The 60,016-nt window shown below is 40.1% G+C and overlaps 2 protein-coding genes across 2 annotated transcripts; one reads left to right on the top strand and one right to left on the bottom strand.

Annotated features, from left to right (window-relative positions):
- Window positions 1–244: 244 nt before the first annotated feature.
- fah (fumarylacetoacetate hydrolase (fumarylacetoacetase)) lies at window positions 245–15,068 on the bottom strand. The gene is made up of 14 exons (XM_070833052.1): window positions 14,972–15,068; window positions 14,525–14,635; window positions 13,733–13,854; window positions 12,812–12,861; window positions 12,030–12,120; window positions 10,457–10,554; window positions 9,309–9,361; window positions 9,049–9,148; window positions 3,620–3,750; window positions 3,062–3,137; window positions 2,475–2,521; window positions 1,814–1,915; window positions 1,333–1,450; window positions 245–616 (listed from the first exon to the last, which is right to left on the bottom strand). The coding sequence occupies exons 1-14, from the start codon at window positions 15,050–15,052 to the stop codon at window positions 540–542; spliced, it is 1,257 nt and encodes a 418-aa protein (XP_070689153.1). The 5' UTR covers window positions 15,053–15,068; the 3' UTR covers window positions 245–539.
- Window positions 15,069–22,488: 7,420 nt separating this feature from the next.
- mthfs (5,10-methenyltetrahydrofolate synthetase (5-formyltetrahydrofolate cyclo-ligase)) lies at window positions 22,489–27,853 on the top strand. Its single transcript, XM_070830682.1, has 3 exons — window positions 22,489–22,601; window positions 24,328–24,595; window positions 26,938–27,853. Exons 1-3 carry the CDS (start codon window positions 22,491–22,493, stop codon window positions 27,162–27,164), a joined length of 606 nt encoding a protein of 201 aa, XP_070686783.1. The 5' UTR covers window positions 22,489–22,490; the 3' UTR covers window positions 27,165–27,853.
- Window positions 27,854–60,016: the final 32,163 nt, after the last annotated feature.

Below are 60,016 nucleotides of genomic sequence, written 5' to 3'. Positions count from 1 at the left end.
AAGTGTTGCTCAACATTTTTTTTATTTGTTAGCTCAAACACTTCAGTTTATCTGTTGATTTACCAACTGGTTAATGAAAATAACATAAGCAAAGACTTAGGTTTGAAATAGATAAGCAATATGGCTCATTAAATGAGAAGAAATTTCAAAGTAAAATCAGAATGCAGCTGTGATTTTCAGGCCACAGACATGTGATGAGCACAGAGAGCCAACAGGGAAACAAAAGACACAAACACAATGAGAATAAAAATGATGATTTCATTATAAAGCAGGAGCCAACATACATAAAACATGAATAATACTGATCCTGGTACAGCAGTAACAGTGTGAGGTGCTGTGGGAGAGTCCCTCTGCTGGATGAATATTACAGGGGATTAAATAACAAGGCCACAGAACTGTAAAAGTGTGAGAGACAGAGCTCTGACACTACAGTCACCTATTAACTACAGCTGGGAGGGTGGATATTGAGATACTGTGGGTGTGTAAGTATGTGCCTTCTCCACAAAAGGATGCCCCACATAAATAACAGTAAGTATGACTCAGTGCTGAAGGGCAGGGAGGATGGTACCCACGCAGGGTCCAAAGCCCACCCTGTATCCATCTCCTTGACAGTAACCTAGACGGGTGAAGAGATGGGACATTAGTATAATTATGAGTTCATGATTATATACATGATTATCAGTATGATCACATATGTAAGCGTTATGTAAGTCAAGCTGTTTTTGCCCATCATTAATGTTCCTTTACTCTCCAGGTCTTTGAATGGGTAGATCAGTGACCCAGTGCAATGTGGGTTCTCAGGACACTCAAACAATTCTAATGCTGCACTAGGTTACAATTAACCTGTCCTGACCATATTTTATGAATTAGTTTATATGAACCAAGATCAAAAAGTAATGCTGTGACATTTATTTAACATCTCAGATCTTGGACAGTAGGGGTAGTATCTCAAAAATAAGTTTAGAAATGAGTTCTTTGTGGTCAATTTAGTCTGTTTTATACCCCCCCTAATTTTACTTAAAGGAGAAAAGGGTTTTTATGAGTTAAAACTGAGTTTTATTGAACAGCACCACTAAAGACATGACGCTAACTTGGTGACAAACAAACCGCATTCCCCATAACTTCTTTCACAATAAAAGCGTCCCGCCAGCGCAAAGCTTCTAGTGCGTATCACATTTCTGTTGTTTGTGACAATCCCTGTCAAAGCTGTGACTGAGCAGCGCAGTGAAACCAGAGAGGTTGACTCACTGGTTATATTATGCTTTGAGACTTAATGAGGAGTTGAGCCCATGGGCAGATTATGTCAGACGTGTGCTGAAGGCTCAGTCTAACCTGTGATGGTGACTTTATCTCCGTCCTTCAGGAAGGTTCTGGTTTCTCCTCCTCCCAAATCAATGCTCTTAGATCCCCTCCATGACAGCTCCAACATGGAGCCAAAACTCTCTGGATCCTGTTGGGGTACAGTGCACACACTATAAGATCCATGCACTGTTGAACTTAAAAACAGAGAAAAGTGCTTTACAGGAGGAAGAAAAAGGAAAGAGAGATTAAAATTAATTTAGGTTAATTAAATTACTTTAATTAGTTATCACCAAAACCCACAATTCTTAAATTTTACACATATTTTCAAGAGTGTCTTAATATATATTAGCAAATATTCAGCATTCAAGCATGAAATCTCAGGCCTGAATTAACCTTAATGTCTCAGGGCAGTCTTGTAGCATGGCCAATAGATTCAGAGGTGCAAAACAGGGGAAAAAGGAGACAGATAGAAAAGTCCAAGTACTGAGTTTGCTGCTCATCAGGCACTCACAGGTCCACTGATGGTACCAGAGGCCAGCAGGTCTCCTGGTCTAACATTACAGCCGTTGACTGTGTGATGGGTGAGCTGCTGCTTCATGGTCCAGTACATGTACTAAAGACAGATAGAAATGGAATACTGTGAGTGAAGAGTGACACACTGCAGGACTTCATACTGGTTCACCAGGCTGTGGGACAGAGCTGTCGGCATATCCCTTATATAATAAACAATTTAAAAAAAGGTTCAAATAATCTGATTTCATTTCCTTTTTTTTATGTGATTGGCATTAATATGGAGTATTTCCGACTGTGTAGAACCCCACCTTGTGCTTTTGGGAAATTCTTAATAATTTTATCGACTAAACAATTAATACAGTAATTATAAAAGTAACAGGATATTTACTAATGAGCATGATAATTAGTTGCAGCCCTACTGTTAATGTTGAGTACCATAAGCGGATGTGCACTAAAGATATACACAGGTCCCCCCTGGATATACAATATGTTGTGTGTAGCATACTGTCCTCTATGTGTTATATTCACAATGGACTTAGCTTATTAGACTTTCGACCATGCAGGCTTAACAAAGGTTCAGTTCCAAGTGAAAACTCGACTCTAACACAAACTTGGAGACCATTATCACAAAGCCCAGGATGTCAGATGTCACTACCTACCTTAAAGTTTGACTTGCATATGGTTGCTGCCTCCCCCATGCCCTGTCCTTAAAGAGCAGACAGCAAAAAGTGACTTGTGTTAAAACCGACATTCACTTGGCAACATATCACAGTACAGCAGTGGGTTATAGTGAAAGCTGAATTAAAGCTTGTGCACCGTGACATGTACAATATCATCCAACCATGGTGGAAAGTAATAAGCTACATTTAATCAAGCACTGTACTCTAAAGGTACTTGCACTATACCAGAGTATTTCCATTTCATGCTAACTCTACTGCACTGCTTTCCAGAAAGGAATATTGTATTTTTTTCCCACTAGATTCATCTGGTAGATTTTACAAACCTATTATGAGCTCTCAGTATAGACAATGTCCCACCATGACCAATTACTGAATGAAAATACTGCTGATATGTTCATACATAAGCAGTATCATCCAGTAATATACTGGTGCTTCTGGCACTTTAAATACATTTTGTAACTGAAATTTAAGTATAATGTTGAATACAACGTGTGTGCATTTGTGAATAACTACACACAGTGACATCATTATGCTTGACTGGATGATGGTCGCTTTGTGCACAGTACCTGTTAGCGACACAAACAGGTTCATGTTGAACGTGTAAGGGTCCTGGTGCTGCAGATAGGGGAGGGGCTCTGGATCCTGTAGGAAGAGGAGACATAGAAACAGAATGAAAAAAAAAAGGGCTGTGGGACTAAAATGAAGAGAGACAGGACTGCTTTTGTGTCCTTACATCCATCATCTCTCATCCACTAATGAAAGGACAGATTATGTTGTTCTCTATATCAGGATTTATGTGATTTATAAAGATATACAGATTATATATGTGAGACTTAGGTAAACCACAGAAAAACTTTCTCAGATATAAATGTATAAGTGAGCACCTGTTTTTAAAAGAGAATACATAAAAACACTAATGATTTAGGTTAGTGACATGTGGCATATTATGGCCACTACAAAGGTCTTAAATGCAAAACTTTGTCAACCCGTTCTGAAAACACAGATGAAGTGAGGAGTGCAGGCAGTTTGGATCTGGCAGCTCAATACAGAGTTTAACTTGGGGAATTGGAGGCCACCACTGAACATGTGTCTTTCCCGGTGTAAGTTGGGACCCTTGCACTAACCTGGATGGGGTTGGGCTCTGCAAATGGGAGCAGCGCTTCCATGGGGACGACCCAGGGTGAGATGGTTGTCCCGAAGTTCTTCCCCAGGAAAGGACCCAGAGGAACATACTCCCACGCCTGGATGTCCCTGGCTGAGAAAGACCATATTACAACATTACTGCATAAGTATGAAGGTTATAGTTTAGCTACTGTTAGACATTTATAGATAACATGTTAACTTTTTGACTTTAATTAATCTCACAGCTATTAGAAATTATTACATGAACCTAAGAGAACAGGGAAATGTATTTAATTAAAATCTGCTTCTCGTGAAATCATGATATTTATACTGGAAATAGAGGATTTTTCTAATCCTCTATTTTCTTGTAACCATCCAAGAAATTCAACAAACATTCAACAGGTTTTCAAGAGGAATTCATAAAATTCAAGACAAACCCAGAAGCCACATCTGTTCAGTCTCCACCTTTGTTTGAGGAAAGTTTTACAACCACCAAAAGTCATTCAAGTGCACATATGCAACCTATCCCGTCTCCAACAAGCACTGGTCTCACAGTTCAGAGAAGCCAGGCTTCTAACTGAACAGAAGAGAAGCAGCAAAAAGTTGAATTTTCTTGTTTATGTGTTTTCATCTTCTACCATTTGAGCTCCTACTTCATTCAAAAAATGGTATCTATTTCTTTTGTTCTTCTGTTTCATTTGTTTTTATACTATATTTCATACTATATTATACTCCTAACTTTTGTGGTCACGTTCCTGTTCATATTATTATATTCCATTTGAATCAATATTACATAATGCTGGACAATGTCAATCACCAATCACCATGTTACACTGTGGTTGGTCCAGTTTCATAACTAATCACTGAATGGAAAAAAAGTACTATATTCATATTTGAAATGGGAGATACTTGAATACTCATGAATAGGATGTAAAGCGATTCACTGAGAAAACATTTGGTGCAGACTCAGACAAGCCTCATGGTCCATAGCTGGTCCAAGGCTGGCCGTCCTGCAGTGTGCACCGCAGGAGGCCTCGGAGCCTCTGAGCCTCTCCAAGTGTGCAAATAAGGGCATATTAAACCTCCTGAGTCCGTGAGCTTTTGGCTCTGAGACGTTTAGGATGCCAGGATCACCACAAACCTGCTTACAAGTCCAGTTTTAATTAGAATTGGTTTCTCTAATGAAGATTGGGAGTTGAAAGGCGACTGCATGTGCAGTCATGGTAAAGGACCTAGCTGAAGACGTCACAAGGAGCTGGATTGTGACAATTTCAGGTGAAAGTGTAGCCTTTGAGGATGAAATAGTGTTCTACAGTCAGTGTTGCAACTCCAGAAAAGGAAAAAAAAAACCTCAGATCATTTCTCACAACAGTCCATCAGTCACTTCTGCTCAGTGAGCTATGCAGGTACCATCTGTGCTACAGCACACTGGCTGGCTTTGTAAACCTTCTCCTAGGAGCACACATTTAAAAGTAACACTCACTTTAATTTAATGATATGAATATGGGCTTTGTTTACTCATAATAATAATCAACAACTTACTTAAAAGTACCCATGTTGGTCTAATTTGATTCCAAAAGGCTTTTTGCTCTTTAATATGAACTAATCTGGACTCTTTGCTACATGAAGCCCAACCTTTGTTAACTCTTACACAGTGATGGGAGAATTTAGGTAAAAGTAATACCACAGGAAGAGGAAAGGAAAAGTACTGCATCACAAATCTTGCTTACATACATGTGAATAAGAATGTTCAGCTCTATTTAAAGATGCATCAATGAATAAGTAACATTTTACTGTTTGAGGTTGGGACTGGTCCAGAAGCAGCAAATGTTAACTGTATACACTATCGGGCAGTTTTTGCTTTCTTACGTTGCAAAATATAATTCTGGCTGCAAATGGTTCATAAAAATAAGTCTGGGAAATATCTGTAAGTGCAGCAAAAGTAGGGGACAGACTGATTCAAATGAGCTTGTCTAAAGACATGATAAACAAGAAAGTTGCATTCCTGCACCAGAAGTGCAAAAAAACTGAAACTTCATCTTGGCTGTGACCTCGTAGACCTCGGAAGCAACAGGCTCAGCAGTTAAAGGTGGAGTCATCGATTTTGGAGGCAGATTGTTGGTGTTTAGCTAGTTTAGACCGCATATTTAGATTTAATGCCCACTTTGTTAGGTCTGAGCTACTTTCCTATTCCTATTTTCTTCTCAGCGCTCACACAGAAGAGACAGCTAGCAGCCTGTGAGCAAATATTCAGTGAATGTGACCATCGGCAGACTTGAACTCGCTGTTTGGATCAATTCAGAGTGGATTCTCCTTGTCTGAATAATGTATTTGTATTTGGATACAGCCTGAATGCATACTGTATACAGTTAGTATGTAGTATGGGATTTGGACACACCTCACAGCAATATAATGTAACTTTGACATGCACAGTGATCCCATATCCCCCTACACCCCCCCAGTGCTCCCATAGGCCTCCACAACTGTGAGGCTAACGACGCAACAGTGAGAAAACCCACTGAAAGAGCTTCACTGCTGGTCTGCCCCCAGTATCTTCTTCTGTCCTCACACACGGACATGGCTCATTGGCCGAGCCTCCCCCTCACCCACTGTGAGCCTATGAGAAATGTCTTCAATTAAACCACTCTGCACCAATGAGAACAGAGGGTGAGAGGAAGAAATGGGGGGCAATTAACTTAACAGTGGCGTGCAGCTATGTGGTGGGAATTTTGGATGGCAAACATTCATAGAGCGCCTGTGGTGAACTCTGCGGGCTGATCTCCTGAGGGCTTCAGACGGAACAAAATGAAAGCAATGTCAGTTCACTTTCATGCTGCACATTCAGCAGAAATGTCACAGACTGAAATATCTCTCACGCTGCACTGTGATAAAAAGTGGGGTTTACTGTACAGAAGTGCACCAGTGTGAGAGGAGAATGTGTTGCAACAGAGATGCTTATCAAATATGACTGGATGGATATTATTTGCAGCCTTTATATGAATTTGAAGAGCTTTGGAACTTTAGGTTCCCAAAACTGTTGAACCAAATGTTATTTTCTGATGTCTGCTGAATATCTTTGCATCTGATAGATCTGTAATCTGTATGTGGTCAGTTCACGGACCATGATACCTAAAGATACCATGTCTTTAAATACAGGTTGTGAGCCCTTTGAAAGAGCAGTCTCTCTACAGCCCTACTCTCTGGTGTGACTAACAGCTTATGATGGCTAATATTAGCTAATGTTGGAGATCTTTGGATAGATATTGCTTCAGTTCGCTGACTTCATGACTCTTTTCTCATAACATATTTTAGCTTTTGCATTCAATTACCACTTAATTACGTATTCTCACCTTAGCTGTGAAGTTTTCCCCATTGGATATTGATTTTTGCTGCATTCTCATTACGATATTATGATCTACTTCTGCCTACGCAGTAGCCGTATGAGTAGAGTTGAGAGCAGAGCAGAGAGCAGAATCCAATTTTCTGATGTTTTTCTTAGCCAATATTATGAAAAAAGGCGTTATGCCAGTATAAGAAGGCAGTGAGGCTGTGTTCTGTTTGAGATAAGAGGAAGGCTGGTTCTGGCAATACTGAAGATAGACAATAGAGAAAGTAAATAGATATAAACAAACACATTTCCATCAGCTATACATAGTAGTACAAAATGACTTCATTGTGAATAATTCATATTGCTTCAGCTGATGTATTTTTGATCCCGAGCAGTAATAAATTGTTCACTCATTCTAAAACATGTCTGTTGTGTTCTCATGTGTTTCTGCTGAAGACAAAAGAAATTAGTTTTGAAATGCATACTTCATTTTTGGTCTAATTTGTACTGATGTTTGGTCTTTAAGACTGTATTGGTTAATTTTAGGTTACGTGTTTTGTGGCTGGTTTTTTCACCTGTTTGAATGTTGGAAATAAATGGACACACACGTTGTCCCTGGGATTGGTGTGTTTTGCAGATCCACTAATAAATCAAATAAAAAATATCAAATACAATTTACTCTAAGCAGATTTTACAAGAACTGTTAAATGCTCTTTTAAACTTTTAAATTCCTCTAGAATTCCTCATGGATCACTAGCAATTAGTCCAACCAGAGAGTGTTTGAGGATGTACTGTATATATTCCTGTACTGTATGCACATTACTGTATGTGAATTACGTTTTAACTATTTAACTTTACATCAAATAATATTTATTCACTTAGTGCATGAAGTTATTGAATCAGTTATGAATTATGTAACAACAGAGAGCATTTGTGCAACAGCACTTGCACTCCCACCAAATCCCTCATTAATTAACAAATATCAATACAATGCTTGAAATCTCAATGAATGTGACCTTATGTATGTGACGTAGTAGGCCTCTAGTAAGGTGTCTACCTTGTGAATAGGCCTTTCAAGGTGAATGGATCTAGGAGGTGATTTCCCCTTATCAAGTGTGGTGCCACTGACTAACAGCTTCAGCTTTCCAACCATGCCATCTGCACCAGGGTTAGCTTCAACGACCCTAGCTAGCTTCCATTACGGAACACTAGCAATTAGCCCAACCACAGAATGTTTGAGGATGACTATTGTAATGACATGTTTTATCTACTGTATCATCTCCTCACATATAACTGACTGTTCTAAAAACTATGGAACTATGTTCTCCATAATGGGTGTGGTTCTGTGGTTATGTCTAATTGAATGGGGATCTATGAGATCTAGGAGAACCTCTGACATATGCAGAGGTATTCAGATATCTCCACCCATATAGAATGCATTTAATGTTTTGCTTATTGAGGTTTGATATTGCAGACTCACAGATACACACCGTGTATGCCTGCTCATCTGGATTTGAAGAAACAACACAAATGAAGATTATTCCTAAACAAACACATTTTGTTTAATGCTGGTTTCAGTTTCCTTCTGCCGGCAGAGATGGAGGAAACTGTTTGGCAGGCTACAGTACGACTGAGGCAGGAGGAAAGAGTGGATATTAAAGAGAGCACCATGCGTGTCCTCTCCAGAGGTTTCCAGCTAAATCAATAATACATATTCCCACTCATGTCTTGATCAGGACTGACTCTGCCATTTAATCTAAATCCACTTGCGTCTGACTAAAGCTAAAGTGATTGCATCAACATGCATAATGCAGAGCTAAATTAAAGAACAAGTGTGCTTCTAAGTGAAACGTCACTGCTAATTAGTGCAGCTGATTTGGCAGTGTACCATCAGCTTCGTCTGTGAACCAGCTCAAACATCCGACTAGTCACACAAATTCCACTGACACCCACATCAGCCCTGCATGCTCAATACCTGCAGTCCTCCACATTTTGGTTGCACAATCCCGGCTTCGCCAGGATGTGTCGGGGAACCACAAAACCATCTACAAGCACATTCAACAAGGATGATGTTGGTGTGATGTGTCGTGCAGAGGCTCTTACCGCTCCAGTCATTCATGAGTACCATGCCAAAGATGTGTTCATGGGCTTTATTGATGGGAATGGGCTCCCCAAGCTGATTCCCTCCTCCAACAAAGAAGGCCTAAGCAGAGTAAAGACAAGATATAACAGCAGTGACGTGCTGATGTTGTCGTGCAATCCTGAATATCACACAGACCACAAAAGGCAAGAGAGAAAGGCATCTCAGGCCTTTCTCTCAGGCATCTATTCAAACGTAGTTTAAAAGTAAATACTACAATCACCATCTCCAGCTCGATGTCCAGCTGCTTCGACGGGCCAAAGACAGGAGGTTTCGCTGCAAGAAAAATTAAAGCAAGCATGGTTATCATCACTTGTAAAGAGGTTTGAATGAGCAGAAGTGTTCTCTGTTCACACAGTGACTTCATGAGATTCACTTCACATTTTTATTTATTAAGGGGGCAACAGAAGAAGCAGTAAACACAGCAATGACATACAGTTATATATATGATCTATATATGTTTGCTGTTTGCATTTTAATGTTGGAATATACAACATATACACATAAAACTAAAGTAATAAAGGTCTTGAAATTCAATTCTGTAAAAGATGTGAAAGAGGTCGCTGGCAGTGATGAACCAACAGAGGATTATAACCTGAATCTGCAGCTCCCCTTTGCTTTTTGACATTCAAATTCAAACTCATCACGTTTGAGAACCTTGCATCTCAAGAAACTATCTAGAAAAGTAAAAGTATCTAGAAGTCAAGAAATGCAGCCTTGTTATAAGCATTTCCTACCATTGTGATTTAGAAAGGGTCAGGTTGGAGTCTGCTCTCAACCGTCACCCCAAATCTGCCACCTTATCTGAAATATTGAATATCAACTGACATGAGGTTTCATGTTCATATTGGATGGACAATTTTTTTCTACCATAAACTGTATTGTCCCTGCTTAAAGCTAAAGGTAGTATTAACGCTACTTTGATGTAACTGTGCCAAACACTGACAAGGACAGTTTTGATTAAGGGTTTTTGATTTCTTTGACATGGGGGGCAAAGCCTTTTGTTGCTCAAGAGAGAGCTCCATGAAATCTAACAAACTGCCTGCAGTGATGGCACCTATGGCAGCGTGAGCCGGGGCTGAAGACCACAAGTAAGGGGCTTGAAAGAAGTGAGTTCACCCGACCCTTTCGCCCACTCTTTCTCTCTGCCTGAGGCTATAGAGTTTTGAGGCTGGCTAGCCACTACTAGCATAAGACACAAACCACCAACTGTGGGAAAGAAGAATGCATGGAATTAAAAAAACAATATCTCTGGTTCTGTTGCAGTGAATTTTACCCGATTTGAAACTGTCCATCATAAGAAAGGTTTTAAACTGAGTAAAGAGAAATAAGTGATCCAATGCTCATTACTGGTGAATGTAAGGATCTTACTCTGGTCAGGTCTCATCTGGCCTGAGGGGCGGCGAATGGGGGTCCCGGAGACAACCACTGATGATGCTCTACCGTGGTATCCCACTGGAAGCCTCAGCCTGCATCACACAATACACAAGTTGGCACAACAGCAACCACAGTGGGGAAATAAAGCTTAGTTTTTACATGGGTCTAGGTCATTGGCAGTCTACAAATTGTGCATATTGAACAGGAATGGGATTTCACTGGACGAGTGGGGTGATATTTTCATTGCAGCAGTATTTTTGGTATAATAGATGAAAAGATTAGAGTGTGCAGGCATGTGTAAGGGATGTAGGGTCATTTGTAAAAGCGTTCAGCTCAGTTACAGAAAGAGGACCAGGTAAGATGTCAGAATACAGCCCAGGTCCTTCTCCTTATCACAGCAAGGAGTGCATAGGGTCAAAAATAGACACCTGCTGAAGCAAGTAAATAAATATATTGGTGTCTTTCTGTTTTTTTTAATCATCCTCTGCCTGATTATCAATGTATCGAGGTACTGAACCCTGTGGAGCTCCTCAGTGGCTGCCAGTAGAGAACTGATTGGACTGGTCTGCTCACAGTGTGAAAGCAGCTGCTGTCAATGTGACACAGAGCTCGTTTGATTCTCCACAAATTAAAGACACAGTCCGACCTTTATGGCCTACTGTCTGCTGTCCTACAGACACCTAAAGTAATGGGTTTTTTGGCCATTTGTGGAGTAAACTCATGTTTTCAGTACAAGTAATACATGTATATTATCACCTCATGAGTTCATATGGTGAACCTGTTAAGAAACACATCTACCTGTTAAGGAGCAACATTTTCATCCATATTTCGTTCATAAAGTCCAATATTCACAATCTTTTGTCTCTGCTTTTTTGTCTCTACTTTGAGAGAAATATCTATCTGCAAGTTTTTAGACCTTTTTTTGTGCAAAACAGCTGCCTACTGCGACCGAAGACAATGCTATGAGCTGACAGATGAAGACCTCTGCTGTAGGTGGAAAGTAGAGCCAAAAAGCTTAAGTGAAGACACTGTAAGCCAATATGCAGTTGTCTACCCCGCTCTATAAAGCACAGACTAAAAAATATGCGATCCATCATCAGAGAACTATTGCTAAGAACTATCCTGGTCCCTGAATTTTGACTTGGGGGGGAGACTCTGACAGCCAGGAAGATCAACCTGCCAATCACCTGTTTAACCAGAGTGCAGTGTGTCAGTCTCAGAGGGAGACAGAGAAGCCCCGGCCACCTTAGCATTCCTCCCACGAGGGCTCAAGAATAAATGAATCCTGCCTGAGCTGTGTGACTGAGGCGCGCTGCGGGGATGTTCCCGGAGCTCTGCTGCAGTGCTTAAATGCACGCTGATGCTCTGAGGCCCAAATCAATTAGAGAAACCTTGTAGTGTCCCCCCACATATCACTGTTTGCAGAGAGCCTTGCACAATTAGTTTCAAGCTGTCTCCCAATATCTGCCCTAACACTGGGAATGCATCACGGCCTCTCAATAAGCCTTTTATTCATTCCATCAACAGCTGTTAGTGTCTGTTGCTGCTGCTTTGATTGATAGTGTACCAGTTTGGCATCAGAGCGTTCTCCTTCCCCCGGAACATGGTGCCAACGTTGGTGGCGTGATCTCTGGAGGAGTAGAAGTCGGTGTAATCGCCTGTGGGAAACAGAGAGGAGACTTGATAAGAGGAACAGGCGGATATATTCACCCTTCTTTTAGCAGTGAAGTCTATCGGCACAAACCTCACTGAATAGGCCATGTGATGAGTAATAGAAATGTGACATGCTGTTAAATAGTGCCCCCTGGTGCTTATGTGTCTTAAATCCATTTAACTATGTAGATGATGTTCCCCATATTTATAGCTATTAAGCAGATAAGCAAATTAGTATAAAAAGCCACAAAGCCAGATCCATGAAGAAGTGATTTTTCCAGCTTGATTTGGAGGCAAAACCCATGCAGGAAAAGTCTGCATGGTAACAACTCATGGCCATCTAATTATGTAAATATATTTTCATCTCTATTCTGTTTAGAAAGATTTTAGAAAGTTAAATAGTAGCTTATGTAAAAATATATACATGTGGGGGACTAAATTGGAATTTTGAAAAATGATTGTCCCCTGTCCCAGTAGAAATTATATCCTTGGCGGTTGTTTGCATTAGCATAGAATGACATGTAATACAGCCGCAAGTCAAACAAATGCATTATTCAGGAAGGGTGATGGGACATCCATTTTGGAGATGGTGCCAAGGTCATCTCTGGGTGGATGAAACCCTGTGGTCTGCTGAGGGAATGGCCCCTAAACACACAGCTCTGATAAGAGGAGTTTTAAGCCTCGGGAGAGGCTCACCGATGTCTGCAGGCAGGTGCATGGTGGCGGCACTCTGATGGACAAATGCTCTGCAGAAACACGGACAGAGAGACAAAAAGCTCAGATGAAATAAGCTGTCACAAGAAAGGGCCGACCCAGAGCTGGCCAGCAAATAGATGCCTCACTTCCACAACTCCTTTTCCAGATGACTTCATTTTTCATATCATGACCAAGAGCTCATATTTTGAGCAGATACTGAGCACATTTACACCAGAATATGTGCAAACAAAAGTACACTTTACCCAAATCATTAGAAACATGTCATTGTCGTCAGTATTGAAGAGATTTCTGAGATTATTCTGGGTTTTTTGATATATAATATAATGTTTTTAATGTGTGAGCATTTTCAGGATGATCTGTCTCTGATTACTGTTGTTGCTGCTGCTGCACTGTTTCTGAGGTTCAGGCTCATTTATGCTGTTTTAAACTGAGGAACAACTATTGTAAGACCTTTCTGTTTGCTTGTTTTGTTGTAAGCCTGCTATTCAATATCAGTTTTGTTTTCTTTGCCTTCAGTGTTATATATCTGAAATTTGTACTGTCGCAATTATATACAGCTATTTGCAATGAGAAAAAAGATCACCATTTAGAGAAGTCGGTCACTATCAATGTAGATTGATGATCTATAGTTTATGTAGAATGTGGATGTGAATTAAATGCTGCAGAATATGTTCAAATAATGTCAACTTTCCCCACAGCAAAGAGGCTTCAAACAGTGTGGAAAGTTACTTCCTGAAGACTGGGCGCTGCATTGGCAAATTAAATCGATCCTGAGAGCGCTTCAGAGCCCAGGGGTGTGCTTATGGGACAGGTACATTGGAAAAAGTAAAAATGATTCCATCGGGGATGGATAACACTGATAAATGTAGACCTCTGCATAGAGAGCCAGCACAGACTGACCTGCTCCGAAGACTGACGTCATCTCTCAGAGGGCTCTCATTGGCTGACAGCAACACTTGCAAAGTCCTCCTGGCCTCCCTCCAGGCCTCATAACCAAGAGCCATGAAGGCATTCAGTTTGGGCTAGTGGGGAGACACAGATCAAGATTAAAACATGATACATAAAGCAGTCATTCTTACAATCACATGACGTATTTCTAGAATGCAAAATGACTGACAAAAATTAATTTTGTTACTGTTGATTTGAGACATGGTGAAAAATGTGCATATTAACTGTAGTAAAAAAAATAAATAAAAAAATAGAACCAGACAGAAAAGCAGTCCATTTTCACCATGAACATATCAATGACTGGATGAGGTGTTTTATATATTATTTTATACACTGCATTAAAGCGTATGAAATAATTAAAAACCAGGTTGATCAGATTCAACTCTGAAAAGATGCTCACAAAATCATGCAGTGATGACAATATTCCTATTTAATAATATATAAAAATACAGCATAGAATCATCACTGAGTTCTTTTATTCTTGGTTCTGTGCTCATGTTCACTCAGCCCCCTCACCCTCTGAACCCAAGCTACAAGATGGCAGGAACATTAAAACCACAAAAATGGGCTTTACAGGAATTACTTTTGAAAAGACCAATCATCATACAATAGGATCTCTACTGTACTGTACTGTAGTATGATAACACTAGTTTGCCACTATGATTCATATCAAACTAAAAAGGTAAGCAGACTAGCTGCGGACTAGCTGCGTCTTCCCTGATTACTATTAGTGATTAAACTTACCTGGTCAAAGACATCCTGGTGTTTGGAAATCACAGGCCCTTGAAACAAAGACTTCACCACACTAAGGTCCAGTATCTGGTCTCCAATGGCGACACCAATGCGATGTTTGGGCTGGGGGGATAAGACACACTCTGACTGCAGATGATCCACAGTGCACTTCAACCGTCCTGCATCTATTAAGAGGCTCTACATGTGTTCTGTCCAGGTTTTAGAGAGTTGTTGAACAATAGCAGTGATGGTATTTTTGCATTTGCACTCATACAATTCTGTATTCTCCTTTTAATAACTCTCATTTTGATGCATTCTGTTAATGCAGTTTGGTTGGGTTTTGGACTGGCTCCAGCATTACAGGGCTTCCCGATGAGAATGAAAAGGCCTCAGCGCCCTCATAGCTCCCATACACATTTAAACACACTTAGCTGAACAAACTTAACAAACTGCACTTACATTTTCAGGTGTGGAGAATATTCCATAAGGGAGGTTATGGAGGGAAAAATCAGATGTTGCATCTACTTTTATGAAAGACATCTTCTCTCTGGTAATGCTGTTCCTCTCTGACTGAGCAGCAGCAGCAGCAAACACTTCCAGATGTTTGACTTTGGACAGGCCCGCCTCCCACCACTCAGCCAATCACACGCTGCCTATAGTAACCTCCCTAATCCAGACCTCTGGAAGTTAATGCAAACCAGCCTGGTAAATGACTAAGCAAAATTGTAGTCTGGGTACAGATTAGTCTGGTCTGTTTAAAAGTTGAGGGGGAAAAGGGTAGATTCTAAAGTACTGAACAGTTGAATGAGGGAAATGCATAAATCAAGACATTGCAAAATAAAGGGAAGATGGAGCCAAGCAATAAGTTGAGGGAAAAAGGCGTTTAAAACAGGGCAGTATAAGTATAATATGGTATAAACGCAAGAGCGTATGCATTGTAAAATGATTTAATGGGAATAAGAAAGGCTTAATGTTTAATGTTTAGTTAAAGACATAAAATAATGATGAAAGAAATATCAGTAGGGCAGCAAAGAGATGTGAAGAGATGTGAAATGTGGGCAAAACATTAAAAAACAAATGGGAGTGAATGCACTTAATGCATTTAAACATTTAACATGTGTCATTGCATGCTCATAAGAAATAATGACACAGTATGTTCTCAGTTTTTGGAGGTGTAATGTCAGTGTGCTCCCTGGTAGTGACTTTCCAAAGACAAGAAAACTCTGCACCTTTTTTCGATACAGCAATATTAAAGTGAAAATGTATGATTGAAAACACCTCTATAAGGTCAATAACAAGGCACACACACTTAAAGGGGTGCAAAATATATCCATGCCATGAAGGTCATACAGATGTCAAGAAAGTATTGACAGGTTCGAATCCAGGTTGGAACCTGGGGTCTTTGGATGGATGATATAAATCTCCTCACATTTTATATTTCTAATACACTGTTGCCCATAAAGTTGGAAAATGTTTTTTACCTCTTCTCATGAAATGACTGTGACAATGTGATTTATTCTTGATAAATAAAGTGGATATCTTCTCAACTTTATTGATCAAACTCTTCCAAACATATCACAGTGAAACTTAAACCACAATTAACATTTGCAAACTGTGTATTCAGGCTTTAACAAAATTGGGGGGATTGAACAATTATTCCAACTTTTTGGGCAACAGTGTAGAAGACATCAGCTGTATCATACAAATATGAATTGAATGAGACTGCTGATAATACAGACAAGGAGAAGTGTAAAGGAGAACCTGATCTTTTCCTTTGCATTAATATACATTGGGTCTAAGTATTAACTGTGACACTTCTGCTTGAAATTCTGAATTGTGCATTTGCATAAATATTTCATTTAGTTTGTGTTGCAGCTGATACACAGTCATCACTTGTTTGTTATAGGCTGTGGGTGTTTAATGGTCCTAATGTTGCCCTATTCCCCACAGCAACTGGCCTGCTATGATAATACATACACCTGCTGTTCATTAGCACACACTGCAATTAACCAGCTAACATCATATCCTGCTCTGTGCTGTCTATAAAAATTAATTACACACCATGGCCTTCACAGTTAATTCTAACATTCTAGAATAATGTTTTTATGCTAGTGGTATAAGATTTTTAATTTCCACACTTCAAACAGAACACATTTCCACTCCTGCGGTCAGAGCCTGCAACAGTGTTGATATTAAGGATGAGGGAAACAACAGGAGTTTTTTTACGCTACCCTGAAGTATTTATTGCAGAAGTAATGCATTTAGCAATTAGCTCCATTAAAATGAAGAAACCTAAAGACAAACTTACACAGGGTCTTGCAGTTATCTGCAGTAGGTTTCCTTAGGAACTAAAAAAGGAAGGGTCATTACTTCACTGTGTAGCATGTGAACGTGCATTGGTGCCACAATTGAAAGTTAAACCCTGTAAAATATGCCAATAATCATATTTGGATAAATACACACATATGGAAAAATCAGTCTATTGTATTGTGTTGTGTTCTATTCTCTGAAGTGTGCTCTTTCATTTGATTGAGGCATTTCTTCATCAGAGGTCATACCACGTAGATATGTTAGGTTTAAGTGTGTTTCTACATGCAAAGCATGCACCAAGCAAAGCATGAGAGCGTTGGTGTGATGATGTCATGATTCTTCCTTCTTTTGCTGCTTACATGGTTATCATCCACTACCCTGTGGCCTGTCAAACCCTTTTGAGATTTGTTAAATCATTGGGTTTGTTCTGCGCTGGGAGCAAACCAACCTGGTGGAAGGTACAAAACAGCAGGTAGCAGCAGCCAGTGCTCACATTACACACTGGTCTGCACTCTTGAGCAAAGCATCTCTAGCTATGAGCTGGTTGCCTGGCAACCTCACTGTGCTCGGCTGCTCACCAAAAGAATATTACCCCATGCAACTCCCTCTAAGACTATAAATGATCTAAAACGACAAGCCACAACATGCTGATTAATGGTCTTTGAAGGCCAGCTGTTTCCCCTCTGCTTCCTGTCTTTATGCTAAGCGAACCGTGTCATGATGCAAGCTGCATACTTAACACACAGACACCAGATTCCTTTCTTATGCTCTGATAGATAACAGAAAAGGTTATTTCCCAAAATGTTGAACTATTGCTTTGTGTGAATGTTTTGCCTCTTGTGAGTCTGTCCTGTTTCCAGGTCTCCGTGGTGGAGAGGAGGTCCTGTGGCGTTTAGAGACAGTGTTCCGCACTATTCTGTACACACACCTTCTATTTCCTGTCTATCAGTCCTATTGCTTTTCCTGAAGTTTCTTCCATTTTTTCCCAGGAGTTTTCTGGGGAGTTAGCACTTAACCGAATCAAGGGTGTAAGGATGCCTCGTCCATCCTTACACCCTTGATTCGGATAAGTGAAAACTGCTTTGCATTAGAAATAAGACATGGAGAGACATTAAAACTTCATAGAAAATATAATAAAACACAAGGCGAAAACAAGCAAACAAGTACTTGAGGTTGAAAATTGCATTGAAAAGACAATAAAAAACAACAAAAGCGAGTATAAATGGGCAAGCCACTGAAAGCTCTAATGTTTTAAGCCCTGATTTAGATAAACTGACAGTATTAGCAGACCTCAGCTGTTCAGGACACTTGCTGTACCTGTACCAAACTATATGAGGTATCTGGATGCCTCGTGGTGTACAAGTAAACCAGAAATGCATTTGAGCCCAAGACCACTTTTAAACAAGGAATAGGAGTAACACAGTAATGCCCCCTGAGGAAAAGGTGTGATTTGTGATACTAGGCTGTAGAAATTGACTTGATTTGGCAGCCATGACCAAAAGGAGCAGCAATATAGCCTAATAAAAATGTCCTATGCACGAATAATGTCACAGAAAATGATTCCAAAAAGAATGTGTTGATATGCTTCAAAAATAATTCATAGAAATAATATGAGGTCCTATTTTGACCTCCTCCACCAATACCAGGCTTTCAGTGTCTGCTTCAGGGAGAAACGCAGCCGTCACATAATCCAGACTGAACTTGACACTGGGTTTGCTTCTTCAGCTAGCTCATCACTCACGCCTCTTCACATCTATCATTTCACCAGGATCCCCCAGCTTCTTCTTCTGGCCTTTCTGGGAGCACTTTGTCACAGCCGAGCTATTCCATAGCAGTGTCCCCTGAGTTAAGGAGACTGACCTTCCTGCACGCACAGGACCCTATAAATGGACGGGTTGATAACACACACAGTGACAGCTCATACAGCCACTTATGGCACAAACAATTAAAGGTTGCACATTATGCACAAGTTCATACTTGTGTTTGGGGGTCAGATTTACATATTTACACATTCAGAACAGATTTACATAGTTTAAAAAACATTCTTTTTCTCCTACCAAACATGGCTGCTGCAGCTGTTTTTAGCCTCTTTCTGCAAGAACAGAACAATCTTTGCCTTTGCCTGCAACATTTTTGTGTTATCTGGAGCTGGTGTTAATGAGGAAAAAACCATGACGGGCAGCTAGGTGGATTCAGGAGGTTTTCAGTCCGCCTAGTGAAGATCACATGATCAACACATCCCCTTATGACATCATAAAAGGAGCCAAATCTAAACAGCATGCTTTCACATATATTTACTGAAAGATGCAGCAGTGCAAGTGCATTTTGCATAATATGGGACCTTTAACACCTTGAAATACATATGTATTCCACATGTTTTTACAGAACATATCTGGTTCGTACATGCCATTTACACCCGTCAGATGCTGTCTTGAAGCAGCTGCATGTGTGCTGCACAGGCTGTGGTCAAGACTTCCTCCAAGTTTTCACATTTGTAACCTTCAAACACGCTAGTTCATGCAAATGTCGTGTGTGTCATTAAGGCAAAGACAGACCCTGACACTAGATTTTCAACAAAAGCTTTTTAGCAGTAAGCAGTGACCTTTTTTAGTAGTGTGTTACTGGTGAAAGCCATAAGGACTGTTGTTACACATTATCATTTTTCTTAGAATAACTCTTTCAAGATGAACAAGCTTGTCTCTACGCCCACTTTTTAATTTGTAGCATCTTAATGTGCGAAGTTCAGTTCAGCTGAGCTCACTGTACTTTATCATTAATTAACCCTGGATGGCAGCAGATAAAACAAACACAAAGCACAAGACTAAAATAGCAAAAACCAAGAGGGGCAAAGGTGCGTTTGCACAGTGGCATTAAAACACACACAACCTAATAATGAGTTTTGATTAGTTATAAGATACTTGGCAGGGAACACTGTTTTATCTATTATAATTTCGACCCACATCAAAGGATTTCAGCTCCATAGCAAAACTGTAAATGTAGAATATTTGATGATCTGCAAGTATTCTGGGGAAAATCCCAAATTAACATTTGTTCAATTTAGAAAATCTAAAAAAATCTATAAAAAACCCCACTGGCTGAGCCTCTGATCTTCCTCCCTGGTATCAATCAGTGCTGATGTGTGAGGTTTGTTAGAAGACACACACAGGCAGGCAGACGGTGAAACAGAACAAATCATGCTTTGTAAATAGTTGGCTGTTGGACTGGTCTTTGCTCCAGAGGTAGTATTTTCTGTTGAGGCTGTTGCTTCACTAAAAAACAGAATCAATTAAGTAGTAAGAATAAATGGATTTTTAATGTTCACAGAATAAGATGAAACAGACTCATGAGTGCACCGTCGACAGACAGCGGTACCCTGAGCTGCGTGCTCAGTAGTGGATATTTCATCAGAACATATTTTTTACAGAAGTTTGATCCCACAGTCGTTGAACCAACTGTGTGCACTCAACCCTCATACAAGCTCTAGATCCTTCCCCAGTGCTGTTTTCAGCTGAGGAAGACCCCGATGGGAAGCAGCAAATTTCACTTTCAATTCACCCATTTCTTTTCCACTGAGCCTCTTTACAACTCTGTGCGGCTGTGCTTCATGCCCACTTTCCAGTCGTGCCGTACATCCTGTCATGATAATGTTCTTTCTGTTCTAGGTATGGCTTCTTATCAGGTGAACACATCAATTCATATCCACAAATCTGCATAGTCTGCTTTTATATTGCCTACATTTTAACATATCGAAAAAGTGACTTTTAAGATTTTCTGCTTTGTTTTGATAAGATAGGATGGTAGAGAGATGGGAACATGCAGCAGAAGTACTGAAGCATGCCGATAAACTGACTTCGTACAAAGTTAATCAGATTTTTTATGTTTGGCCTCAGAACTGCAAACAGCATCATCTTCACTTTGGATTTAAAAAGACTAATTTTGATTGATGATTAAAATCTGTTTAACTTGGTTACTGTATTGTAGATAAATTACTGAATCAAAAATAAATACAAAATATAATACTCGCGTCACCCTTTTGAAAATCATTTCGCTGTACATAACCCCTCACATATTAACAAGCTGTTAATATGTGAGGGGTTTGTCAATAGCTTGTCCTGTATTTTAAAGTTTGTCTTGATTTTAAACTTTGTTTAAAAAATTTTAAACTTTGTTTAAAATCAAGTTTGTCTTGATTTTAAAGTTTTATATTTCATTGTCTTTTATGTTGGTGTGTGGTTTCAACATTGAAATACTGCGATACACATTCTGCAAATACTGAAATTATTGCTAAAATACTGTATAAAATATTGTTTAGGATTTTTCAAAAACACTTTAAAGAATGAGGACCTCCCTACAAAATATTCACACAAACGTGCTCGTCTGACTCCCAACAACAGGTGAACATATGCTGATGGGAAAGAGGACCATCGTGTACACAAATGTGTCTTTATTACATGAGTCAAAAATACAGGAGATCCTGAAGGAGTACTGATGCACAGCCTGGATGTAAAATGTTAACAGGTATGCAATATTTTTTTTAATGTTTTTTTTCTGTGTCTCTGAAGGGGGTCAGTGTAGCACACTGAGCACATGCCATTGTTTCTATGGCAGCCTGTAGTTTTCCAATAAATAACAACATATCCCATGAATCTTAGCCATTACCAAACTGTCTAAGTCATAGGAGCTGTGGTTATTGAATGCACTTGTACAAACCAGAGTAGTGGTGAACTCTTATTTAACGTAGAATATGGACTCAGACTTCAGAAAGACATGGCTATTAAGAAGTATGATAAGTTGTCATACAGAGTGCTGTGGACATACAGGAAGTGCTTTGCTTTTTTTCACCTAAATCTTTATTGAAAAACATTCAGACAGACAGTGCTTTGCTCAAGCCTCCACCAAGTGCGCCTGGCTCTGAAGCCCATTTGACATAGTGGCCAAACCGTGTAATTACAACAATGGTGTCCGTCATGTGATGCATTGGGCCCAAATAGACTGGCTGCTGGTAAGTTTTTTGAGAGTCAAAACCCCCGCGAAATGACTCGTTTTCAGAATTTGATAACACTTCTGAAGTTTACAAGAGCCGCACGACTGAATAATTTTATTCCCATATATTATAGGAGGGCTAACAGGAAGTTAGCCGGCTCGGCAGACCCTAGACGCTAGTGCGCATGCTCCACGGGCCCATCAATGCGGAAGATCCGGGTACTTTTATACCCAGGAAGTCGAGCGTTTTTGACTTCATGCGCCACTTTGCAACTTTCATTTGAATGAACGGAGCATCTCGTTTTACGCTGTATCCACTTCTCTTAATACATCCATGTCTTTGCTTCCATTACTTCTGGCAGGCAGCAGACATCACAGACATGCGTAGTAGCGGTGGTCTCTGCTGAACTGTACTGTCACTGGACTGTTTACTGTCCCTTCTGAGATTACAGTGATTGCCGGCGCTGCCTCACCAATCTCTACTCATGTCATGTGTTGATATAATTGTTAATGTTTAACTCCTGGAAAGTTGCATGAAACAAAAAAAACCACACTTTAGATTTCGAAATCGCTTCTCCCCCTGTGTGAACAACCGAAGCCAACACGTACAGAGCACGCTTCAGAGTTGGACATTAAATCCTACTTTTTTTTGTACTTCGCTTGTCCTGAAGTAATTAAAGACAGAATGGCCGCCCTGCGTGCTGCAAAGCAGGCTCTGAGGAGGGAAATAAAGCGACGGGTTGCAGCGCTGAGTGACGAGGAGAAACAACGACAGTCTCTGATAGTTTCCCAGCAGGTAAGGGGGAGTAAACACCGACTGACTATTGGGTCTGCCAGCTAAGACCAAGTGTTACAACAACGAGAGAACGACAGCGCAAACTCCAATACGGTTAAAGAGTATGGTATGGCTAGTGTCAGCCAGGCTGAAAGTTGGAATTTGATTCAAATTACGTACTATAAATCCTGCCGAATTGATAAATCGGCCCAACTACCTCTTACTGAAGTTTTAATTCACGTCTCAGCAGCTACGTAACTGCGGGTGATTAAATTCACTATTAAAGAATCACGTTTTTCAATTAAGTCTGGTCATGCCGACTAGATCAGCAGCTTTTGGTTTTTCAGGGCATGATGGGAAACGCTTGGCTCTCCCTGATCCAATGACCGACTGGTTCAGATGTTAGATCAACAAGATTATACTTCATATCATTTGTTTGTTTCACTGCAGAGATTGTGCACCATGAGAGTTTATTCTATAAACACATGTTGTGTGGCTGATGGTAACTTTTGTCAGTCAGAGAGGTTAAATAGATTCAGTCCATGCAGTTAACGATATAAAACCACATGTCATAAAGTGATGACAGTCTAAATATCAGACAGGTTTGCAATGAGCAATGAACTGTCCTGTATTTCAGCTTTTCACTCTGTGTATTTTGACTATTCAATAGTTTGTTTCTATATTTTAGAAGGCCCATTATTCATCTCTTTGCTAATATGATGGTGTGCTTTACTCAAGAATTCTAGCCCATCTAAAACGTCATGCAGAATAATGGAGTTTTATGGAGATTAAGCCATAATAACGTCATGTTGATCACAGTTGGCTTATATAGCATTTTGATATGCTATTCTGCCAGACACAAGAAAGTAAGTAAAACCACAAACATTGGAGATTGGTCTGATTACATTTTAGTAAGTCAGGATTTGCTCTAATGGGATGTGAGCGTTTGATGTGACAGCTGTTCTCGAACGAGCCTTTTATGTCTTGTCCGTGCAGGGAAAGCACAGGTGTAACTAGTTAACATTAATGACGGTTTCATTTCCAACAAGTGTGTCAGTTGGCCGTGCCAGTGACGGGCAGGGCAGACAGGAAGAGTCCCGGCACTGAAAAACCTAAATGCAGTTAATTACATTATGGGCTTCACCTGTGTGCCAGACAGGTCTGTGCAATGCATTACCATGCAGCCACGGTCACTGTCTAGCTCACTAATTAATACACCCCTTTAAGAACTCACCTATTATAGTAATATGTTTTCAGAATTCTAATATGTGTTGAAATTATCTCCAAATGTTGCACTGTAGTGGTGTTAAATTACAGTGCGCCACTAAAAGTTAGAGATGGTTCAGGTGGAAGGTTGGATTTGAGTTGGTGGGTTCGTTGGATGCACAGGAAGTTCAGCCTGAGAAGACACGTGAAGGGGCAGCAAAATGTAATTCACATTAAAGGATGGGGGAGACGGTGACGACAGAAGTCAGAAGGGTCATGTGACCAGACAGGTTAAACATACTTTACCATAGTTAGGATCACATTTTTCCCTTTTGATCAACTAACTGATTAATTGACTGGTTATTTCAGCACTAGGACATCGCATTCAGTGAGGAGAACCTGTGATGTTAAGTACACCAAAGAATGAAGCTTTCTTATTCATCGATTATGAAAGATTAGAATCTTAATTGTATTTATTTATTCATAATGACCCCACCTCAGTGATTTTAACTCTCTGCTCCTCTGCATTTTCTGCATTCAGCTCTTCAGACACCCCAAGTATGCGTCCTGTAAGCGCATCGCCGTGTTTCTCAGCATGGATGATGAAGTGCGCACGGTGGAAATCATCAAAGACGTCTTTAAAAGCGGTAAAAGCTGCTTCATTCCCAGATATGAGAGCAGGAGCAGCAGCCATATGGACATGTTAAAGCTCAACAGTCTTCAGGACATGGAGACGCTGCCTCTGACATCCTGGAACATCCGACAGCCCGCTGAAGACGACGACAGCAGAGAGGAAGCACTGGCTGCAGGCAAGCATGTAGACACACACACACACGTGCATGCACACTCAAAATATCATCTACAGTGTAGAATTGAATCTGTATAATACTCACAGTACCCACAGGTCATGGAATTTCTGGAAAGTCATGAATTTAGAAAAGTTTATTTCAAACAGAGAATTTAATAAACTGGGGTAAATCATGGAAATCATGCATTTCAGAGAGTGTGCATTCTCAGGTTTGGACATAACTATAAATTATTCCTACGTAATTTTGAATGAAATTATTGAAATAAACTAAATTAAATGTATCTACTTGTAAGCATGTCCCAAGCAGACTTGCTGGATCGGGATCAGGGCTGATTCAGGTGATTTGTCATGGCTGTATTTGCTATAGCCACACTTCTGATCCCCCCCAGTTGCTCCACACGTGCTGGCTGTCCGGTACCAAATTGCTCTGTGGAACAGTGGAAGTGTACGGTTGTCCGAGTGAGCAAACTACAAGTGGACTGTGCAGCAGTTTCAATAACACTAACACATTTCGGTAAATAAGAAAATGACGTCAGTTTGCTTCTATTTTGGCAACATTTTGAGAGTGGACCCCTCGAAACTGCTCGAAAAGCTCTGTTTCCTAACATTCCGCTAATACCTCGCTAATTGTATTGCAGTTCTCAGTAGAAATAGACTAATATTCGGTTCTGTGACAAGAATTTGAGAAAGCGATCGGGGCATCCCTAATGCAAACTACAAACTGTGCAAAACTCCCTAAGATATTTGGCAATGGATGTTTTTGTCTGTACGTGTGAGTAATGTTCAGGTGTCTTTGTCTCCAATCATCCAAAATTAGCATTACGATGCAAAAGGCAGCCCTCAAACAGTGATAAGTCTTTCAGATGAACAAAGAACAGGCTGTCACAAGCTGATGCAGGATCACTTTGACATCTGCTTGGGGATGTCAAGACCCCAGTTTGATGCAGCGATTAAAAGTGCTGAAAATCCATGTGAAGAACCCCGTAAAGTACCAGCAGCTGAGAAACATGTTCAAGAAGACACAATCAGGAGTCATTGTAATTAACTCATAAATACAGAGCTGACTTAATTTGATCCTGATGACTGGTGTCCCATTTGTGATGGAAGACTGTTTCACAGTAGGTTGGTAGTCTTATTTATTTATTTGTTTTGCCAGTCAAAAAATGCTAAATGCATCATACACCCTCACAATGTCTCTCTCACATACACTTTAAGTACAGTTAGAATTAAATGTATTTCTGATCTTTGATTGGATGACCTGTATATCTTTTTGTTTAACCAGAACAAAATGACATGCATTGACCACCAGATAGAGCTGTTGTTCCTCTAAAGAGGTTTTCCCTCTGTCATCGAGGGAATAACTGTGTGCATGGTTACTCATCCACACAGGATGTTCATCTCAACTCTGCATTTAACAGAACACTATTCCTCTATGAGATTCCCTTGGAGGATCAAGTTTGATCATGGTGAACACAAACCAAATGACTGATGCCATTTCTCAATAGCAGCCTAAAATATCAATATTTAAAGACCACCAAAGCTCTAACCTCATATGTTTAGATTTCCTTTGGGTAAATCCAAATGTCTCAGAGCCCAAGGTGATGTCACATAATGTCTCCAGCAAATTCAGAAGTTTGAGAAACTGATTTTTAACTTCAAAAATAGATGGAAAAAAATGTATGCATATATGCATGTATGAATGTTAATGGTGAGGTAAATATAGTCAAACACACACTTTAATGTCTTAACAAAAGAAACCGTAGCTTAGTTGGAGCCTGTAGTGGTTTTACAGTTCATTGGTGGTCATGTTCAAATTCAGGTTCGCTGAACGCAAACCAAAACACTGATTGTTACAGTAATCAGATATTATGTTCATTTTTTTCAGTTTTTGTCCTAATGGTCAGTTTCTAATTATATATAAGCCCACATAAAATGTGACTAACCATGTGGTAGATTATGAGACACTTCACTGGATGTGAAAACTTTGACCTGGTGGTGATAAAAAGTGAGGGGTTCAACAAATTCATCCTCTGAAAACCTCTAAAGCTCCAAAGGTCAACACCAAATTGAATGGGGATCCATGAAATAGCTGTTGGCATATTTCAGCATGGATCAAAGTGGTGAGCCAGCACTTAGACTGACATTTCAAGAGCTGATGAGTTTAATGTCTCCAATGTTTCCTTTTTATATTTGATTTTAACAAAGTCGTTAAGTATTACCTGTGATATCTACAGACATCAAGTACACAGCATTTACAATAACATCTTGGATCAGGTTTGGCTGCTAGCTACCCATGTGTACACACAATCTCCACTGTTTACACTATCGGCTGTCACTGTCCAGGAGGTCTGGACCTGATCCTGATGCCAGGCCTCGGATTTGACCGGTTGGGGAACCGTCTGGGACGAGGGAAGGGCTTCTATGACACCTACTTGGAGCGGTGCACCAGACACGCCAAAGGGAAGCCCTACACAATCGCCTTGGCCTTCAAAGAGCAGCTGTGTCAGGAAATCCCTGTAGACGAAAATGACGTGCTCATAGACGAGATCCTGTATGAGGGTCACGAGTAGCTGATCCATCACCGGTGGTGGTCTATGAACTCAAAACCAGCTATGTTTACTTGCCAAAGTCAGCCATTGGTTTAACCAGACCCATTAAAGCACACTATTATACTAGATATAGTTCCACTGTGGACACTTTGGCTTGTTATAGCAGATATCAGGTGGCAACATGACTAATGCATTAGAATGGCCTGCTGGAATATTTCCACCATTAATGTCATTCATTTCATTAGTAGATTTCCTGCTATGACTTGTCAGATATCATTTGCTATGGCATTTTACATGAAAAGCTACAAATTCATACCAAAGGCTGCATTGATATTTGTGTTTAAATATGATTTGCCGCTAAATACTTAAAATTAGCAGTAATCATTCAAGTGCAAATACAGTTGTATTGGTACATGTAGAATGTTTTAATGCACCTAACAGCTGTCGACCAACTGCTATGGCGTGACTTAGGTTCCATAATTTGGTCACGTGGTGACAACTGAGCCGTCTCCATGACAACTGAGCCAACTCGTTCTGCTGATTAAGACACTAAGATGCAGCTGAAAGTTTGGAGAAAAAGAGTTTTAGATCATTTTGTCAGTTTAGTGTTTGCTTATAGTTTTTGTTTCCACTCGGGTGTCCGTCATTCCCTGTTCAGAATGATGAATGAGCTGGATTTGGCATAAAAAGCTGTTTTCACATTCATCTCATTCGTGTGTACAGATGATTTTGTGACATCACAGCTGGTTTGGAAACCGTTCTAATATGCAACTTACACAAATGTGATGTGAAAACCTGAAACTTCCAATACACATCAGCTTTTCACTTAAGTGTGATTCAGTAGTTAATTATCTTAGATAATTATTTTAAGATTTTTTTCAAACATTTATGTGGAAAAAACAAATCCCAGATTATTATTCCAAGGAGAGCATTTTTATGTATTTCCTTGGAACACATACTGATCCCGCTTTAATCTAATTAAAGCAGTAAATATAATCGCTCATTCCAGCTTTTTAAGCAGGACTTAACTAAACTCACTGCCTTAGCTCCCAACATGAACTACCTCAGAAAGTAGTTCATGTTGTCATGGCAATCTGAAACAAACTGTTGCTTGGTATGAAATATTTTATCCTTAAGAAAATAAATAAATGAATCATGCAGATGTGTTTTTTTTTTATGTTCACCACCGGCACCCTCAGAGGCAGTATATGAATATAGCTCATTGTTTTTAGTTTTTACCAGGCTGTGTCTGTAGACATCAAGCACACGACACACACAGTGACATCATGGACAAGGTTTGGCTGCTAGTTTAGTTCACTGACTTCAGTGTCTTTAAAAGCAGCACACGGATTTGAACAGTTCACTTCCAGGTTTGATGTACCCTCTCATAACAAGTAGCTGTGTTTCCTCTGTCCAAGTAACATTTAGTACCGTTAAAAGTCAACTCCATCTTTATTAGAATGTGATTTTATCATTGATAGGAAATAAAGAGGAAATTGCAGAAGAGATGCTGATCTCTCCAAGTCATAAATAATGAGCTCCTTACTCCAATTAAACCCCTTCACAGAATTACTGGACTCCTGTTAGATTCTTTAATCCAAGACAATTTTCTCCTTCGGAAAACAATAAAAGCAACCTTAACCCCCTTGACCCTGACACACAGCCTCATGAAGCATTTCCATATATTGATCTGGCTGTGTCTCCCCCAGCTGTTCTCCAGCACCTGAGGCGAATGCGTGTGTCCTGTATAGGTGGATGGAATTCCTGCTGTCAGTTGCTGCTACCAACACCAGCAGGAAGATGGCGACAGCTTGTCCAGAAGGTGTAGTGTCAGTGGCCTGGCCAAAGAATCACTGAGTCAAACATTGTCTGAGTGTAATGCTGCACTACTTCCCTAAAATATATTCCAGCCCTCTTAATGGCTCTCCTTCTGTGCAGTACCATAATCCCAAGGAGCTTGAGTGCCTCGTAGAGTGACTGACCGGCGATGCCTCCATGTCCTCAATTATCCTACAAGCATCTCCTACTTGGCTCTCTCCCTCTCGAAGGCCTCCTCTATCCGGTTAGGATATGCCTCAGGGATCTTTGCCAAGACCCAGCACCTGTTATTACCAACGTGGAGGCAAAATGGCTCGGCTCCATCCATGACTCCAGAATATTTTAGACCTTCTCAGTTTCACAGCTACTGGCATATGGTACCCTGCTCAGCCCTACAATAAAAAAACCTCATAGCTTCTCTGGAGTGTTTCTATAAGACAGGCGTTATGCCTACCAGCCTTACAGTTCTTCTACTTTACCCAGTCTGTCCCTTTCTTCAGCCATATTCCCATTTACCCAGTCCCCTGCATTTCCATTCTCCATCCGTCCCACAAAAACCGTCAGATTTCCCCACCTGTCCCTGACACCTGACTCTTACATCCACCTGCTTGCTTGTTTCCACTTTCCCTCACCAGTCTTGCAGTATATTTAGCAGCATATTTCCCCTTGTTCCCTCCCAGATTGTTTGCATACACCAAGCTCTCTGCCTGACCCCTGTCTGGATACAGTTTGCCTGTTCTGAACTTTTATCTCAAGCTGTCTGCCTGCGTGTCGTGCATTCAGGTCCAAACTTTCTGTTTTTCTCTGAGCCATTATACAGCCCGACTTCCTCCATGCAAATCATAGATATAATCTTGCTTAGGCACAGACTAGGGCTCGTGAGGAGGCCGGAGTTCCAGGCTCCAGTGTTTGAACCGCTTAAGAAACAATATTGCCATTGTCAGTGCTGAATAATGTTGCACCTCATTTGTTCAATGCATTTGTACATGACTTGTGAATGAACACGGCAGCAGCAAGTCTGCTCAGGCTGATCGGATGGGCCGAATAATGCTATGTTGCTGTGCAACAAATGGGAAATAAGAACAGAGAAGGAAAAGGAAGGCTGCTTGGCTTTTGAAGAAAGAAAATAAACATTTGCAAGAGTATTCAGACCTGATTCAGCCTCTAAACACGCTATATTTTCATTCCAGTTGAAGGGTTGCTGCCAGACAGTAAAAAAACTACTGCATATGATACATCTGTGGCTCTGAGCTCCTCTGGGAGCCTTCTCTCTCCTCATCTCTTCTAAAAGACGTTCAAGGGTGAAGGAAGGGAGGAAGCTTAGTGAGCAGAATGGAAACCTTCCTGTATGTGTGTATTTGTACTTATTCATGCTCATATTTGAATGCATGTGCATGTGCAGGTCACACGTGTGCATGCTGTGACCTTCATAACATTATATGAGATGTAAGACTACAGATTTCTCCTTCCAAGTGTGGAGACATAGTTTCTACAATAATTTCTCTCCAAACTTGATCAGATAGAGACATATAGCTGCTGTGTCACCTATTTTACACCAGGCATATGTATCTTATTAGCCACTGACTTTCAAGAAACATGTTCAAAATAATTAGAAGTGCAGAGATGAGTTCTGCATGTCTTTTGCTTCATTAGGCTGGAAATGTGCAGGGAAGCGCGGCGGATCTCAGCCAACTACACGTCTAATATTTTTATCTTGTTGGCTGTCTTATTTAGAGGATGTGGCTCCCTTGGCAGTCCAACCCTGTCCTGTTTTTATTGCTGTGATTCTTTAGTCTAAAATAGCATTGTTCAAGATGCCAGGGCACAATGTGTAAGGCGCCCTGGCATATTTCCTCAGTAAATCAGATGAGAGAAGGCTTTGCTGGTGCATCTGTTCAGACTATGAAGCTCCAATAGGTCTGCATTTCTGACATTAACCCTAAAGCTCTGTTTGGTATCCTGGAAACTCCTGCTTCTCTTCAACATTACAACACTTACATATTTCAAAGGCAGCTACAGAGGTTTTTCATTACTTCTGTTTAGGGTCTCAGAGACGTCATCTGACTACACTTGATGTGAAATCCTTGTACCTCGCAGTCAGCAAGCACTAACAGGCAATATTTGTAAAGTTTATGTAAGTTTATTAACTTACGAAAGTTTATCGCGAACCAATTAATTTGGATAGTGTCTTTGCAGAATAAAATAATTGCACTAATTCAAGCAGTTAAGTTTTTTCAGAGACACAGAAGGTAACTGCAGACAGCATGGCTCAGAGCACCAGAACAGGTAAGGGACGGAGAAACTGGATGAAAATGAAGTGACTTAAGAGTTAATATTCACTTTATGTCTGTTGGAACTGTTTTTGTCTTATTAGTTTGAGGAATATTTCCAAAATGACACGTTGCTTGACTGTGCAGTACAGAGCTGTGAATCCAAAGGTTTGATCCCCAGGTTTTTGGTTTAGAAATAAGTCCAAAATCTTGCTGTAGGAATATAGTTCAAATACATTTTATTTATTTCAATTTTCTCACACGTATAAACTTGTCACCATAACACACACAATGAAATCAGTTTAAGTCTTCTATAAAATAGAATAAAAAGGTAAAGAAAAATGAATAAAGCTAGTATGTGCTGCTATAAACTTAAATTATATAGGAATACTAAAAAAATCAACACTTTGCCAGGCTCACACACATTTAGTCAATATAAGCGTTGTTATTTCTGTTATTTTAATTTCCTCAAAACGGGCTTACTAAACCAGTTATATGGCACGTGCTACAATCATAGAATGAACTAATAAAATGAACAAAACTCAAATATAAGGTATTTTATTCTCTTCCATCAACTGGAAATAAAAATAGACGCCATACCACAAACAAAGCAGATTATAATCCTAGTAAAACGCTCATGGTGGATCCTCCAGCAGTGAACTTCCACCTTCACTCAGATGTGTGGGGTCTGCTGTTCTGCCCCCCCTGTGACCCTTAAGGATGAGCGGTGTAGATAATGGATGGTTGGATGGATTTTCTCAGAGCTCTGAGTAGATTTATATGTATCATCCTGTAGCACTGAGTACCTGGAGTTACTCCCACCTGACAGACTAGAATAGAATAGAATAGATCTTTATTGTCCACCAGGACATAAAAAGCAACTGCTTCAGAGAGTTTACAAGTCTTCATTTTTTTAATACTTCATGTGCATCTACCGCCTTGCTCGAGCAAGATTAAGTTGTTATTTATTCATTTAATTAAATTTTAGATGTAGAATCAACTCAGGAAGGGTAGTTGTGTTGAGGGTGGCCTTGCTGGTGCGTAACAGTAACCATGCCCCTTTCTCAAGAACATATCTCTAATTTTACAGCATTTAGCTGCATTATCCTCCTTTGTGTTAAAAAAAAATGTTAAAAAAAAAAAAAAAGGATTTACTGGGTAAACTTGTGAGTGACTGTAGCTTCAATTTGCATTTATAACACTGGCCTGAGACTCAAGACCGATCAGCTGGCCGGGCCATCTGGAATTTTCCCAGTGCTCCTGAGGGCCAGCCTGTTTGGGTCCAACCTTTGACACATTAGAATTAGTCCTACTGTATGCCCAGAGAATATCAGACAGTCCTTTTCTCCAAGCTATTGCCATAGTGGCAGGATTCTTTCAAACAACACTCAATAAGAAGTGCTAGAGTGTTATTTATGTGTGCCACAAACAAACTTTCCCTGGAAATGTATTTTCTTTGACACACCATAAAGTTTGAGAAGTCAACAAACAACCCATCAGATATTGTACAACTGACTTGTGAAACCTTAAAACTAGTAGAGGAACTACCTATGATATCCATGACATGGCACTGAGTCATTTCCATTGCTGAATAATTTACTCAGGGTAATTTCAGCCTGAGCATTTGCCTGGTGATCAATCTCAGTGTCTCAGTCAACCATCAGAGTCATAAACGTGTCTTAGCTCATAGCTGCGGGGGCTAACTTTTTGTTATGAATATTTATGATACATCACAAATTATGTTAATGTCTCATTTTATAACAGCACCAGCTGGGACTTAAAGCTGCCACACGAGTCAGGCCGGGGACCACGATCACTTCTACAATATCTATCCACTACTACAGCGTTTTCTGTCTGCACGTCACGTTTTTTTTTATATGTTTCTGTAGTAAGGCCAAATGTTGGTTATGTTGTAGTGCTCATGTGTTGCAGGTATTGTTTTATTCAGTGTGACCTTTTGTACCGAAGCATCAGTTTCCCTGAAACAGAAAATTCCAAGCAACCAATAGTCTGGAGGTCAAATGTCACATCTTAAGGGTCCTTTTAAATATTCAAATGAACGTACATGCAAATTGTAACTGGATGAAATATGTTCTCCAGTAACCCCAAATCTGTATTAATATGTCACGGTGGTGTGCACAAGACAACAAGGATAGGACTCAAATGCAGATGACTGAGGTAAAATCATAGACTGTATAAAAGTAGTGGATGTAGCCACTGTGATATCACCCATTGGTTTGTGGACTGCTGTTTAGAAACCTTTTGGCCTCATGGCTGCCAACAGAAATGATGTTTGTTCCATGAAGACCCCGACGTCTGATTTGTTGGTCACAAGGTAGTCCCACCCTAAAACATACCCTGTACCATTTTCTATTCTACTCTAAATGGGACCATAATTTACAAAATGCACATCATGTACTGAAAAGACTTAAAAGTAGAGATTGAGACCTAAAACTCTGAAAATAAGTAATACAATACAGTGAGAAGTAGGATCATTTTCTCATAGACTTGCATACAACCTGACTTCTTTTTGCAACTAGCAATTCAAATCTTTTTGCAATTTTGCAATAGCAGTCATCCCCTGCTGGCCATTAGAAAGAATCAAGGCTCAAGGTAGTTCTGCATTGGCTTCACTTTTCAGACTCACTTTAACACAATCTATGAGTAAAATTCAGGCATTTATTGACAAAGAAAGAGTCATGTGTAAGCAAGGAAGCAGGAAATCCAGACTGCAAAGAAATCCACAGAGGCAAGCACGAAATCCAACAGTCCAACAGATCGGGCAGAGGTTCACAGCAAGTAACAACTGTCAGGTTCCGAGGTGCGAAGGTTGAGGAGGTGCATCTAGGTGAAGACGGATGGAAGTAATTCGGATAAACGTGCGTTCTCGCCTTTCTTCAACAGACGACGAGGTCGACCACAGGTTTAGTGATGCTGAAATGAAGACGACGTGTGCTGTGCCCTTTGCACCCAGCGAGAAACAGCTACTGATGGAAGCTTACGAGGAAGCGAAGCACACAATGTGTATGACAATGCTGTCGTAAAAAAACAGAGAGAGCATGGCAGACAATAGCAGACCTTTGAGAGTGAAGCATATAATAGTGGATATTTAACTGAAAAGTCTTGGAAATCATGTAAAAATGACACGATAGAAGAATATTTCAAGTTCAAATACTAATATTAAATCACATCTCTTTCACTTTGAACACAGACTCTTTCCTGTGGTTCAAATAAAACCATCAAGGCCATCAAAAGTGACTGTCAGCTTAAAAGGCACATTTCTTATATGCACTAAATGAAAGAACCCAGGTCTATCAAAGTGCCAGTTGAATTACAAAACCATCAAGGCCATCAAAATTAGTCATCAGCTTAGAGGGAAATCATTTCTAATATGTGCTAAAAATTCAACACCTCCAAAGAATATGACATGGAAAGCACCTGGATTAACCAAGCCTGGCTGTTAGCCTGCTGTGGAATAAATCTCCTTACTAACTCATGGGCCACTGCTTTCATGAAACCGAGTCACGGCTAAATTCAGCCAGGATATAATGGAAAACTCCAGCTTAGTCTGCTATCTGGGTTTTGTGAAATAGAACCCTGGTCACAGAGAACAGAAAACAAAACGAGAAAAGGGAAAATCACAACTAAGCACCCCGGGGAAGTGTGAATGTGGCCCAAGGAAGGGAAAGAGATGTGAATTGTGACAGACTGGCAGTATGCATTTTGGTTTTTCAACACCTGCAGAAATACAACTATCTGAAGAAAACATGGGGGCTTTAGTTCTAGTTGGTGTTGGACCCTCTTCAACAATAACCGTGGGTGTGCGTGGAACTTCTCAAAGCAGAGATGAATAAAAAAGAATGCTTAGTGGAGGTGATGATACCCCCAAAGCAAAGGCAGACTATCCACGTGTCCTGCCTACCAAAGAGATGAGCTGTGAGACCTTTCGGATATGTTTTACTTTAACCCTTCGGAGTCTAGGACCGCCACACGCCGTCAAAGTCACATGTCGCACGTTTGAAAACGTAAAGCTGTGACACAAGCACGCAGGTGCTCAATTCAAAGACTGTTGGAAAGCGGACACTTCAAACTTTTTACAAGTGTTTGAATTTTGTCGATCGGCCTATTAAGACTAAATTTATGAAGAGCCGAAGCCGCGCACTACAGCTCTTCTACGAGTTAGAAGATGCTGAATCTGGGGAAGAACGTTCTGATTCTGAGGAAGACTCCTCCACTGGAAGACTCTGACTCCAGTTTCAGAGGATGAAGTGGATGCTGCGCGTGAAGACGAACGAGAGGAGGTGTCCGCGCAGACCCCCGCTCCTCCAAAGATCCAACTAGTTCCTACTCGGATTTTGTGTTTCTTTTGCACTTTTACATACAGTGTGTCCATATATTATGTCAAAATGAATAAATACTTGTAGAATCACATAGGTGAGGTTGTGCTGAAAAGAAAGACACAAAGAAAGGCAAGCTAAGCAGTTTTAATGGGAAACACAAAGGTAAAATGAAAAGTAGTAAAAAACGCCGTTTTACCCCAGACTCTGAAGGGTTAAAGGTTCAGCAGGTAACTTATAAAAATAGTTATTTTGTCACATTTGTTGAAATTGTCATTAGATCCTGACAGAAGTACATGAGACAGAAAAAAAATTAGGTTTCTTCAGCTCCTTTTTGTGTTCCTAATGTCATCTGCATGAAATGTCCATGCCTGAACAAAAACAAAAATTCACTCAGTCAAGCACAATCTTCAGGAAGAGCTTTGCAAACACGTTGGCTGAGAACCAGCCGCCACCAATGAAGAAGCTGTGAGGAGTACAGTTCATGTTTCAGGACACTCGGGAGTGATGTGTCGATGCTCTGCACCTGTCAACAATCGATTCTGCTCCTCTGCTCTTTTCTAATCACACGTGCAGCTGATCTTTACCAACAACCTCATGCATTTATAATGTGAAGCAGTGACCCCCACCCCTCTGTGTCTTTATCTGTCTGTCTGCTTGTGTGTGTGCTTCCCTGTTTAGACTCACATGTCTGTGGAATAAATAATGTACTATACTACTGATACTACAGTACTGACCTGGAAGTTGTACTCTCTCAAACTCTAGCTCACTAGCATTCTACCCACTTAGACCGGGTGTAAATCTTACACCTAGTTAGGAGCAGGTGTAATGTCAAAATGTCAAAATCAAGGCCCTTTCTACAGACAACTAGTGGACATTCAGATGGGAGAGAGTGATCAGAAAAAACCCAGTAGACATTTACAATGATGAGGAGCTGATTGAGAGGTTCCAGTTGTGCAGGAGAGAGCCATCTCAGCTGTCGCCAGACTTTCAGTTAGTGTTGAACCACAGCATGCTAACTGACAGCACAAGACTTCTTAGCAGGCCTGTCTTGTGCTGGCAGTTAGTACAGCTCAATTCATTTTTGTATTTCAGTGCCCATGAAGAATACTTTCCTTTTTCTCTGATCCTCCACGTCGCTGCAGCAAATGAGAACTCATCACCAACAAATTAGCGAGACAGCAGGACGTTGTTAACAATGTTTCCTAGCAATGCACACGCTGTTCAGCAACAGCCATTGTGGCCTTTCAGTGTAGTTAAGATCAGGCTCAGGTCTGGCTGATGCAATTGACTTAAAGTCTGTTCTTAAGAATGGTTCTAAGAAAGACCGACTTAGCAGTTAGATTACCAGGCTTAGTAAAAACTAGCTGGTACAACCGTCCCCTGAGGTTAAGTCCACTCTCTTTGCAATGTCACCATCTGCTGCTTTAATCCATGATGCGACTTCAGAGCCTCGTTCAGCTCAAAAGTTTTTGAAATTGAGCAACGCAGTGGTAGCAGAGAGGCCGAGTGAACTGGCTATACTATGTATTGAGAACGAGTGAACCGACACGTTGAACCCAGAGCAGATTGTGGGGGACTCTGTGCTGCTCACCACTCAGCTCTCTTTGCTTAACGTGTGTTTGTGGCTACAGCTGCCGTGGAGAGGGTGTGTGTGGGGGTTGCACCGTGTGGGGAGAGACTCCTTGAGAGGGCTGACAATTCAAATGAAAAGAAATTCAAGAGGAAAGGCTAAATAAAATTGTGTTGTCCTTTCCTGCACACAGGATAGCTTTTTAAAAGCTCAATTATTTTGTGAGTCATGAAGCAACAGGCCAAATGCAGCAGCCCTGTTATTTTATTTCAAATATCAAAAAGGGAATATTTTACCCCTACATGCATTTCCAGCCCTTCATTTACTGTGTTTGGGTGAGTGTGTAAGTATGTGTTTGTATAGTTTGATGCTCAAGACCTTTGCACTTATTTTCCTTTCCATTTGCAGTACTTGTGCCACTGTGTGTGTGTATGAATGGTAACTATGAGCACATTTTGCTTTTAAACCTTTTTCCAGGACATTCCAGCACAATCCCAGAACATAAAATCATATTCAGCATCCAGTCACTGTTTCAGGTGCTGGAAGGGGAGAGTGGAACAGAGGGGAGTGGATCATGTGTGTTGGATGCTGTGATTTCATTAACACTTCCTCTAGTATACCCCGCCACTGTTCTCCACCCCTGAGAGTGACATTTCACCCGTCAGGTTATCTCCAACCATTACACCCCTCTCTTTAAACGGCTTAGTACAGTCATCTTCCTGCTCTTCAGCCCAGAATAACCCACTCTCTCTCTCTCTCACACACACACACACACACACACACACAAGAAATGCAGTTGCAAATATTCAGTCATAATCTGGACCCACTTGTTGATGATGCTATCAGATGTTTAATTTAACCCAGGAGCAGTGGTACATTTAAGTAAAAGTACTAATACGCCACTTAAAACTACTAATAATAGAAATACTCTGTTACTAGTAAAAGTCCTGCATTAAAAAAGTTACTAAAGGGTTCTCTGTATAGCATTCAGACATAAATACACATTAAACAGCTATTCGCTATGTAAAGATACTTTAGAATCACACTCACTCTGTGTGTTATAGTATTAAATTACAATCCCAATCTTAGAGTTACTCTCTCGTCGGGACAGCTACACATTTTAGAAAAAAAATCATACATATATGTATAAATATCATTGATGCATAATGTGTTCATTAGATTAATTTTACCACTCGTAGTTATGGAGCTCGTTTTATTTTATTAGATGTTTCACAAAACACCTAAAAAGTCTCACAGGAATAGATCCCTCCCATCGGCAATCACATCAAACAGAGGGCTTCGAAATCGAGTAACTAAAGAGGGACAGACCTCAACAGCTACACATTACATAACTGTAATGATAGAGTCGATCATTTGGTAACAAATTATACTTATAAGACCACAAAAGACTATTAAAAAATGGTACATTACATTTTTTTGCACTATTTTGTATTTCTTTTGCACTATTCTGTATTTTGCACCTTCCGTTGTTTGCACTGTCCATGAGAGCTGCTGTATTTAAATTTCGTTGTGCTTCTTGCACAATGACAATAAAGGAATTCTGATTCTGATTCTGATTAACTCAAAGTCAAAGTCAGCTGATCAGGTGGGTAATTATCAGCCAATCAGCATCCTTTGTGTTTTTCCTAAGGTTTTGGAAAAGATTGTGGCAATGCAACTTATGATTGGATGGATCAGACCAAAATTTGTCCACAGACAAATCAACACATGCATAGACAAAGGGAACTTGTTGGGGGCAGTTTTTCTTAAAAACTTTCAATACCATAAATCATAGCGTTCATATCTCCAAACTCCTGTCATAGTTTGAATCTTGCCATGGTTTGTGTGTGTGTGTGTGTGTGTGTGTGTAGGTGACAGTAACATCTCTCTACCCTGATGAGAGGGAAACATTCCTGCTGATTGTCAATTTCAAAATCTCAATCTTCTCACTCCTCTTTCCCCCACATCTCCTCCCCCCTCCTATCTTCTTTCCATTTATATCCCCACTTTCTCTCCATCATATCTGCTCTCATTTAGTCAGGGTTTTGAGAAAAAAAAAAGGTTTATTGCTTTTGGTTGCTTTTTTAACCCTGCTGGCTGTGGGGATCTATGGCATTATTGGCATGAATGAATCATCTGAACATTGATGTGATGGATTGTGCAAATATTCAGGGTCCTCAGAGGTTTTTACTTATTGGATACTGATACTATTAAATGGATTTGCAACATTTACTACAGACTTCCATGATTCTCACATATAAAAGACTTTCCCTCAAGTGCCACCATAAGGTTGTCATTTTTGGTTTGGAACATATTATTAGAAATTAGAAATAGAAATTATTGGTATTATTAATGTTTATTGTGACATTACTCTCTGACTTTTTTCACCACAAGTGCTAAGATTCAAATACAAAGTTTTGGACTCAGTTTCCATCCACCTTACGCTGTAGTTTTCCCTCACAGAGCTGCCAGCCCGCCTATTTGTCTTACTTTCTGCTCTTCACTTGTCTCTCCTTGCCTCACCCCCTCTCCCCTCCTCCCAGAGTCTTGGCCGTATGTTGTGTCCATGTTGTTCAGGACTGATGGCAGCTGCAGCTAGCCAAGGCCACAGGATGAACACAGCGGCACGGATAGTGTTTCATGAGAACATGAATACATGCCAGACTAATCCCACTATTGGTCATATTCCAGTTCCAGTCTTAATTAGGTTAATCTGTTTACATGAACTTCTGTGGTTGAGTACCCTTGTTGTGATTAATATATCAATTAATAAGAAAAAACTGTCTGCACTGCTGAACACACCAGTTGTGCTCATTTTCATCGTCCAAGTTCCCTAACTTGGACGATATGCAATACTAAATCACTGCATCATCAAACTTCAATAGACATGTTTGATTTATGTCAAAGGCTTGTATGAACCTAAAGCGAGATAATGGAAAATGATCCCCGCAATGATAGAGCCCACTTTCAGCACCAACTTTAACCACAGTCACAGCTATGTTAATGGGGATTGCCTTAGGGGGCATGCTACTTTATATTCTAACATCACACTGTTTTTGTGTTATTGAAATCTGAAATCCAGGCACCTGCATAGCGCCAAGTATGGCTGCTTTGGCTGGATGATAAGGATATTTGCATAGGCACACAGGTGATATGTGATTTTTGAATATTTGAGTCATATTCCCCAGTCCTGGTGAGCAAATGCTGGGACTTCTATCTGGGCGTGTTGAATAATTCACAGCCTTCCACTTCAGTAGCCACAATGATATTCATTACTGTTTATTTCACTAATACTGAATGTGTAAAAGTGAGAATTCTCAGGAAAGAGAATTTTCTTAGTATGACGCACGTGTTTTCACCAAATATATGTGTAATATATACTATACACTTATGTACTTTTTTTCACCAACTTGGAACACTTGGCACATTCCATTTCCATTCCATTCCATTTTTTTTATTATTTAGAATTTATTCTGAATAATAGGACGTACAATATAATACATATAATATATCATAATTTACTAATGTTATATGCTCTGTGCCCATTGTGCACATTATACTTATTCATTGCCACAGCATCAGTTCACTCAAGGCTTGTATGTCTAATCGCTGCTGCTTAATAATGCTGCGCGAAAATAAGGAAACATCCCCCCAATTTGATCCACAAGGATCGTTTCCTGGTTCTTCACAGCTCAGTAACATGCAAACGTGTTCACTGAAGACACAATTGATCCTGGCAACATGACATAAAGAGCTAATGGAGGAATAATGATGACGTAATTGTGAAAATATATGTACATTGCTTGAGATATAGGATAAGTCTTCTATTGGAGATAAAAAAATATTTTCTATGATAAACTAATTCGTGTGTTCGCTCACCTCAGAAATGAACATTTCATTAAAACGGTCCGACAGGAACCACCAAGTGCAATGCATCATAGTAAAGGTAGATATATCAGTTTGAACTGTTCTGGATTCATGCATCATTTCATGACCAAGGTCTGAAAGAGGCAGGGGAACTCAATGGAGAGCCCTCACACCCTGGACATGAACTGTTTTAACTGTTTCTCTAAAGGTTATCACACTGATGAACACTTACATTTTATATGTTAGAGGAAAAAGAAGAAGAAGGAGATAAAGACTACATATTAGAACAGCAGAGCCTACAGCAACTACAGCAGAGCTCACGCTGAAGATCTGAAGCTGTACTTTACTTTCAAGACCTGATTCACACAACCTCCTCTCCACTATGGAGACCTGGAAGAGGACAGACAGGCTCACAAGAGGCAAAGCTCAATCATACTATTCACACAGATGGGAAACAAATACTCAGAGAGGAAGAGAGAGACAGAGACAAGAGGAGAAACTTCCTGGAGGACCAAGCTCCAGATCCAAACATCTGGAATGAGGTACCAACAGCTGGGGGAGGAGAGAGAGGTCCCAGGTTGGCCAATGGTTCAGCAGAGAAGCCTGGGCGAAAAGAGAGGACAAGGAGGAGAAACTTGCAGTGAATAACAATGATCAAACCGAGGTGAAACAAAAGCATGCAAAACCTTCTCGAGATCAGGCAGAGAGAGAAAATGCTGGATTTTCCGGATGCTCTTCAGTTCATAAAAACATGATTTAATGATTTTTGTACCTTGTTTTTCAAATGAAAGGTCACTGTCAAATATTCAGCCCAGTTTATTGGCTGCAAGTTTGCGATTTGTTGACAAGGAGCTGAGATGTTTTCTGTAAAACTGAGATTGATCAAAAAGAATAATTTCCTATTTTTTTCCATTTAGCTGGAGAAGGTTTTCAAGTTGTACAACAATTACAGTGAAGCAATCGGTCTCCTTGGTGATATCTTGGCAGGGCTTTCCTCAGGCTGGCGTTGGTAAAATCTCCAGCCACAGTAAAAGCAGCTTCGGCTGTGAAATCTCAGTCCTGCTGATAACTTTGTACAGCTCGTCCATGCTTGGTTGGTGCCGTCATGTGGTGGGATGTACACTGCTGTGAAAGGGACCAATGTAAACTCTATTGGGAGATGATAAGGATGCTTAATGTCCAGTGAGTGGATGTTTGCCAGAAAAATGCTCAGTAGAGGCTGGTTTTCACATTTCCTCAGCCTGACCGGACGGATCTTTGTCTCTTTCGAGCAACAAAAAACCCCAGCCATGTTTAATCCCTATTGTTCATCGATTGTGGTACAAAAGTGTTGTCCACCAATGACCTGATGTGCAGAAGTTGTTGTCTATCATATTGTATGATAGGGCTTGCTTTGGCGGTGTGCATATTGCAGTAAAAGTCAAAAATAGATAACAATGAAACAAAATAAGATCAGAAAAGAAGCAAAGTTGAGAAGAAGCGAGAGACTCAGCAGCTGTCTCCAACGCCATCTTCTCTACACATGGTTTTGTGACATCCAGCACTTTATTTCTGATGGACCGATAGTAGAGATAGATAAGATAAGAGACTGGTAAAACTGTCTTCCTCACTTCTTTTTAATGAGACATAAATGTGTGCCTCATCTGCTTAACAATCATACCAAACATGTATCTTTATGTATGCAATTTTCCAGTGGCAGCATGTGAACATAGAACAACAGCGGGCCAAGGATGGAGCCTTGGTGAACACCACAGAGGGGTCACAGAAGAGGAAGCGTCTGTTTGATAAATAAGATTTGAACCAGTCTAGAGCAGTATCCCTGATCAACAGTGTCCGATGCATCTGAAGGACCCGGTAAAGGTGAGGTGGGGACACACTCACCTAGTGCAAGTAGATACTGTATCATGTTTAGTATCGTGACTCCTCCTGACTCCTCCAAACAATTTCCTCATTGGGGCCAGATTACACAACGCACCTGTTAGGCCAGGGCTGCGCAATTAATTTTTACAGGGGGCCACATGAAAAACCTGAACTGTGTTGGAGGGCCGAACCAACGATAACTTGAACTTAACTCTGCTCAATATTAATTTTCTCCCATTGTAAAAGGCAGTAAATTAAATACTTTGATTAACTGCTACTGGTAATCAGAAGTATAAGAACATGCTGTAAATATTTATGTAAATTTATGAATTGTGGCGTAGGTCGAAGAGGAAAACAATCCTATAAAAGTAATAAACAGTATTAAAACAAAAACAATCATTACATCACTGTTTCATTCTATTTGTAACTTGTTAATCTTCACAAATACTGAAAAGGTGTTTTGCAGTATGTTAAAGATAAGCAACTGATCAACTTCATACAAAAAGCAATAAGCGCTTTTGATGTTTTCAGTTCAGTTTACTTGTTCAATGAGAACAATCCAGTCTGTCTTAACCTTCTCAAACGCGTCCTTTTTCTCTGGGCATATCAGAGTCCACCAAACACTCCTTAATAAACTCTCCGTCAGAAAACAGTTTACTTTTTCTGGCGATTTTGTGAGATATGACATAACCTGTCTTGACAGCTGCATCTCTGGATGTGAAGCTCTGGGTCTTCTCGTGTTTGGTCACGTGATGGCGATTCAGATTGTAATCCTTAAACATGGCGACTTGTGTACCACAAACTAAGCACACGGCTTTACCTTTGACTTCTGTGAAGAAATATTTAGCAGTCCATGTCTTGTTGAAAACGCGGCATTCGGAATCAACTTTTCTTTTTTTAACGTGACCCGACATTTTTAGGGGGCTAGGGGTAGCTGGCTAGCATCGTCTCTCGCTGTGCAGACAGACGCAGATACGTGGGTCCTTACGTAAATAATAATAACACCAGGCTTTTCAAGATAAAAGCAGCACAGTTCTATTGCATGCACAGCATAAATACTTGTTCATTTGTGTTTATGACTGGCCTACCGCGGGCCAGACAGGGATGCCCAGGTCTGTGTTAGCCTATGCATGCTCTTTTGGCTGCTGTCCTTGGTCTCTGTTGTGGCTGGTGGTGTTTGTTGTTACAGGTATGTAGTTAAAGTGATCACTTAACATGCACGTCAGCCTTTTTATACTGCATACTTAGTTGACTGCCCTCTGCTCTAGCTTTGGTCTACCCTGGTGTTGTCCTGCCCATCTTTTTTATTGATCACATACGTTAATGTAAGCAGTGAGTAGGGTCACAACATCAATATGTAGAATCTTTTTGTGCAGCATGGTAAGCCCTATCAATTTCTGTTCTCCCCAACTGGGTTGTTTATGTGTTTGTGATTCTTTTTTAATTTCTTCCCTGTCTTTCATTGAGGCAGAGTGCTATTTTGTTGGGAGCCTAAGCACCAATGGTGAGGTTACTTTATGCATGAGTAAAAGCACTGGGACACAAATGTAGATGGCTGTGAGGAGTACTGTGTTGCACCTGAGGTGAGTAAGTGGTAGCACTACTGGTAGTGCACTCTGCCTCTCCACAAGTGGCCTCAGCACAGTTTCTCCAGTTTTGCTTATGCAGGACATGCAGTTTTAGATGCATTAATCATTATGTGGTGAAGTGTCATTAGTGCACTATTGGAAACTCTGTTCACACAGATATCAAAAAAATATCAAAATAGGCTTAAATATGTATATTCTATACAATCCTTTTTACAAAAACAATACAAGTATTGTGTCTTCTTGCTGTGGTCATTATGAATCGGCACCATGGGGTCCTGGATCAGAAACATTTACTTCTCCCACAGGGTTTCGTAAACGTTTCTGATCCAGTTCCCCATGGTGCCGTAATTAAGCTTGTGTTTCCACCAAATCTACAGCTGATAGGCCTACAGCTGTTGGTCTGAAAAATACACTTGCACCTTCAGCAAAAACAGAACTACTGAAGACTTGCATTATATATATATATATATATATATATATATATATATATATATATATATATATATATATATATATATATCTTTGTAGTGGTACAATTATTGCTACATAAGAATACTTTGCTCATCATCCATCTTTCTAGTAAATGAAGTAATGCACACATCTCAGTGAAGCTACACCCAAGGGATCTTTGGAGTAAGAGGAAGCTAATGGAAGCAGAATAGAACAGTTATGGTGGCAGATTAACTCTTTTTTTTTTTTAGCTTTATTTCATTATGGTCCCTCTGTCTTCCTTTCTCAGATGGCACATTAAACTCCCAACAAAGTGGATGGGGGGGGGGTGAGCCTTCTCTTTGATGCGATCACGTCTGTCCTTGAGAGGGGAAACTTGTTTCATACGTACATACATATGCCTATCAACCCACTCGCCATCTTTAGTCCCAATGACTGTCTCACATTGCAAGGAATGTAAAAGGGCACTATGACAAGATGTAAGATTTGCCCCCGAGAAGCCCAGAGAGCTCTTGGATTATTTATCTCCTTTCTTTTTTTATTTATCTGTTTATCTATTTTTTAAATCCTGAAGCGCCATTGAAGGCGAGCGGGCAAAGCAAGAATTTCACTGTGTGATGAAACTTGTTTTTATCTGTACATATGACAACAACACGATTTACTTAAATTGAATGTAATATGTAACACACAGACACACACACACACATATTTTACACTTATATTGTTACAGACAGCACAGATGTGTGACTTTCATGTATATATGTTAATTAATTTAATTTATTGCAAGACAAAAGAAAGGACATTAGTGTGTGTGTGTGTGTGTGTGTGTGTGTGTGTGTGTGTGTGTGTGTGTGTGTGTGTGTGTGTGTGTGTGTGTCTAAAAGGTGCATGGGGGATAGAGAAAGGGCAGAAACAGTGACAGCAATCTAAGAGGAAGGACACGGGAACAAAAGTGACACATTTCTTATTAATTTTTGACGTTACCAGATTTCTTATGACTTTAGAATAGGGTATGTAAGGTAGTATGTTCTTGTAGTTTTCACTGTTAAAATGGGACAAAAGGTTAAACTGGTCTTTTCAAGGGTTTCATGTTATCAAGAAGGCAATAAAATGAATGGATAAGAGTATTGCAGAATGGCTGTATCGTTGCTAACAATGAGATCTTGGAACAGGGTGACATCATTCAAAGTTGTCCAGCATGTTGAGAAACACAAGCAGCTAACAAATCATTGGACAAATTCAGATTAGATCAACTCATTTCCAGAGAAAACAAAGGCAAACAGTACAATTTGTTATCCAAACTGTCTATTGCAAAATCACAATTCACTTCCTTTGACCTTCTCTACTTAGCTGTGTACACACATTTGCCAATGAGGGATTATTAGCAACATTTCAGGTGTGCTAAGCATGGTGAGTCATCATGACTGATGGAAATTATGGACTAAACTGTAAAACTGAAACTCAAGTCATAAGAAAAACAGTCACCATTTTATCAGCAGCTGTAGATACACAGTATAATGTAAGTTAAATACTATTGTGAATGCATTGGGGAAACCCTTCAAAGGACTTCAGCTTTCAATCCAAATATATCACTGAGGCCTTCGAATTCTTCACTGGTGAAGATGTGTGTGTGAAAAGAAACTAATAAAACCAGCAGTTCATGGATAGCCTTCCATTTACAGCAAAGTAAAGAGACTGAACTCTGTCTCTTACAGTCGCTCTGACACACACACACACACACACACACACACACACACACACACACACACTGAAATGTGCTTAGTCTTTGCTGTCATGCCTGGCAGCTCGTCCCAGGGGGGCTGCAGGTTGCGGAGCATTCAGAGCCAACAAGATTAACCCTCTACCCTCTCTCTCTCTCTCTCTCTCACACACACACACACACATGCACATGCCGCTGGAAGGGAAAGGACAGCTCAGCACTTCTGAGACAGATGCAGGGTGGAGAATGGCTGAGTGTGTGTGTTGACAAAGGAGCTTTTCAGGGTGTGTAAGCATCCCCCAGCAAGGCCTCTCGTGACTTGATGGTGGAGAATATGAAAAATGCTGAAGTAATATGTGTGTGGGGGGGGGGTAGATAAACAGTTCATTGCTCCCCTGCCTTGCTGGGAGATAATTAATCTGGACGTGTGGTGACATTGCTATCAGACATTATATCGGATGTCTGGAGGATCAGCACCAGGTACACTTTCTCCACTGCTGAGATTACACTCTTGATACTTATTACCATTAAATAAAGGCGTCTAGTTTTAAAGAGGTAAACTGGCAATAATGGCCACTGACATCACTGCGGCGTGTTCTCTCATCTCTGCTGGCAGGCACTGCCAGGTGTGGACATGCATCGCCGGGTCTGTAGTGTCAAACAATTGGACGTCAGATGGGGTGTCCAAGGACAAAGCAATATAAAATAGAACAGTGTCAGGGCAAATTGCCTCAGAGTGAAGGATCAGATTGAAGTGAAGTGGCTGTGACCTCACTGCTGTCTTAACTCCACCAACATTCCTCGTAATTTCAATGCCATCTCCACATATCTAACACTGCCTGAAGATGTACTAGATTGTCATACCTTTTCTTTGGAAAATTGGCCTTTGTAATGTTGCAGCCACAGAGAGAATTTGATGGTGTGAACAGATTTCTGTGGTTTTCCTGAAGCATTTACAGAAGCAAAGAAGTATAAGTCGTAATGTGTTTCTAAAGGCCTGGAGAAATGTTTTGCACAATATATGGCCGACCATATGACATGGCTGTGTGACTGTTGATTGTTGTCGCTGTTCCCATTCAGCCACAACAGCATCAGTGATTTAGGTTTGACATTAGATCTAACTCACAGTCCGCATTCTAATTCATCCGGTGGGATGAAGTGTTGTATGATAAAACATTCAACACTTTCCACCCACATGGTTAGGGGATGTGCTAATCTTGTCATAATAATTAGAATTAGACTGAAAAAATAGGAACTAGAAAAAACATTAAAGGATAGATAGATAGGTAGATAGATAGATAGATAGATAGATAGATAGATAGATAGATAGATAGATAGATAGATAGATAGATAGATAGATAGCATAGTTATACATACTAATTAGCACTAAAAACATGCACAGCTAATATCATTAGCATGTCAGATATTTGGTCATAAACATAATAATTGAACTTGCAAATTTGACCAAATGATTGTGGAGGATAAAAAAAGTCAGGGGATCACTAGTCACTAGTATGTTATGATAGATTTCAGAGGAAGTTTTCAAACTTTACAATTCATCCCCTGGTGTTAGCCACGTTGCAGACATTTAAAGATGATCAGAGGTTTGGGAGAATTGTCCAATATCACTTTTCTGTCCGGTAATGGGGTTTGTTTGAATTTGAATTTGGATTCAACAAAATTCATTTGGTGAATGCATGAATTCTAAAATGTAAGTTGGGAGACAAGTGTAACACGTGATAACAAAAGCAGTGACTTGACACAATTACACTGAATTTAAATATTACAAAATTTAATGTCATTTTATTTTAGAGTCAGCTGCATACAAAAACAGATAATCCAGATACTGCATGGTGTGAGTTTGAGAATACAGTGAAAGCAGGTGTGTGTTTTGTAGGAGAAAACACAGTAATAGAGTCGGTGCTGAGTGCTTACTGTTGCGGTTGGTTTGTAATTTTGTCTGAAGGCTGCCCTGGTGCAGAGGGAGTTCAGGCTGGTCTCATATCCTATTCCGCCACAAGGTAATGCCTCATTAATAATGTTGAATAAATCATGTGTTGTTAACAGTGTCATTAAACACTCATTTAAAGTCTAATTGCTTTGTAATCAATCTCGCAGCCAACACATTAGAGCTCTCCATAAATGTGTAGGTGTTAAGTGCCCATGTATATATTTAGGATGGGCTTAATTGCATACACATAAATAATGACGGCATGTATACAGAGACTGGATAATAAGGCTCATGTTTTAGACACAGGTGACACCACGAGGAGGATGCTTTTGTGTTCTCCTGCTGCCCCTGAGCCAGATCTCTGTCCTCCTCACTTCTCACATCTCTCCACACATTAAGAGTGACCCAGAATGTGGCAAGTTTAAAAGCAGTGGACAACATCTAATAACAAACTTCTTTCTGAATTTCCATCAAAGGCCCATTTTTTAACTCAGTTTGTATCAATACAATGTGGGTAATGAATGAACAATGTTGAGCTTCGTCCATGTGGCCTCTGAGGGGCATCTCTCCCTCTTGCCTGCCCGAGCTGCAGCCACAGGTGGAACAGCTTTCACAGACACTGTTCTCCAGCCAAGGTGATCCATTCTTTGAATGTGTGGGGTTGCAAGGGCAACTGCAAGCTGCAGCTCCAACCACCTCATTCAGGGTGTCCATGCCTCCTTTGTTGTGGGTGTAGTCCTGGATGACGGCTGGGTTTCTCAGCCGTTTTGTGCAGTTGTGTTCAATCACTCACATTACAGATATGAGAATAAAATTTCCCTCTGAGTGGAACCTCAGAGTAGATGTAGCCTCAACTTAGAGCCTCTACACACCCACTAAGATTAGCAGCCCTATGTATGTCTCCATATTTACAGAAGCCTTATACAGAAGTTTTTTCATTGGCTGGAGTGAACATGTAGAATGTTGACATGATGTCCTGAGCATGGGGAACTGCATGTCTTGTTGGATCCTGGGGTCATCCACGTGACATTTTGTGCTGCCCTGGTTGACATGTGGTGACAAAGACCATGTTATTTTGCTTTCCATCGACAAAAATGTCTCTCTGTCTTCAACTTGGGGATTTCTTCTTTATCTGATGGTGATACATCACGCTCTGGGTTGCATCCTTCTCCATCTTGTTCAGATGCCTTAGTGTCTTTGACAGGTTAGCATAGTTTGATCATTTAGTTTATAGAATTAGACATATCTCATATTTAATAGTAAATCACATTCACAATCTTCTCTCTGTGTTCATTATAAGTGTAAATACTGCAAAGAAATGACCTTATACTGTATGTGAGAGAGGTTGTCATGATTTTTATGTGTGTAAATCTCTTAATATGGGTGTTTATAAGAACTAGAAGAGCAATTTAGTGTCTGGAAGTATATCTAATTTATATCCAGCTCATGCTCATTGTGAACACTACACTTACTACACCATACTGAACAGGAAGTCCATTTCTTTTGCTGTGCAGTTTGGTTGCTTGCTGTTGAATGTTGTTGAAATTCAGGTTTGCAATTGCACACTATAACGATTACATATGTGGTGTTTCAATAACCAGTATTTTCACCATTCTTATCTTATTTTTCCACCAGTCCATCCTTTTATATCCACAGTTGTTTTGGAGTGGCTGGTATGAAATTGTTGACAGGAAGGATGCCCCCCCCCCTCCCTAAACAATGAGAGAATACTTCAAGTGGCAGTGTAGAAGAGGCTGGAACAGAAATAGCTTTTTAATAAGGCATGTCTCAATGGTTTAATTTGTGCAGACAGCAAGAAAATGAAGAAAGCAGCTGCAAGTAAGGGGTAATTTCTGCCAAATGAGGGAGACCCTCAGGATCTAGCTCCCACTGGAGTATTTATTTCTTTCTGAGGCCTTTTATAATGATTCATAACTCCCACACTGGCATAAACTGATCATTAACATGAAAATGCTATAGAAGTTAGCGCAGAGAGAAATTCGTTAAGGCCAAATGCACATAAATGCTAAAGGATAATCCCCACATTTTTATAACTTCGCTCTCCTGTGGGAGGAGGTGAAGAATCTAGATAGGTTAGAAACTAACCAACAATTTTTCCAGATTAATTTAGTCAAACTGAAGGTGAGCACACATGGATTCCACATGTACAGTTGGTTAGTAAGTAAACTGAATCAGAAGAAGCATTTGTATAATACAGTACCCAGTCTGTTTTCAGCCCCAGAATGTCAAATACCGTCACTTTGTCACCCCCTTTGTCACCAGCCCTCAATGATGTGGGGGGGACTATGGTGGGATATCCATCCTCCAGCCTACAGTATGTCACAGCCGGTTGTGCATGATAATGGGGATGGAATCCAAATGCAGATGGAAGCAGCAGGATGATTTTCTGTGATTTGTAATGATAAAGAAGGCTTATGGGTGAGTACACTGGGCAGGCAGGTACTGACTCAGGTTAAGGTTCAGGGAGAGATTCAGGTGACAGAGGCTTTGAAGCAAAAGCAGAAGCTGAGGAACCAACATTGTAACTTGGACAAACTGGCAAAGGAACATAAGATCTGGAGCGATATATGTAGTATATAATAATGGTTAATGAGGGAAGTTGACACCGTTGAGCGGGAATGGAAGGGTCACTGAGGGGCAGGTCAGGGAAGTGGAAACAGGTGAGTCGATGGGTTGGGTGGTCAGGTGATGGTGAAAAGAGGGAAAATTCAAAAGCATCTGGTGGCTAGAGGGAGGTAAAAGAAGAGAGCATGAGAAGCAGATTGACAAAGTTGTCAAAAGCTGGCAAGGTGTGATTTGCTTGTGATTTAATATATCAGAATTCCTTTGTGATGTTTAGTCAAGTCATGATCATCATATGTGCTGTTATATAACTGCTTCTATTAGGCTGCTATTCATGTTCTATCTTTTTTGAGCTGCAGATGAAAGTTTGTCTTTAGGCTAAATCTGCCACATTTACATCACGCTGATGTTAGTCATTGTGTGATGAATAAATAAATAATGTAATAATGTAAAGGCTGACAGCTTTCTCCGGTTAACAGTGATGTTTTGACAGCTTTCTGCGTCGTCTTATTGTTTTATTTCCCTTAGTGTAGGCACTACAGCTGCCACCCACCACTGCCTGCCTCTAATTTGCCAGCAAAACCAGAAATATAGAATAGCCTTCAAGCTTTTTAGCAATATTTGCTAACACCTGTTGATCACTCAGTACTTCACATCCTGTTTTGCCAACTTTATGGCCATGAGCGCCGTTCAATCCATAAGCATCGCAGCCGAGTCCCACCCACTTTTTAAAATCATTAGTTTAGACACCTCCACTTTAACCATGTTTTTACCATGTAGAAAACCATTGTGTTGTCTATTCACTCATTATCAATCCCATTCTGCTTGTTTATTGAGAGAATGCCCACATCAATTAAATTCCATTCCACATTTTCACTGCCACTTTGCACCCAGCAAGCATGCTTGGGCTGACCCATGGACATTAGAACATATCCTGCAGATCAAAAAGTGACATAGCAGCACTCAGTAGCATAAGTTATTAATAACTTGCAAAAAATGGAGTTCAACGGCCCATCTGCCTCCTTCTCCTCATCTCTCTCTGTCGCTCTCTCAAACACACACAACATGGAGATTGCCATGATGCTCAGTCCTTGTCTCTGTCCTCAGTCCTGACAATTGTGCTTCTATAATGCAGAAAGTTGGTTTTGATATCAGCTCGGCTTTAGGTGGTTGATTAATGCATATTTTTGCAGTCTTGGCCGTGTGGATCGACTCTCGTAATAGGTGGGTGCTGGCTCACTCATCAACACACACAAATACACCCAGACTGCTATTAACAGTGATTTAAGGCCGGATGTGTAGCTAAGTCAAGGTGGATCGCTACAAAATGTTCAGGAAACTGATTACTTACTGAAATAAAGTCAAAGTTTATGTGATACATAAACTTTGTACAAGAAAAAAATAAATACAACAACTTTGGAATACCCTGAAACTACACTGTACATATATTTAAACTAGGCTATATCAATTAACTCCCTAACCTTTTGCCTTCTTGCCTTGTACTTACATAAAGTTTTTTTTTTAAGTTTTTTTATTGCTACGTTGTATACACAGAGTAATTACAAGCTGTAATCTTACAGTTTAGCATTTGTAATGTGACAGAATCTTTCAGTGCAACTCTGAAATCCATCATCAACGCTGACTGAAAATTCTGTGACATTTGGTGAGAATACATGCAAACAGCCCTGTTTCAAGTAAAAAAACACCACATGCTTCAAGTGGAAATGAAAACAAATTAAAGTTTTTGATGAATTCTTATGAATCATCTTGAAATACTTTTATTTATGCTGCTCAAACTTCAGTATCCATGATACAATAGAGCAGCACATTCTGCAGAAAGCAGCGAGTGCTGAATCAATAAATGGATGTGGTGGCAGAGAACTGCTGCCTGCTAAGCAGCAAACTGCTGCTTTACACTGTGACAAAGCCTGTGACTCAGTGTTCAAACTGATTCACTGTTTTTTCGGCTTGTCCGCAGCTGAACACAGTGATTCATCCTTATCTCTTAAAGCAAACAAACTCATATTCAGTCCTCCGCCAAACTATTTCAATTAGAACACCTAAAAAGGCACAATCTTAGCTCTTTCTGCTTCGTCAGCAGCTGTCAGAGGTGTCTCCATTTCATGCATGGCTGGAGACACTCTTTCATATGTGGCAGCCCATAAAGCACCTGGTATGAGGTAGTCTGGGGGGGGGGGGGGGGGGGGGGGGGCTTCTGCAGTCACATGGCCATCACTCACACATTCAGTAGCAGAAAAGCCGCTTCTGTACACCTACAACTTCAGCAGATCTGTTTCAAACAAGAATACAGACAATTAGGCAAAAAACCCTTCACTGTAACACCTCTGCTGCTAAGCTTGGCTGACTCCCAGCTGAAATGGGCCTCGCAGGCACATAGTGTTTCATTATGGAGCAGTCCCAGTCCTCGGGTTGTCTGCTCGCCCTCTTTCATGGCTCGTCTCTGCAAGGCTGCCTCGATTTTCGCTCAGACCTCACTGGCTGACCTTGAAATCGAAAAACTCAAACAGCCTCTTCTTTTCTCAGCCAAGATTCCCTCTGAGTTTGCTCTGGCTCAATGTAATTACTGTAGCTGGTAGGCGGGCAGGCAGACACAGGGTGGAGCCATATCTGAAAACATATGTGGCTGTCCTTGTAGTTTTTTTTTCCTCATGAGGACAAAATGTCCTCCAAAGGATTAGTAAAAAAGAACAATCTTGTAATATGAGAATATTGTCCCAGAGCTAGGATGACCACTTTAGGGTTTATTTTAGAATTAGTATAAGGGTAGGGTTGAGGTTGGTTTTTGTTGAGTTAGGCTTAGGATAAAGATAGCTATAGTGGCATGATTAGAGTTGTTTGTGTGTCTATGTGTAGTTGGAAAATAAAGCACTTCAATAACCTGTTAACTTATAACCTTGTTTCTTTATTGTTATGCAAAGGAGAGATCACTTGAAGATGAAGCTGATTTTATTTGACAATGTGCACATGTAAGCAGGTTTCTAATCAGCTTTTTACATGTGCATGACAAAGACCTGAGGGAGAGAACATATGGAAGGGGTAAAGTATGTGTCATTATGCATAGTGATGCATGCATTTCAGAATGACACACTTTAACATGTTCATGTCTGACTTCCCTACAGCCTCATATGTCATTGCCTTCTAAATCTATTAGAAAGACAGTTACATAATTATTCATATTAGTGTTTTGTGTTCTACTTCCACTGAAGTTAAGGTTGGGTTAGGTTTAGCCAGGCAGCTAAAGGCATAGATGGATTTTTAAAAGTTTTTTTAAATGAGGTCCATCTATAGTGCATTACACTACAATAGATGGTCAGCACACCCTCGTTTGAGAGAAGCAGACATGATTATAAGCATGGAAGCTAACCAATGTACTTCTGTGGAAAATGTATAAATGTAAATGTCCACGTGAAGGTTCCAGTCATTAGTGTTCAAGTCCAGTTTTGAATGTTTGTAACCCCATTAGCTGCTTTAAGGCAGCTGCTCTTCCTGAGCTCCACACACACAAAACATGTAAATCAAGACATATAACACATGTAAAAAATCTCAATGAGAACATGTTAAGAACAAGTGCAAGTCAAGTAAAAAGAAAGCAGAAACAAAACAACAACAACAAAAAAAACATCACATCTTTCATTCACCTTGCATAGGTGTTCATAGGTGTCTGAATAATTATCCTTGGGTTTATTGTTAATGTGTGTTCATAGTAGTCTTTTAAGATGTGCCTTTCTAAGTGCATCTGTTTAGGTCTAAAAGTCATCAGTTTCATGACTAAAGTCCAAGTCAAATGATTCGAATCTACACTTGTATAAAATACACCTGCTAAAATCTGAATGACTGGAAAAAATTTAATCCAAGTAAACACTGACTTGAATGTTTTGAATGTTTACCTCCACATATAATTGTCAAACATATGATTTCTTGCCTGTACACAGAAGTTTTGGTATTTTTGCAAGCTCAGCTAGCCTGCAGTGCACTGGCAAGAAGACTCCCTAGGTTACACCAGCTATTAATTGGCATTAATTATTAAAAAGTGAACCAGTTAAACAATGTCTTCATTTCCCCTAATTACATTAAGATACACTGCCCTTTTTTTTTAGGAACCTTTCGACACATTTTCTGTTAAATATCACTTCCTATCTGGCATTTTGTTGAAAACTGTGGGATCCATTAAATATAGTCTTCTGTGTTTTTCTTTCAGGCGTCCAACAGACGTCCAGTTCCTGTCACCAGAATGAAACAGCTGCATGATTTATGAGGGAGTGATTTCCAATCTTGGCTCTTAACAACTGTCCAGGCCCCCCCTGATTCATTTATTCATCACACACACACACACACACACACACACACACACACACACACACACACACACACACACACACACACACACACAGTCACTCTCACATCAATTCCTTAATGTGCAACCAGCTCCATAGATAGGTGTAGGAGAGCCAGGCTAAATTGGGTTTATTTATTTCAATTAGCAACACACACCTAAGGTCCAACACATAATGAAATGTCACCAGCAGCAATGAAAATAGGACAGAGCGATGTGAGAAAAACATTGCATCTACACTGACCATATGCTGTACAACCAGCACTGTGAATAATTTAGTGAGGATGCATACAGTGTTTCTGCAGGAACCGCTCAGAGCCGTTTAATGCTCATTTTGCTGGAGGGAGAGGCTGGAATAATTAACTACGGGACACATTTTTAGTATTAAGGAGGGTTAAAGAAGGTAATCTTTTTCAAGATCCTCAGTGTTAATTTGTCTTAAACTTAAAGTAATAATCTTTGACATTCTAATACAAGTCAATCTCTTTTGCTCCATTCTCACTTAGTTTTGCTACTCACTATTGAATGAACAGTGTATCCACTTCATGAAAGCTTTTATATTTACTGTTCTAAACTGCCTCTGTCTGCAGGTCTGTGGCTTAAGAGAGCATACCCTCTATTTCTAGGAGGATCCTACTTTACAGCACATTATTATTATTATAGCATTAAAAAATGCAACAGGGTTGTGAGGTTAAAGCGGAGATGTTGTTGTCTGTGTGATGTGTGGCCTTTTTGTTACATAGTTGTGGGTGTCTGGGCTAAAAAGGGCAACAAAATACCAAGATGCCATTTTGCAGCACAATATCCACTCAGTGAGTAATGCATAACTATTACTATTTATGGTTGATAAAGAAAAAGTCACAATACATACCATGATTATCAACATTTAACCAAAACCACAATCTTTCTATAGTGATCTCAAGCCCACACAGACAATTCCTCCACTTTTTCACCAATCATCCACCCTGACCACCTCCCAGTGACTCTAGTAGGGTCGATCAGTGCAGCACCTCTTTTTATTCATGGCACATCTTTAATCTTTTAAAGTAAATTCTTTGACTGGCACATATGTACTCAGCCATTGACACGGACCCTTTTCTCTATCTGAATATTTTACCTTAATCAGGAAAAAAGCATCTTAATGCAGGTGTTAATGCACACACACCATATTGCAATCTCTCTGAAAGCAGCTTTAATTGCAGGAACAATTTTCTGCAAAATGAGCTCTGCAGTTGTTCAAATGACTACTTGACATTTTAATGTAAGGGTAAATGTTCTGGCTCTGTTGGTCCTTTAACAGTCAGAATCTTTTTCCTGAGTTTTATTTCTTTTCCTCACAGTTTTTCTAAATTTGGTTGGTTGTTTTTGTTGTATCATGTATACTTATACTGTTAGTACAGTTACAGTTAGTAGTTACACCAACAGATCATTTATTTCAAAATATCCCTCATGCTCTCATCTAAAATCAAATTCACATCCACACGAGCCAGTTGTGTCTGACAATGAGTTCATGTTTGGGCTTCACTATAATGTAAAATGTCATGACGTCACATCCGAGCTAACCTCTTTTTCCACTAGCTTCTGTAACTTAGTGCAATCTGTCATCATGTCGTTCGTGTGTCCTTGTTAAAAGTGTGTTCTGAGGTTTACTTTCCACCACATCCACTGCAGCTCTTGCTAATAGAAATTAGAAAACCCATGATGGTTTTGTCAAAATAAAACAACAATTCCTTTGTGAGCACAGGAAAAAGTCCATCTCCCAGTAAAATTACGAATGTCATCATAACCAAAATTCCCAGATTCTGTTCAAAAGTATGATTTCAGCTGTAATATCTGCTGTCTAAAAACTCAGTTCAGTCCTCTCTGTCCTGTAGTTATTACAGACATGTCTGAGCTCGCCAAGACCCCCTGACATGAACTCACCTCTTTTGTTCAGCTGTGACATCTAGGCCACGAAGGTCTGGGGCTTATGGCAAAAGTTGAAAGCTGAAATTTTAAATAAACACTGACATTAGATTGTTTTTTTAAAAGAATTAGTGTTTCTATCTAATTGAGCCGTAACTCATGGTAGAACCTCCAGTGTTGATTATCACATAATATTAATCTGTTCTTCTTGATATGACGGATCAGAATATCCCTGCATAACTGACACTGTCATGATAAATTCTGAAATATTATTAACAAAGATTTTAAAAAAAATATGTTCCATGAGTGATAATAATGATGGAAATCATCTGTTAGAGACACCTGGATTATAGAGGGTTAAAGTTGAGTAATTGGGATCTTGTTGTGTATTTTTTCATCCATCTGCTTTGTTCAGGCTTGAGTTGTGAAAATAGCTGAAGCAGAAAAATACACCTGATGGAGAAGAGCTTAAAGTCACCCTTGAGACATCGATGGCTCTGAATGCCAATTAGCAGTATTTAACAGCAATCTGGCAATCAGCACTTTGGGTGTACACACAAACGTCATTGAAAAGAGTCCTAAAGAGGCTGAATCATCTGTACCCAAACTGTAGATGCATCATCTATTGAAAAGCCCTCTTTATGATTTTCCCATCGAGTTCTTTGTTTAACCGCCATTGAACTGTTATATGGCTCCGGCCTTTCTCCTCCTTCAGAATACAGCTGTATGCAGTACATTGTATGGAGTATAAGGTGATGTCTCTGTGTTATGAACTAAAAGAATAGGCTGTTTGTTATTATATCTGACAGCCAATTGTTGATCTATGCCATCCATGTCTTGTTGCATAAAGACATTACATCAGCCTCAGCATCGCACTTTTTGCACAGAGTTAAGTGGTTATAATCATTTTATGATAACTCTCATTGCGAGCAAAACCTATTCCTATTTGTGAACTGAATCTGTTGGTTTCTGAATCCTAATGAACTTTGCTGCAGTATCAAAGCATGTTTGAGTTCAGTGAGCGAAAGTTTATGTTTTATGAATTAGATTTGCAAGTGCCTTAATGTTTCCCATTGCCTATTTTTCCCTGCTGCCTGTTCTTCACAGACAGGAAAAAGATGAACCAGACAGCAGTGAATAATTTCCTGTAAATCTTGAAATATTTGAAAAGAAGGAGACATACATTCTGGTGCAAAATAATAATTTCTGTTTGAGTCTGTCGTTTAGTTCTGAGGGAACTCAGAAGCTTCACATGTCTGTTTATTTGCTTAAATTTGCTAAATAGTTTTTGGCTCCTCAGCTGTCTTTACAAGACAACAAAAATTGTTGGTTACTCATCTGGGTAAAAAACAGTAGTATGGCAAAAATATTTTTGCTGTGTGGTTGTTACACACAATACATATACTTTTAATATATTCTTTTACCATTTTTCATATTTTGCAGATTGGTTCTTCCATAATTCCACTAATTTTTGACCAGGATCTGTCAAAGTGCATCCCAGACTATGGAGTGTGGCAGCTGTTGCAATGGTCATCTTTCAGATCCAGGATCCATCATGCAGGTAAGAGATTAAAAGGAAATAAAATGCAAAGAGAATGGCAGACAGAGTAGAAATTGGATGGATGAACTTCAGCAGAAAGACAATGACTACAAACTGGTATGAATTGTAAGGGTAGGTGGAACCAGGCATATTACTGTTGAAATATACACAGTGCATTACAGTCAGAGAGGTCAAAGCACTGGCAGAGTGATTTTCTGTGTCACTGAATCTCAAAGATAATGTTTGTGGAATTACATATTACAAAAGTAAAAATACAGAGACTGCACCTTTAGACCCAGAGACATGCTCAGGACAACTTTACTAATACCCCCCAAGCAACAACCTCAGATGTCACAGGGAACGTTGCACAGGATTTCAACCAAGGCCAGGCATCAGAGCCAGAGGTCATAACTATAATCTTTATTACAGGGATCAGATGTTATTCTGATGGATGACCAAATATCAAATATGCAGACGCTTAGTGGCCATATCAGAGATAAGGGGAATGAACAGTATGTTGAAGAAATAAGATACAATCCACATATAAAAATCGAAAGTACAGCAGAGTTCATGAGGATAGAGCGAAGACGAGATGACCAAGGCCAAAGATGTAGTGATGCCGCTTAACACTTCCACTTATGGTGGAAGTGCTGTTGGAGCATCACTCAGTGACCCTGATGGAAAAGAATGGCACTTTGGCTGGAGAGTAATCTAAGCATGAGCTCATCTTTGTAACTCAAAGGGATAACCGCCTTCACTGACCCACATATCACAAACAAAACTGTACACATAAAAAGGAAATAGAAGAAGAAGAAGAAGGCTCCTGTGCCTCTCAGAATTCTGCTTAGTTTGTGCATGAAAAGCAAGTTCAGGAATGACGAGCAGTTGCAACAATTCTTGTGATAGGGTGGACAACTGTCAGGTATTTCTCACCACTTCTTCGTCTTCCAGTTTTGGAATAAGTTCTGTATGGTACTTGTGTCTCAAAAGAGTAGAGGAACATTCTTGAGCATGTTATGGAATCAGATGACCTGATGGATGTGCTGGATGCACATG

This window comes from Pempheris klunzingeri, chromosome 1, assembly GCF_042242105.1.
Source record: "Pempheris klunzingeri isolate RE-2024b chromosome 1, fPemKlu1.hap1, whole genome shotgun sequence".
NCBI classification, from domain to species: Eukaryota; Metazoa; Chordata; class Actinopteri; order Acropomatiformes; family Pempheridae; genus Pempheris; species Pempheris klunzingeri.
The sequence above is the reverse complement of the archived record's forward strand: the minus strand, read 5'-3'. Positions and strand labels throughout refer to the sequence as shown.

What these genes read in the sequence shown, in the direction of transcription:
- fah (XM_070833052.1), bottom strand. Translation starts at nt 15,052, where the DNA reads ATGTCTTTCATAAAAGTAGATGCAACATCTGATTTTTCCCTCCATAAC. An exon ending in GACGTCAGTCTTCGGAGCAG is followed by an intron (nt 12,862 to 13,732) that starts GTCAGTCTGTGC and finishes GTGTTTCTGCAG; the next exon opens with AGCATTTGTCCATCAGAGTG. An exon ending in GCACCTGCCTGCAGACATCG is followed by an intron (nt 12,121 to 12,811) that starts GTGAGCCTCTCC and finishes TGTTTCCCACAG; the next exon opens with GCGATTACACCGACTTCTAC.
- mthfs (XM_070830682.1), top strand. Translation starts at nt 22,491, where the DNA reads ATGGCCGCCCTGCGTGCTGCAAAGCAGGCTCTGAGGAGGGAAATAAAG. An exon ending in CTCTGATAGTTTCCCAGCAG is followed by an intron (nt 22,602 to 24,327) that starts GTAAGGGGGAGT and finishes TTCTGCATTCAG; the next exon opens with CTCTTCAGACACCCCAAGTA. An exon ending in AGAGGAAGCACTGGCTGCAG is followed by an intron (nt 24,596 to 26,937) that starts GCAAGCATGTAG and finishes GTCACTGTCCAG; the next exon opens with GAGGTCTGGACCTGATCCTG.